The sequence below is a fragment of the Sitophilus oryzae genome, unplaced genomic scaffold, assembly GCF_002938485.1.
Source record: "Sitophilus oryzae breed Bouriz unplaced genomic scaffold, Soryzae_2.0 scaffold_769_pilon_pilon, whole genome shotgun sequence".
Taxonomy (NCBI): Eukaryota; Metazoa; Arthropoda; class Insecta; order Coleoptera; family Curculionidae; genus Sitophilus; species Sitophilus oryzae.
This window is the reverse complement of record NW_022147383.1, coordinates 34046-106134: the sequence shown is the minus strand read 5'-3', so window position 1 is coordinate 106134 and position 72089 is coordinate 34046. Positions and strand designations below refer to the sequence as shown.

Genomic DNA, 72089 nt, shown 5'->3' with positions numbered 1-72089 from the left:
TAAAAAATGACTCTGTGTTAGCGTAATTTTGGCGTCATTATAATTCTATATTTTTGTTATGTTTCAGATTATCTTCAGATAATTGCCAATCTCTCGAACCTCAATGGACAATTTAACTCAGGAAGCTTTCTTATCAGCTCTAACAGCCAGCTGTAGATATGATCGTTACATTAGACCAACATCAGAATCGCCATTAAAAGTTAATTTTCAAATCGACGTTAAACATATGGAAAATGTTGAAAACACGGTAAGAACTTACATTTTTGGCTATTTTAATTGTTAATAATATTATTCGATAAATTAATATCTGTCATATAAAATATAACCGATCCTATTATAGCCAATCATCAAGCAAATAAAGGAATATTTTCTCTAAACTTTGAAAATTTTGTGAAAACATTATGAATTCAAATATTCATTATGCATTATTCATAAAGGAAAATTGATTTTATTTGTTTTCTAACAATTCGTTAACCAATTATTGTATTGTTCTAATTTGGTTAGAACCTGGCATATGGTGATAAATATTTACTTAAAGTATTTTAGTTTTCCCATATTTTTTTTAATGTAAGGTCTTAAATATTCTTTTAATTTCTTGGATTGGAAATATCCACTTCCAATCAAATTTTTTTAATAAATTATCTCATTATTTTTTATTTTATTTTTCAAAAAAAATATTGGATTTCAAGGCACTGTTTGCCACTTAATTGTGGCTTATTTTCCGATCCATTATGATGTATTTTTTCCGATGATTTTTTTATTCCGATGTATTTTTAACTCATTTAAAAGATATCTCTATAATCCTGTGATATATATTCACTTTATTTTTAATATCCTATTTGTAAATAAACAACTGCATTTTCTGAGATTAAATGATTCTAAATATGACAAACACATTTTCTTAATTATTTGTTATTTAATTTTATCTTTAATGCAAAAAATACATTTTTTGAACAAGATATTAAATTTAATTATGATATTAAAAGACTTCCAAACTTTTTTTTTCTGTAGTTACAAATAATTTTAATTGATAAAATTTAAAAGATAATCTTATATAAACTGATTTGTCCAATTTTGCGATCTTTTTAGCTTTTCAAATCGCATATTTTAGTTCAACTATCGTTCCAAGATGACAGGTTGAGTTTCTCCGACATATCCCCTAACAGAGGTGACATACTCGGCCAAGAAACTTTAAGAAACAAGATTTGGGTTCCTCACATAGTCGTAAAAAATGAAAGAAGTTCAGGCTTGATGGGTCTCGACCAGTAAGTGGATATACCGGGTGCGTCTTAAAAGTGACACTTTGGTATGTTAGTATATGACATAAATTAGGATTAATTGATGTATTCAATTGTTTTTGGTCACTTCCTGTTTCACCGGAAATGACTACAACGTTTGATTTTTAAATGGCACCTTCGGTATTTTTTTAACGTATTCGATAGAAAATGACACACTGAATAGAATGACATATCATATGTCAACTTTTGACATTTTCGTATATGGTTTATTTGAAATTGTAACATGCGGTTCATAACGACAATTTGACTCGAAATACTAAGTTTGTGGTACCAAATTATTCGTAAAATAATGTTTTTTCCAAATACGCTAATGACCCACCCTCGTTCCATTGAAAAATTTGAGATATGATTAAAAATACGATTTAGGCATCTTTCAACTGGCCAGGACAAGACACTAAATTTATTTGACGATCTTACTAGATCAAATTTATTTTTCCACCGCTCCTTGATTAAAAATTAGTGTTCTTAACATAGGGATGGACCTCCAGATTGAAATTTAAAATACAATTTTCTTTAAAACGAAAATGTCAAAAGTTGACATATGATATGTCAGTCTATTCAGAGTGTCATTTTCTATCGAATAAAGAAAAAAAATACCGAGGGTGTCATTTAAAAATCAGAAGTTGTAGTCATTTCCGGCGAAACAGGAAGTGACCGAATAGAATTGAATACGTCAATCAATCCTAATATGTCATATACTAACATACCAAATCTCGATTTTTTATCGGAAAAATTAAAAAAGTTAAAGGGTGAGCCACTTTTGAGACGCACCCGGTATATACTTTACTTTATGTTAAATTCTGAGAGTATATGTTAAAAATATAAAAACATATACACTATATTAGAAAAGTTTAGAAATAACTTGCAAAATAAGATTGTATTACACTACGATATTGATCAACAAAAGATCTAAGTTTTTGTTTATAAATTGGAATATTGATTTTTAGTTATAAGTATTACAGTAAAAAAAATATTTTTGCTTACTACGAAACAAAGTGGTGTTTACTGTCTTTGTTAACTTTGTGAGTCCGTTTCAATGAGTTTTCTTATACTTTTCCAATAGACCAGTAAGAGTGTCCAAACCTTTTTATTAACCTTGTAATTGCCTGTTTAATTGGTTTATGTATTAAAATTTATTTTAGGAAAGATATGTTTGTTAAGATAAGTCCAACGGGAAAAGTGATATACTCTTTTCGTATGACCACAACATTCTACTGCTCTATGAATTTAAGAAAGTTCCCTTTTGATAATCAGTTATGTCAAATAATATGGACCAGCTGTAAGTACTACAAAAAGCAGTTAATATATTAAATTAAATTCCCATTTAATCATAGTTACCAGAACAACATTAATATTTTACTATTTTTTTTAATATCAAACTAATCCAGCAATATAATACAAAATAGATTATTTCTTATTATTGTATCAATAATTTAAGACGTTATTTTCAAATTAATTCTTTTTATATTTAGGGGCTTACAATGAGACTGATTTACAACCCAATGGTTAAAAGATGAGCCATTTGGCATTGCTGATAATCTCCATTTAACAGAATTCTCTTTATATGAGGGTTGAAAATATGACAAGCAGTACTAGTGGATCCAGCAAGTGGGGTAAGCGATAATTATGCTATTATATCTTAATAATAATATCTTAAAAATAGATTAGCATTATAACGCATTAAAATATTATACAGGATGGCGCACCTCATTCGCCTCGGTTGATTATACGAAAACGGAAAGATGTAGAAACAAAATATTTATGGGTATATGTGGGGAGGCAATGTGCACAATTTAAATTTATTTTGAAATATACAGGGTGTTTCAGAACTAAGATCCATAGCAAAGTTATATTTTTTCTTATGGAACACCCGGTATTTTATTTCATTTTTGGATTTGTGGGCCCAAAAAAAGGCATTTATTATAAGGGTTAAATATGTTTAAAATCTTTGGTTTTTGAGATATTTAAAGATATTTAAATTTGCATGCTACTATAGAATAGATTATAAAAATCCTGTCCATTATTTTTCAGAATTAATTCTTGGGCTGAGTTTAAAGGTAAAGAAATAAACTTTACTGGAAAATGTTAACACTTCCTTAAATTTATACAGGGGTATCAACAATTGCTGATTTAATTTAAGGATTTATTTTAAATAAAAACTTCGTTATTTCAAATACAACACCCTGTATTTTTTATAATAAATCGAAGCAGATTCAAATGCTCTTTCAAACTATATTGGGGTTTCTTATACCTATCTATAGTCTATAAAATGAATAACTTTGAATTTTGACCGTTATTTTTTACCAACATGGTAAATATAAAATTCCTCTGTCAAAAAAGTTACTTCTTTACTAAGATATTCTTTAAATTGAGTGCCTGAACAAATCAGATAGGTAACTCTTTTTACTTTCGTGAAATAGAAAAGGAAAATAATAAAACAAGTGACAGTTCAACACAAATGTCAAAAGTAAAATGTCATCAGCTTTTGACATTTCTAAATATCAGACCAATGCCGTCTCTAATAGAACAGCCTCGGACCGAGATTTATGACGTCACGCTAGTTAGATACTACGGATTAATAAATATGTTGTAGAATACATGGAAAACATAATAATTCCTCGTATTTTTGGTTTATATTTTAAAAATGATATAGTTTACATGAAATATACATAATATACCATAATACAATAGTATATATAATATATATATATATATATATATATATATATATATATATATATATATATATATATATATATATATATATATATATATATATATATATATATGCAGCAAATGTTTTACAATATACAAATAATGAATAGGTACATAAGATAATGGGTAAAATGTAAAATATATTTTAAATTTTGGGGTTTGAAAATCGATCTAATTTAACAAAAAACATTCAATATCTACTAATAGTGATGTATTATTATTTGCATTCACAAAATGTATATGTATATTTTGCAAGTATCAATGTTTGGTTTGGTTTGGAAAAGTTATATTTGCAAATAATACAATATCATAGAAAAAAGGCTGCAGCGATGGCTATGAAATAAAGATCGCTGTCATTTTATATGTAAAATTATTCTAAAATTTTTTATTTTCTTGGGATTTAGGTTCGGGAAAAACGCTGATTAAGTTTTCATTTGTTTTTTCATTATTTTTTTTTTGGTTAAAAAAGACGTTTCGGCTAACATCATAGCCTTCATCAGTGTTGTGTCATATGAAAAAAATAGTGTCGAATATAATCCAAAAAATTACATATAAAATATTCACACCACATAATGTTTCCTGCAATTAATAAAACAATATAAACTTGTAAAAAGATGACCACGTATTTTTTAAAATTATTATTCTTAACACTAAAACTATCTACAATGACTATGGAGTACGATTTCAGTCATAGTAAGTAGTAGACATTGAATGTTGTTTGTTAAATTAGATCGATTTTCAAACTCCAAAATTTAAAATATATTTTACATTTTACCCATTATCTTATGTACCTATTCATTATTTGTATATTGTAAACCATTTGCTGCATTTGTATGGTTCATAGTTTATTTGCGAAAGTATTTATTACTATAAATAGGTATATATATATATTGTATTTATTAACTGTATATTATGTATATTTCATGTAAATTATATCATTTTTAAAATACAAACCAAAAATACGAGGAATTATTGTTTTCCATGTATTCTACAACATATTTATTAATCCGTAGTATTTAACTAGCGTGACGTCATATATCTCGCTAGCGGCTATTCTATTAAGAGACGGCATTGCGTCAGCATGACCGCAAGTTGCTAACCTAATAAAATTAACACTAGAAAAGCCCGCGGGAACTGTCAAATTCAAATTATTCGTTTCACAGACTATAGCTCAGATTTTGAATAAAGAGCAATTTTTCATGGCAGTTTTTTTATTGACAGTTAGTAGCTATTTTCAAAATCGAAATTAGTTTCTGGACTTATTTAAATTTATACTAGTTTTCTTTTATTTAATTTACCTACCTACAATAGTTTAATAAATAATATTTATTAAATATGTATTTATTATTCTATCAAGAAAAACGAAGAAGTAGTTCTTTGATTTATTCTACGATGGCTTGTAGATATATGGATTTTCTGTAAAAGAGAGCAATTACAGCAAATTCATTTTCTTCACTTCCAACGACAGGTTTCTGCCACTAACAAGTTTTTATAAACCACATTACCAGCTCTGCGAAATAGGGCAAGTAGTTTTTCAAAGGAACGCTTATCAGGAAGATTTCTATTTTTGGATACCTTTGACCATAATCTCTTGAGGCCAAGAAGCAATTTTCCTCACAAAATAAAATCACTAGAAACATATCCATTTGTTCCGCCAGCAGGTACTGCTTTATTTTTCTTGATAAAATAATGAATACTTATTTATTAAACTATTGTAGGTAAATCTAAGTAAACTGTTACAAATTATAAATAATAATGTCCATAAACTAATGTTGACTTTGAAAATAGTTACTAACTGTCACTAGAAAATTGCCATAGCGACAGCAGCCATCTTGATTGTAATTTTATTTAAAAATCGCTTTTTATTTAAAAATCGCTTTTTATTCAAAAACTGAGCTCGATAGGTATTGGAAACCCTAACATAGTTTGAAAGAGCATTTGAATCTGCTTCGGTTCATTTTAAAAAATACAGGGTGTTGCATTTGAAATAACGGAGTTTTTATATAAAATAAATCTTTAAAATAGATCAGCAATTTTTGATACCCCTGTATAAAATTAAGGAAGCAATGCCATTTTTCAGTAAAGTTTACTTCTTTATCTTTAAACTCAGCACAAGAATTATTCCGAAAAGTAATGTACAGGGTGTTAATATTCTATTCTATTGTAGCATGCAAATTTAAATATCTTTAAATATCTCAAAAACCAAAGATTTTAAACATATTTAACCCTTATAATAAATGCCTTTTTTTGGGCCCAAGAATATAAAAATGAAATAAAATACCGGGTGTTCCATAAGAAAAAATATAACTTTGTATGGATCTTAGCTCTGAAACACCCTGCATATTTCAGAATAATTTTACATGGTGCACATTGTCTCCCCACATATACCCATAAAATATTTTGTTTCTACATCATTCCGTTTTTGTATAATCAACGGAGGCGAATGAGGTGCGCCACCCTGTATACTATAACGCCAATTTAAGGACATAATTTTTTATCACTTTCCATTTTTGTTGTTCATGGTTGTTGTTCAGTGTTTTGTTTTTCAGTCGTTCATTTATTTCACTTTAGTTATGATTTATTAGTTTAGTTATACTTTTCTAAAAATATTGCTACTAAAGCAATAACTTAAAATAAATATATATATTTTTAGAAAATGTTAAAAAAAAGATCAATAAAAATCAGACTTTTATATAAGTATGTACTTGTATTAAGTAGCGTTATTTCTAAGAGTCTGCCGCAACTACAATAAGTCTGCCACAAGGATTATATACAGTATTAACATATTCATTGTATCACACATAATCGATACTTAAAACTCATCTTAAACCTTTAATCTGCATTAATCTTAAAGACCCGTTTTGTTGACTTTTCTTAGATTTTAACAACTCTTACTACTTGAATATATGAGAATTTAATCTTTTAATAGATCGCATGTGATTTTACACTAACAAGAGCCTATTTCTACTAAGATTGTACTTACTCTTTTGTGATAAACAGTAAAAAATAGGTATTAAACACTTCATTTTATTATTCTTCATTTATTTCTATAAATTGCTATATACTAATTAAATAAGAGCCGTTTTATCTGGCTAAAATAAATTTGAAATCTAAAAAAAATCAAAATTTACCTTTCAACTTATTATGAAAATATGTAATGTATTTTTGTTAACAACTGTAGAAAATTATGAAGAATAAATTCCTTCAATGAAATAATACTTGCTTAGCATTATGTTACTTTTTTATTATCCATAATATATTTTTACAGATGATGGTTATAGCGCTCTATCGTTTAAATTTAAACTCAAGAGAGAAGTGGGTTACTATATTCTGGACTATTTTTTACCATCCATATTACTAGTGATAACTTCATGGACATCTTTTTGGCTACAGGCAGATGCTAGTCCTGCTCGAACCACTCTGGGTATGTATTGTTAGATCTGAAGTATTCTTGTATTTATTTATACCATATGATAAAAAAAACGGCATCAAAGACTGCTGCGGAATGACAATGGATGATAATTTTAGCGAGGTCAATCTCTAGAAGTCTATCCATCTCTAGATATTATACCATTTTTTACCTATATCTTCAAGTTTTCGTAGAAAATGCATTTTCTTATAATTTAGACATCATTTATTAATATACCCATGGAATATTGACATTTTAGATTATTTTTAAAGGTGTAACATATTTTGAAAGAGTACAGATAGTAATATTGTCGATATAGGTCGCTTATTTCATTAAAAAAAATTAAAAAACTGCTTAAAAATATTTTTGTTATAGAGGATCAATTAATATGATTAACTACATTAATTGACCGTTTACGTTGATTAATTTTTGATTGAGTTTTGTATGTATATTAGACAGTATGGTAAAAAGTAACACCTTATAAATTTTATTTCATTTTTTCACTAACGCTTATTTATAATCAACAGAGACGTTCATTTTTATAACTTATTATTATATTGATTTCTGACTCAAATCTACATTTATTTAGGATAATTTATTAATTAAGTATGTAATTAACTAATTTTGGGGCGAAAATAATGATGGAATTAATTGGTATACTCTTTTACAAAGATTTAAATAATTTTATTTTTGTAAACAAATAGGCTTGCAATATTATTATTTTTACCATCTGTACATTTCGTACATATGTTGCTTTAAAAAAAAATTGCAATGTCAATATTCCATGGGTATAGTGATAAATGAGGTATAAATTATAAGAAAATGCATTTTCTACGAAAACTTGAACAGATAGGTAAAAAATGGTATAACACAATTTGATAGACAATTAAATTATGCATCTCATTAATGTAAAATATACATGGTGTTCCATTTAAATTAAAGAGGTTATTGCTGTTTAAAATTAGTAATTATTTAATATAAATTTTCGGACACTCTGTATAAGGTAGTATAATTTTTATTATTACCACACAATATCCGATCAAGAAATAATCTACAGTATTACAAACTTTGATACCCTTGGAGAAATGAAGCTTTAATTCTTTTACTGCAATTTCACAAAATGAAAATATTTCAGAAACGGTTCTATACGGTGTGATAAACCTTAATCAAATTTAACTCTATTTCAATCGTAGAATCTGAAAATAGAATAATATACAGGGTGTTCTATTTAAAAAAAAAATGCAACTATAATATTTTTTACTTATTTGGGAGACTCCGTATCTTGTAAAATTATTTTTAAATTTTTGGCTCTAATAGTCCTTTAAGAAACCCAAAACTTACAATTTGTAAAAATCTAATAGTTTAGATACACTACTCCGTGTCGTAAGTGGTGAACAACCCTGTATAAAGGTTTTGCTATTGGAGAAAGTGTTCACAAGATAATCATTATAATTCTTTTAAACCATTTTAATAAATTATTACGCTCATTGGAATGTTAATTGTATGATGTTAAAATACAAAATACATGAAAAAAACTGGTTTTTTAATACTAATAATTACTACTTTTCTTAATGCTGTTTATTTCAATTTCTTTACTCCGACAGGTACTGCGACTATGCTATCGTTTATTACTCTAAACGCCAATGTTATGAAGAATTTACCAAAAGTCAGTTATGTGACTGCAAGTGAAATATGGTTCTTCGGGGGAGCTACATTCATATTTTGTTCCTTAGCTGAATTTGCGTTTGTAAATGTTGTGTTTCGAAGAAAGTAAGTTATTTATAAATGTAACTAAGTTATTAACAATATAAGTATTTACCGTATGATCGAAAAAAAAACAGCGTCAGAGATGGCTGGGAAATGAGAATTGATGATAATGTTAGCGGGGTCAATCTGTAGACGTCATTTACTGAAAATTGATATAAAACTGGTCAACAATTAACACTAGTTATAGAAATATTTAAAAAGGATATATTAGAACGTTTCCAGACACACAAATCTGCTCCAAAAAAAAATATATTTCTTTTCCCGAATTTTAAACTACACCATTTGAAAATCATTTAGTATAATGTATTGTGTAGTAGACGTGGGCAAAGATTGAACGAGTATTAAAAATGAATCGTGAGATTCGATTCACTGCTTAGAATACGGTTCGTTCAATTGAATAAAATGATGAAAAGAAAGTTATTTACAAGAAAAAAACTATTTATACTGTGATTAGTCCGGGACTATCTGTCAGGTATTTAATTTTCACGTTAATATTTTTGTTAAAAAATAATATTACTGACTATAAACCATTAATTATTGTCGGTCTTCAAAACGACGAAATCGTGTTTTTATGCAACTCCAAATAAATATTGTTGGCCTCTGCCCAATATGATAAAAAAAAAAAAAAAAACGACGTAAGCGATGGTTATAAAAATGAAGATCGCTGTCATTTTATATGTAAAGTATACGTATAGTTATATGTAAGCCAACTGAATGCCATTTTTTTCTATCATGCGGCATCATATACTATTTATACATTATTAAATGAATTAAAAAATATGGTTCTAAAAATATTAAATTGGTATTAAGAAGTCTTAATAATAATAAGATAATTTAATATTATTGGTAAAATAAAAATCAATCCTATTACGCCAGTGTCATAAAGTGTTGAAAAACAAATGAAAGGAACTGTATATTTCTTTTTCTGGTCCCTTAAGTAATTGTCCGACCAAATTATTGCCGGTAGTGAAAGTTACGATTTTTGTTTTAATGAAACGTAAATTGTGCATGTGGTTCGTTCAAATTAACGAATCGTAGGAGTCGAGGCAATATAAGAAATTGAATCGTGTGATTCGATTCACTAAACAGAATTGTACTGCCCATCACTATTGTGTAGGTACAATGTCAGTTAATTAAAAACGGTCAAAAATGAAATCATTAAATTAATTATTCAGTAAATTAGTTTCCAATAGTTACAAAAATATATATTAAATCTTTTTACCTTTATCTAATAATATCTTATATTAAAGGCCTACTTATTATTACCATTAAGTTTTCAGTTAACATATAATTTATACAGGGTGTCCCAGAAATGAGTGCAGATATTTTAACTGGTAGTATAGTTCAACCCCAGAAACACGCCTATGAGGTTTTTTTTGCGAAAAAAAAATGTTGAAAATGTACTATATTTTTCAATGTGACATTTCACAAAAAATGTTGCCTACTTAATAAGTACCACTGGTGAAAAATTTGGAAATTCGTATTAGCGATTTATATTTTCAAAAAAATTTGAGTACAATGCAACGTTGCCATCCCCAAAAAACAAAGTTCTTGTACCACATTCTGCATCGTTTAAAATCTATAAATTATTAATTTCCTGTTGCTACAGAAAAAATAATGAAAATTAATTTTATTCATATTAGATGAGTTGCTCTACGTAATTTTGAAAGAGAAACAATGCAATAACTTTAAATGGTTTTATTATGGAGTAAACTTCTTGCAAATAGAATCTTAACAATTAGCTTTTTTCGCACATATTAGGGAAATATTGTATCAATCGTTTGCATTATGGAACAATTATAATATTAGGGATAAAATTGAAAATTATTCGTTTAGTGGGTGATAACTATCTTCAAGCAGGAGAAGCTGCCAGAGAATTTAACAACAACAGACATCCTGAAAGTGTTTTTTATCCAGTACAAGCAGGGTGTCCCAGAAATAAGTAGAGTTTATTTTGAAACTGGTAGTATAGTTCAAAATACTTACTAACAACAGAAGGCCGGAAACATCGAAAAAAAATGCGGAATGAATATTAGAATATTTTCTTAACAATTTTCCGGGAAACTTGAAAGGCGCCAGTGCCTTGCAGTGTTACCAACCTCCTATGTTATCCATATGTCTACATAGTTCTACATTTATAAATTCATAGACCAAAGATTTTACCAAAATTAAGAAAACGTTAAATTTTATCAGTGCTCATTATTAATAATTATTATGGGCCCAAAAAAATTTACACATTAATTATTTTTAAAAGAAACTTTACCCTTAGTGATGAGGAAAACATTAACAACAACCGGAGAAAATTAACTAAAACACAACGTTTTATGACGTTTACGAAAATGATTCATCATATTATTCACAACCAGGTCACAAAAAAGAAATTCCTAAAATGTTTATCGTAATTCTAGGAATTCAATATTTGTTTTCTTTCATGTTTCTCTGTTTTATTTGAACCACTGATTTACAAAACACCTTGATTTACAAAACACCTTGAAAAAGCGTAACATTACTTTGAATACCGTCTCTTATCGCCACTTTACGAATCTACTTTCAATTTAAGACATGTTTCACTCCAACAATTTTAAATACGTGTTTTATTTTTCGCTATTTTTTCGATGTATTTTGACAGCCCGACCGTCGCGTGTCGACCAAGAGTGCCACGTGTGAACTACTGGTCCTTTAGGCCGCGCCGTCGCGGGCAGGCTTGCGTCAGACGACGATGTTAAGCAACGTTGCCGTAGTTACAACAATTTCAAATTCAAGAGATTCGAAGCAATCAAATTTGTAATTAAATTTTAAAAAATAAAAACAGGAGAAACATGAAAGGAAACGCAAACAAAGCGAAAAGTTGAATTGATTATTCGTCGGGCTGTTTTCGATATAATACAATTCTGACAGTACGATAAACAATTTAGAAATTTCTGGTGTGGCATACTTGATGATAGAATCAATGGTCCATATTGTGTTTTGTTTGTTTAGTCCAATGTTTTTGAATTGTTTTATTTTAAAATTTAATATGCAATACATAATTTACCATGCCAAACCCGTTTGAATTTGAAATTGTTGAATTGACGGACTCACCCTGCATGACGCAAGCAGCTGACACGAATGGTTAAATGACAAAGAAGAAACTAAGTGGTTACCAACTTACCAACCAGCTGATTGCGTGGCTACCGAGATCCCCCTGATCCAACACCCCTTGATTTCTTTCTTTGGGGTTTCTTAAAAGCAAACATGTTTACAAGTCTAGACCTCAATCTGTAGATGAATCACATGTATTAGAATTACAGAGGCTTCTGCAAATATTACACCACAGCAGCTTAGGAATGTAACTGTTAATCTCCTTTAAGAAAAAGATGCGACAAAATGTATTGACGGAATTGATGAAATACATCGAAAAAATAGCGAAAAAGCAAAATACTGTATTTAAAATTGTTGAGAAAAACATGTATTTTTAGGATTGAAAGTAGTGTTTAACTTAGCGGTTCGTTATTGTGTTTTGTAACATTTTTATTCATTCAGTAAGATAACTCGAAGTAATGTGGATGTGTGCTTTTCAAGGTGTTACTTGATAAATCAGTGGTTCAAATTGGCAAAAATAGGGAAGCCTATACGAAAATAATCCTCCTGTTAAGTTAAAAATGGGGACTATTTTTTAAACGAAAATTTAGTATAGCACTGTTACCAAGGGAAGCAGCACAATGAAGTGTATTTTAGTTTGTCTAAAAAAAATCGAGAATATGTCACAGTTGCATCGATCTTTCACCAGTATCTTTTTAATAAGTTGGCCTTAGTTTTAATGTTAACTTTTAAACATTTAACTTTTAATTTATTTTATGTAATAATATCACAATCTTAAAATGTAATGCATCTCGGACTATAAACACAGATTTTTATGGTGTTGTGGATTTTAGTGACTTACACTGTAAATTATATCTTTCTTGTCCATATGGCAACACAGTGCGTCGAGGTAACTGAAATCCGGGCTTGATCCGGGTAATTGGATGTAGTTAGCAATACCTTCGGCATGGTTCTCAAAATGTTTGCGATTATTTTTTTAAATTTTCAAAGTTAAATAACTCAGTTATTTTCAATTTATTTTAAAAATGGTAAAGAGAAAATATGTTTATTTTGACCAGATCTACCACCTCTTAAAATATCTGCACTCATTTCTGGGACACCCTGTATATAATTTTCAAATTATAATCTTGTACTTAGCTTACTACAGTCTCAGACTTGTTTGTTTAATCGATTTTGTTAAATTGCATCTAATTTTACGTTTACACATTCAGATACTCTTTTTTCGATGTTATAATTCATCTAATTTGCAAGTTTACTTTTCTGTCAAATTTCGAGTATATCCGTTAAATATTGGAATAGTAGAGTAATAGAATAAAGTTAAATTTACCTTTTTTTTTTATTTAGCATTAAATATAATGACCAAACTATTTACTTTATAATCCTTTATATTATGTAGATTGTAGAATGAGTGGGGGGGGAGGGTAATAATCGCGACCTAGATCTATTGTGTCCCCTTTTCTTGAGTTATAACTCATCATACATGGGGATTTTTCTGTTGTAGGGGGACAGGGTATTTCCCATCCTCCTCTGACAATAGATGTTCTTCCTTTGAGGAGTGGACTATCTCCTTCGACGTTATACACCCTTCGGATCAGTCTCCATTTTGTCCACCTTTTTAACTTGGTCTTTCCTTAGAACCGATACTGGTATTGTCCCGAATCTACAGGGTGTTTCAAAAAATATGTGCCATCTCTCGTGGGGAGATTCCTCACGTAAAAATAAGATTTATTTTTCATATCCATATAGGTCCAATTCTGCTTTGTTTCGTAGCTACAGGGTGTTAAAGTCTTAATATTTTTTCGATTTATTATAATTTTCTTCCAAGTACTTTTAGGGTTTTGAATGAAATTTTGAGGGTAAAAGTTACTATAAATGCGACATGTTTTAAAGCAAAAAAAAATATCGACATATTCACCAGTGACGTGCATATGGGTTAAAAATGGAATATTTTTTTAAAAAAAGCATGTACGCGACATTTTCGTTAGCGAAATAGGAAATAGTGTAAGAAGTTTAATGCCGATTAAAAGTCGTCTCTTGATATTTTGTCGATTTCGGCTTCCTTGATGAGATAACCGCAATTTTATTAATTTGAAAAATTAAGTTAAAAAAAATATCAATAACTTGCGAAAGTTTTAAATAAGTACTCATTGATTCTTTATCAAAAAATATCAAAAAAGCGCCTATAAACATGGATATGGAAATGCACAATTTTAGAATTACAGGATGTTAAAACTTTTTAAAATTAGTTTCTTTGTAATTATCTTAAATACCATTATTTTTTATATGAAATTTCTGTAGATCAGATTAATAGTAATAACAACTAATAGTAATAATATTTAATAATAAATTTGGTAAAATATATAATTTATTAATTTTATTTTAATTTTATTACATAATTCTGATTTCTGATCAAGGAGACCGAATTTGACAAATCAAGAGATTTTTTTATCACCATCTTCTGGTGATAAAAGTTAATAGATCAAAGAAAAATGCGAGCCGCAAATAATTGAAAACCTTGCAGTACAGTGTGGCGCCTCTCATACGAGCGACGCGGAGATTCCAAAGAGGACGACAGTTTGTATTGAAAGCCACCCCCTAGATTTTTCCAAATAGTAAGATCTACTGACGCAAAATCATAAAAATTAAAATATGTAAGAAAATCTTTGTCTGAGGGGTAGGCAACCTTAATAATATTTTGAAGACTTCCCCATTGAACACCGGAATATTATACTGGGTGTTTCATTTAAAATAGCTTGCTTTTAAAAGTGACGAATGTGTCATACTAATTTTGTTTAACCCTGTATAAATTTTCGGGTCAAATTTTAATTTGGTTTAACATACAGTGGTTATTGTAATTAAATATCAGGCTGTACAGGGTAAATTAAAATTTAGGTAGCTGTTATTGGATTTTAAAATTTACTCTTCGTTTTCATAAAATGTGAAATATGTCAAAATCCTTACATTTTAGACGTTTCTTTAATAAAACCCACTTTTATTTTTTTCCTAGAATCCGAAAATCAATTAATATATAGGATATTCCATTACAAAAAACAAAACTTGGATGTGTAACTTTTTTGGGACACCCTGTATAACTCATAATATTTATAATAATTTTATAAAGTCCTTTTAATTAACCTACATATGCTCCCAAAATTTTACTTCGATATAAACTACCGTTCTCCTTGGAGCCTCCGCGTCGTATGAGAAGCGCCACCCTGTATGGACGTATCTGTAAAAAACAGAAAGTGGAAAAAGTCGTGGAAGTAGAAAGTGAAAAAAGCTGGAAATGTCAACGAAAGAAGAAGATTCGTTTAAATGTGTCATCAGCAGGGTTCGGAAAACTACATGTTACTTTTAAAAACTACATAAACTACATTACATGTAGTTAATGTAGTTTATGTAACCTATGTATGTAACTTTCAAATATCAAAGGTTTGAGGTGAGGTTATAATAAGTTGAAGCTTTAGAAAACACAATGTATTTAAGAAAACAGAAGAAATATGGCTTTAAATATAATATTTACATATCATATTATTTAGATCCCTCATACAAAGCAAAATTATTCATAATATCAATACATAGTTTATTAACGTAGTTTTCATGTAGTTAATGAGCCGGAAAAGACGTAGTTTTTGAAGAAAAACTACACGTACTTAATCAGGTAAATTACGTCTTAGTTAACTACTTCCGATCCCTGGTCATCAGTCATACCACCCGGTGCGAGCGGATAGCAAATGTGCGAATGGCTGCAATGCGAATAAATGCTAACATTTCACAGGTCTGTCCTCGGCTTAATAGATTTATTGACACACGTGCGGCCAATCATTTTATACAATATGTTTGCAAATTCCTGAACTACTTTGCAATTAAAATTCATATTCTTTAATCACACTTACCTTTAAATTGAACTGCAAATATTATTAAGTATTCTGAAAAGACCTCTTTTTAGAACTATTAGCACCACATTATCTACATAAAAGCCTAATTATTTTCTTATTTGTCATGTCAATCGTTTGTGTGGCATGCCGGGATATATTTGTTCTGTTTGGAAATTGTTTTGTCTAAAAAATTATCACTTTAGGGAGATGACGTTTTGACAATGCCGCTATTACATTCGCTAACTATTTCTACAATCAATGTGTGTATTTTTAAATTATCGCCTTTTTAAAAATAATTACTTACTAGATATGACAGCTAATTGTATTTTGCTATAGGAATAAAATTATTTTGGTAGACTAGTAAGTAATACAGATCATTAAAAAAATATGCAATAAAACAATACTACTTCTAGTCAAGTTATTCATAATAATTTATAAAATACAAGCAAATTTAAAATGATTAATAGCTGAAACCATTGAGAAATATATAGGAGAAACATACAGGGTGGTCCGAACTGTATTCCGGAAATTTCGGCAGCATATTCTAGAGATAAAAGTAAGTAAAAAAGTTCGTATAAATGTATGTCCTAAAATGCTTTGTTTCTGAGAAAGAGGGCGTAAAAGTTTCATTTTTATTTCGATTTTTTCCAAATAATTTATGAAGTAACGTCCATATTTGCATGAAAATTGGTGTCTGAGAGTTTTTTGACATGAGAAATTTGATTTTGAAGTCAATATGACCTACATATTTTTTAACAGGTTTGAAAAGTAATAACTTATCGTCCGTACCTGTATAAAACTACTTAGTGAATAAATATATATTTCCGTAACTTTTTACGTAAAAAGCTAAGTTAACGAGCAACGTAAACGAGCAATCGCTCTCAAAATATTTAGAATGGAAATGGTAAATACACGTCATTATTGACAAAAAATAACAACATTGATTAATTTAAAAAAATAAAAATTTCTCAAATTAATTATTTTAATCATAAATTTGTCTGTGAAAAAATTATGATAAAACAGTTTCTGTTGAACTTTTGGCACAAAAACATTTAAAATTTTTGATATCGGTCTAATAACTATTTAGTCAACATGTTTAATTTTGTGTCAATGATGACAGGTATTCATAATTTCTATTTCAAATATCTCGAGAACCTTCGCGAGAACCATTACTAGTAGCGATTTTTACTAGGAAACCTTTTTTACGTAAAAAAGTCGTAAATGTATAATTTTTTACTCAGTAGTTTTATACAAGTACTGACGAAAAGTTATTACTCTTCAAATCAGTTAAAAAATATGTAGCTGGCGCCCTCTACAAGTAAGAGTCATATTGACTTCAAAATCAAATTTCTCATGTCAAAAAAATCTCATTCACCAATTTTCATCCAAATATTGACGTTACTTCATAAATTATTTGGAAGAAATGAATGACATTTCTATACCCTGTATCTCCGTAATGAAGCATTTTAGTACATACATTTATACGAACTTTACTTATTTTTATCTGCAGAATATAATGCCGAAGTTTTCGGAATACAGTTCGGACCACCCTGTATATTAAAGAGATTATTTTTGAAGATGTATAGAACTGTACTAATACCATAGATAAAAGAAAATAATCTACTATTAAGATAGATATGAAACTTATAATAGTAAAATTTTGGGTCAAAGCGCCCCTCCGTGTTTTTAGTGAAGACTACGTTTAACCCAGCGCCTTCGCCTTTTCTGCTGTAAATGTTTTTTATGTTTATATTTGAATTCAAAGGATTTATTTTTAAAGTTACACTGATATATTAGTATATCAGAGTAACTTTAATAAAACATAAGAATATATATATTTTACAATTTATTTTTTTATTTATTTTACAGAGTTTTATGTAAATGATCGTAAGTCGACTGGCTGTCTAATGAATAGACCGAGATTTATAGATTTTAAAGCAAACAAACAGAAATCAAACAACGAATACATACCATATATTTTTCTTTTATCTAAGATACATACCTTATCATCTTTTGTTAGTTTCTTTGCAAGATGCAACACAAGAAAACACCATTTTTACAGTTAATAAATAATAAAACTATTTCTGACTATGATATTTAAAATTTAGATAGATAGAAAATTAAAAAACAAACGAGTATTTGCAAACGCAGGCCCAAATTCAATAAAAATCATAATTTTTCCTGCGAAAATCAGGCTTTTTTCACTGAAAAAGTATTTTTTGATTTATCAGCAGTCATTGTCAAGTTGACAATATACAGGGTGTTTTCGAATTAGTCTAAAAAAATTAAGGTGTGATTCCTCATGTGTTCTTAAAACAATTTTTAAAACAAATGGTGCACCACTGCTTTTTTTAAAGAAAATACATTTTTTTCTTGACTGGCCATCTTTTTTCAACCAAATTGATCTTTTGAGTTTTTCTTGTTCATCAAACGGTTGTCGAGAAAAAAATAAATATACTTATTAAGAGCCCGCCTTAATTCGTTTTCTAACGATTTTTTATTTTTTAGATTAATTAGGAAACACCCTGTATATGCATATCACAGGCAACTAAATAAACTAGTAACCTCTAAAAATTATTTTTCCTACCACTAGCGACATACCGTGTTTTTAGTGTGTACTAAATTATTTTATCAAAATTTCACCATAAAAGTTTCCAGGCAATGACTAATACTGTATTTTTTCTGTGTGAAAAAAAGACTCGATAAAGTTTAATCAATATAAGTTAAAAAAACACTATTAAATTATACAGGCAATATCATAACACTCAGTATCATAACTCTGATTATATGTTTAAACTTCTTTTCAACTTCATTTTATTCTTTTACAGAAAGAAAGTTGAGTTGGCAAAACAAAGCAGTAAATATATCATTAAAGGTGCCTTATCTCCAAGATTAGCCAGAAAAGAAGTTAGAAAATTGGGATCTTTTTCGAGTGTGGATGCCAAACTTTCGGGAAATTACTATGTGAGTAGTGAAAAAAATCCTAATAGTTAATATATTATGTTTAAGTATGAGTATAAATTCTTAATTCAGATAAGTACTAAAACTAAATTTCTAAGCTACAATTCATGAGTTGCAGTATAGATATTCAACTGTGAAAAAATCATAGATACTTAAAATTGTTGCATGAGTAAACATCCATACATATATATTAAAGCTCAAAGGGTTTTTTTGTTACGTCCATCCCGCCGAAACCGCTTCACCAATCTTGATGATTTTTTTTAAATGATGGTTGCATTTCTTTATTCAAAACGAATAAATATTAAAACAAACCTGAAAAACACCTACACACTATACCTTGAGAAATGATTTGTCCTTGTATATATTATGTTTATAATTTCTATCCTAATTAATATAAGTATCATCTACATTAAAAAGTTAGATCTAAAGTTTAACTAATCTATTTAAATTGTAAGTCTCAAACCAGTTTATTTAAATATCGCTTAGGACCTCTAAGCAAATGATAGTATACATAAAATAGATGTTTTTACAGGACTCCTCTCATTCTTTGAATGTTCCTACGATAAACGTACCAGTTCAAGCTCCAAATGGAGATGCCACCATTGAATCTGGACCTTCCACACCAAGGCCATCACAACAATGGGCTGAGATGTGTCCCCGCGATGTTGCCAATTGGTTAGATCGGAAAGCCAGGATAGTCTTTCCGGTGGCCTTTGTGATATATAATATCCTGTACTGGAATTTCGTTTATGCTTTATAAACGATTATTGTATCGAATATTTTTTTATATTATTATTTTACCTTTTTTATTCTCATTTTATTAATTATAAGAATTTTATAATGTTAACTGCAAAAATAAAGCTGAAGAGATGAACTATTACTTTTAACTAGTAGTTAGTTTTTATGAAGATATGAAGAATAAATCATAATAGTCTTTTTTACACATGATTTACCAGCCTTGGAAATACTTGTACAGCTTGCTATACTAGAAGACTATAGTCTGTCCAACGACAAGATCCTTGACAGTGATAAATGTGTCTGTCATTTTAATTTTAAAGTAGTTTATATTTTATTTTACAAAGAAATAAGTTGGTAGAACTGGAACATGACTGGAACGCATAGCAGAAAATATATTTAAAATTTGCCCGCAAGTGATTACTTCAAAATATTGTGAAAAAACTGTATAAAACTGAAAACATGTAATCGAGTTATTTTATTCAACAAAAAACGGTATGTGATAAGACAAAACAAAGAAGAACAAGACACCACATACCAAAAAAATATAAAAAGAACTATTTCTTACTTTCAAGCTTCATGAAACTTCCCGCATTTATGATTATATTTATCAATATAACTTATGTACATACAGGGTGGCCCATCGAAAACGTTCCGCAAGGCATAACGGCCAGGGTAATTTTTTTCAGAAAATTTAAAAACATGTCAATTTTGTTTGTGAGGGGACAACTTTTGCCCCAAAAAATGATTGCAAAATCTTCAACCCTCTAAACTGGGGGTGTCATCCCCCCAATTTTTCAAATGCGAGAAGGGGGGTCAAGTGGTACCGCAATGAAAAGGGCTGTTCTATTCTCTATACTTTCCCGCTTCGTTTTTGAAAATCGAGTCATTGAGAAAATATAAAGGATTGAAATTTGAAAAAGTTTATTTGAAACATTTATCAGAGTAAAATGATGGGGATAAATTCATTGAGAAAATATGCTGGATTGAAATTCTAAATGTTTACGCAAAACTATTACTTGCCACAAGGTTGAACGATCAGGTTAGGTAGAGTGTACTTTCTTTTTTGAACGGTGTAGTTAATCGGCACAACTGTCGGTACTGGGCTGAGGACAACCCAGGGTTTGTCATGAGATGCATACACATAACCCTCAGAAATTGAAAGTGTGGGCTGGTATTTTTTAGAAATTCTATTGTGAGTCCTTTTTTTCTTCCTGGAAATCTAACAGGTGATATGTACTTGGATTACTGGAAAATACCATCGATCCAGCCCTAACTGACATCATAGAGAACAATCCTGGATACGTTGAAGCAGAACTAATATTTCAATAAGACTGTGCACCTCCACATTACTCTCTCTCAAAATGTGCGTACTTATTTAAACATTAACTTTCCCGTTCGGTGGATAAGACGAAGGGTGCAATTGAAGTAGCCTCCCCGGTCACCCGACTTGACTCCTTTAGACTTTTTTTTTTCTATGGAGACACATAAAAAGTAAAGTGTAGAGCACTCCACCCGCCTCATTAGAAGACCTGCGAAGACGAATTATTGATGTTTGTCGCGAAGTGACCGCGCAAGTCTTTCAGAATGTTCTAGAACGGATTGAAAATAATTTGTTTTACTGTATGGAGTTTGACGGGCAACATTTTCAGCATTTGCTTCATTAATAAGATAAGTTTTTTAATTAATTCAATTTTGCGTTTTTTGCAAAAAGTACTTTTCAAATTTCAATCTTTCATATTTTCAAAATGGCACGACCGATTTTTAAAAACGAAGTGGGGAAATATAGAGAATAGAAAGCCCTTTTCATTGAGAAGCCACTTGACCCCCCTTCCCATTTGAAAAAAATTGGGGGATGACACCCCCGCTTAGAAGGTTGAAGATTTTGCAATCATTTTTGGGGCAAAAGTTGTGCCCCTCACAAACAAAATTGACGTGTTTTTGGATTTTTTGAAAAAAAAATACCCTGGCTGTTATGCCTTGCGGAACGTTTTCGATGGACCACCCTGTATACAAATTTGTAATATTCGACAGGAATAAATAAAACAACATAAATAAAACAAACTATTTTATTAATAATAACACTTACCAAATTTTATACCTTAAAAGTTGATTAATTAACGTTAATCTTAATTTTTTTAAACCAGTACTTTTTGACATTATTTTTCTGCAGTACTAAAATCCATTATTTACCTATCGTGTGATGTCGATATTTTACATCTACGTTAGTTTTTAGTATGTGTTTAGTATGATCCTTCTATCATATACGAGACGAGATGCACTTATCTACGACGAGATGGTCTACAAACTATCGATGGTAACTTCATTGGTGTATAAGACTTTCTGCCTGGGCAGGAAGTATTAACCATAAACGGTGCTCTTGGTCTACAGTTAATTTTCACTCGATTTTTCCTCGACTTGACTTCAAAAGACACAAAACACACGTAATAATACGAATCATCTTCCAAAACTCAGGGTATTTGACAAAAGTTGACACAAAATTATAACCCATAATTTGGCAAACTTTGACAAGCGTCAAAAATGACAAAAATCTTGGCGAGTTCATACGCAATCAAAGGCGAGTTCATACGCATCGGCGTCCGTTTGTCGTTCATCGTTTCGTCAAACCAATAAAATTGAAATACGATTTGTCATTTTTTAAATAAACCAATAAAACTGGTTAAAAACAACAAAACACGATGCATGACGGATTTATATTTAAACCCATCCATAGTTAACTTAAAAATTATTAGAAACTTTTTTTAGTAAAATAAATAGATTGGTATGGGACGTCATCTGCTTTTCTTCTGTCATCGTCTGTCGAAATCTTACCTGAGAAAAAAAAACGAGTTATAGAAGCACTAGAATCTTTGCTAGAATCCATACCTAGAATCGTCGATAGGTTGGGAAGGTAATGTGAACAGTATTACACGTCAACCGTCTACTGTTACTTTGGATTTGTAGATGTAAAGTACTCATTTCACAGCAAAATAAAACGCTAATTCTTCACAATGCACCAAAACACTTTTACTTTTGCCCTAGAAGCGCGCCCAAACCAAACCATATTACCACTACTATTGCCACTATTATTACCACTACACATTAGCATCATCAGTAGATGTTTAAAATTCAGTGTTAGTTTTAATCATCTGCTGATGATGCTAACTTAGTTAACGAAACCGCGCGTCCAGTGGAAAAGTAAAAGTGTTTTGGTGTATTGTGGTGAACTAGTGGTTAATTTTACTGTTTCACCAAAGGTTCCAACTCCCAACTATAATACTCATTTAACCCTCGGGCAGGCGCGGTACTCTGTACCGCAGTTTTTTTTACATTAATTAATTTTATTTTTTTTTGTAAAATTTAACATGCTTAGCAATAACAAACAACAATTAAAATACTTATTTACTTTATTAACCCACAATAAACTTAAATATAAAAAAAGGAACCAAACGAAACAACTTTAGCATTAAGGGGCCCTACATGCAATGATTTGATCTGCATGTCAAATCGCACAGTTCACATCTTACAACCAAACCGATTAGTCTAAGAGCTAGCAACGCTTTCGAGAAAGTATTTTAAGAAAGCTGGCTCTTTGATATATCTTTTACTATGCTCTTTGGAACAGCATGCGGCCCATCTAGCTGCCGATACCTGTTGCGTTCACTACTACGCATCGGAAGAAGATCCTATATTTTTTCTTATAGTAAAGTATTAAATATTTGTGTTTTTTTTTGAATCACCAGAATTATTTAATACTTTAATATCAGAATATAAACGAAAATAAAATAAAAAAGTTTTTGCTCTGACCCGGTCTCGAAACTTAGGGTAGAGTTTTGGATGTCCCAACTTGTATTTGTATTTTGCTGGCACGTTGGCGTCCCTTTTCTTTTGTCCTCCAGAATGTTACATGGAAGAAAGGACAGTTTCTTTGTTTATTATTGAGCCCTCGGAAGTAATTCGAGGTAGGTTTATTTTGTTTATTAGACCTTGTTTGGTTTTAAACAAGAGTTTCATATTTTTAGGGTCCAAGGTACGGACTATTTACAAGGTACGGGCATTATCCAAGGTCCTAGTAGTATCCAAGGTACGGGTAGTGTTCCCCTGTACCGTTATCTTATGGACGGACTGTGTCCAAGGTTATGGTCCAGGTTACGGACATTATCCAAGGTCCTAGTAGTGTTCCAAGGTACGGGTAGTGTCCCCATATTGCCACAGTATGGATACAGCGTAAGCCCCTCGCTCCTCGCTTGATAGGCAGAACCTCTACGCGCTGAGCTATGGAGACTCGGTCGGTTTATATTCAATACTAGAATTTAAAGGACTAATAAAAATATACGATCTTTAATTCAATGCGCAGTAGGTAACGCAACATTTACCAGCAGCCAGACGGGCCCCATGTTGTTCCAGAGAGCATAGTAAACGATATATTAAAGAGTCAGCTTTCTTAAAATACTTGTTTTCCCGACGTTGCTAGCTCTCGTACTAGATAACGATCTTTTCACACTACATGTTCAGTTTTTATAAAAATAATTCCGTCAGTTTATAGTCCAGTACAGTTCCCGCCTAATCTATGGTCTGTGCAGTTAAAAATAGCATCTCTCTTCGATGAGATCTTTATCAAAGCGTTAAAATTATGTACAGTTCAATTCTCTCAGATATCGTTACGTGTTATATGGAAGCTTTTCTTAAGGTCCACACAAATTTTACGATGATATGATGACTCTGACTTTAACACTTTTTGAAAATTTGGTACTAGAAAAACCATTATTGTGATGTTTAAAATTATTATTTTACATATTACTACAAATATGATATGATCTCTAAATCTCTCTAAATATGATATATGATGAGTTTTTATTATAGGAATAAGAAACAAATACAAAATTTCTCAATGGATTTATTTAGGCACGTAATACTCACATTTTTATTTATACATATTATGTGATGAAACTTTAACAAAATATAAATCTTGTACTTCTTTATCGTGCCACCAATAAAAATTTACAACTAAGTATTTACATGAAAATAAAATACATTATAGGTAGTAAGTATTGCTTTAAGTGTTTATCGTGTGTCATTTAATCATGGACCGGCAGTTTCTGCTATTCTATCTTCACTTATTGCTCTTCTCATTGTGCTGAAATATAATAATTTTATTACAGTGTTACAGATAAAAGGTAGTATGCAGACAAAATGCGCGTAGGTAACTTAAAATATAATGTGTTTGATTGTTTCTAATAAATGTGTTTTCACTTAAAGTATTATAAATTGTATTAGTTCTGCTTTATTAAAATTATGTGCGTAAACTTTGGATATTTCTTGAGAGGAAGTTGTAAAAACTGAGAACTAAGTATAAGAATTACAGGTTTCTCATTAAACAATATAAAGAACCAAAAGCAAAATAAAAAAGAAAAACAAAAAAAATAATAAGTTTATAATATTCTTCTTAGTCTTTAGTAATACATCAAAACCATTATTTTAAACTCGTAACGTTTCGCTAACCTTTGTGTAACCTATAATGTTAGGCATCATCAACAGTTGACAAAATAAAGACTTTTACGGACGACACGGAGGCTCCAAGGAGAACAACACTTTATATTGAAATGAAATTTTGGGAGCATAAGTAGGTTAATTGAAAGCATTTTATAAAAATATATAGAGTTCTACAGGGTGTCCCCAAAAAAATTACGCATCAAAGTTGGATTTTCATTAATGGGGCATCCTTATTACTATATTATTGATTTTCGGATTCTAGGAAAAAAATAAAGATGATTTTCTTTAAAGAAACCTAAATTGTAAGGATTTTTACATATTTCACATTTTGTGAAAATGAAGAATAAATGTATGAATTTCAATAACACCTACCTAAATTGTAATTTACCCTGTATAGCCTGATATTTAATTACAATAACCATTATAATGTTCTTATTGAACTAATTAAAATTTGTTCCGAAAAGTTATACAGAAAGAGACAAAATTACTACTGAATATTTATACCGGTATTTAATGGACAATTCGTATATCATTAAAATACTTAGAAGGTTGCCTATCTCTCTAAGAAAGATTATCTATATTATATTTTTATGATTTTGCCTCAGTAGACAGGCCCTCTATGATATACCGTACGATCGAATAAAAACGGCGTCAGCAATAAGTATTCTATTAAAATGGTGAATCTATATTGTAGTTGCCCAACTAATAGAGACATATTAATTCTCTCTGATGTTGGAGAAGTTTCTATTTTTGGTAAATTTCCGAGATTTTTTTTATTTTAGCTGACACAAGATGATAACTAGTTGTTAAAGTTGAACTAATTTCACAGATATGTTGAAGTAACGTCAGATGTATCACACCCACCTAGATTTTACCAAATAATAAAGATCTACTGACCCTAAATCATAAAAAATTAAAATATCTAGGAAAACCTTTGTTTGAGTTGGTTTGGTTTGGTTACGTTAATAGTATTTTGAATAGACATAAATTCCCCATTGAATATTGAAATATTATATTGGGTATTTCATTTAAAATAACAGAGTAATACAATTTTGGTTTAGAACTTTTTTTGGTGTTTTTGGAATTTTCGAAATATCATTACCGAGATCATTACCTAATGATACTGATTAGTAATGAGCAAATGCAAGAACTCTTGGTCTTGCAGGATCCAGTCATGATCTTGGTCTTGCTGCAAGACTTCCAATTCTTGCAACTTTTCAACAAATTTTTACTATAGAGGCACTTTCTACATAGAAAATCTTTAATAAGTAGTATTTTTAATAATTTAATAAAAAAAAAGAAATTATAAGAATGTTTGTCTGGTGAAAATTTTTATTTTTCAATATATTAATTCAATATATTGGATGTGCTTTTCTTTCTGTAAAATCATTTTCAACCAATAAGTAATTTGTTATATCATATAAACGTAAAATACAAAACGCAAGACTGGGAGGCCGCAAGAGTTTTGCTTGCATGGTCTTTGTCTTGGTCCTGCGGAAGTCTTGTACTGGTCGGTCTTGATCTTGGAGATCAAACGCTATTGTACTTGGTATTGGCTACGTTTTGGTATTGGTCTTGCTTTTATGGCCACAAAACAAAGACCAACCTCACTCATCACATGAGAGAATTACCTACTAAATGCTGTTATGGTTAGCGAAATGTGAGTTCAAATTTTAAAATAAAGGATATGGATGTAGATTTGGTATAATTTTCTATTAAATGTTTCTAATTTACTGTTTTGTAATTGAATGAATTTTTAATCACTTAATTAATAAAAATTGACAGTGCCAGGGTACATGCCAGAAAGTAAATTATAGTATTGTAAATTAAGATACACTCCAGAGATATTATTTTTTGTCTAAAAGAAATAATACAAAAATAAGGAAACTTACTGGCCTGAATCTCTCGACCTTGATAATCTATGTGGAGGACTAGGAGGAAGTGGGGGTAGTCTCATCCCTGCTCCAGGCCTGGTAACTATGTGACCCATCACCCTGTCAACATTCGACTCCTTAGGACCAGTATCTTCCCCTCCACTTTCAGATGACGAAGGAGGGGAATTACTAGCATCTGACGTCATCGATCGACGAAATAATGGGTCGCTATATCTACAAATAATGATTTAAATATTGATTAAAATCCTCTTTAGAGTATTACTAAAAAAATACGAAGATTAAACATTCTTACATGTTAAAAAATGTCTGTACCTACATATGTGGCGGATTCATCTCTCCAAATAAATCCTATACCGGGTGAGTCTCAAAAATGGCTCACTCATAACTTTTTTAATTTTTTTAGTTGAAAAAACGAGATTTGGTATGTTAGTCTATGACATAAGTTAGGATTGATTGACGTATTCAATTGTTTTCGGTCACTTCCGGTTTCACCGGAAATTACTACAACTTTTGATTTTTAAATGACACCCCCGGTATTTTTTTTAGTTTAGAAAATGTCACTCTTAATAGAATGACATATCATATGTCAACTTTTGGCATTTTCGCATATGGTTTATTTGAAATTATAACTTGTGGTTCTTAACGAAAATTTGACTCGAAAAACCAAGTGTGTGATATCAAATTATTCGTAAAAAAATGCTTTTTCCAAATATGCTAATGAACCACCCTCGTTCCATTTGAAAAAATTGAGATATGATTAAAAATACGATTTGAGCATTTTCTAACTGGCCAGGACATGACACTAAAAACATTAGACGATCAAATCTATTTTTCCAAGGCTCCTTGATGAAGAATTAGTGTTTTTAACATAGCCATGGCACTCTAGATTGAATTCTAAAATACAATTTTTTATTAAGCGAGAATGTCAAAAGTTGACGTATGATATGTCATTCTATTCAGAATGTCATTTTCTATCGAATAAAGTAAAAAAATACCGAGGGTGCCATTTAAAAATCAAAAGTTGTAGTCATTTCCGGTGAAACAGGAAGTGACCAAAAACAATTGAATACACCAATCAATCCTAATTTATGTCATATACTAACATACCAAATCTCGTTTTTTTATCTGAAAAAATAAAAAGGTTATAGGGGTAAGCCACTTTTGAGGCGCACCCGGTATAGGTATTTCGCCACTGCAAGAAAATCTACAAAATAAAATAGTTATTTTTTGTAAATACTGCTGCGTTAATCCAACGGAGACTAATTGTCAGCAGTGGCTTACAAGTGAATAAATTTGTCTAACGGACAAAAAAATGCTTAACGTCTACAGAACAGAACGTTAACGGTTTTTGTCGACGTATCTGTTTAAAAAAACTAAAGTATTCTCGAATAGTTGCATTTAAATATTTTAAATATATATTTTTTTTTTATTCTTGGTATTTTTTGATTCCGACGACGAAAAGAGGTAAACTTTCCGAAACGTTAAGCATTTTTTTGTCCGTTAGGCAAATGTGTTCATTTGAAAGTCACTGCTGACAATTAGTCTCCGTTCGATTATTGCAACAGTATTTACAAAAATTACTATTTTATTTTGTAGAGTTTCTTGCAGTGGCGAAATACCCATATATGATTATTTTGGAGCGTAATTATTCATGTAATATTTCATCAAAATTGAACTTACATTTTACTTATTGGAGGAAGTTTGTCTTGGTTCGTACTGGCCGTTGATGGAGGATTAAAATCTGTATAAGTGGCAGCATGGATCTCTTGTTGGTACATTTGATAAAGTTCTTGTAAATCAGATGGAAGTTTAACTTTAAGCTCTAAAATAAAATTTATTATATGTTCTTTCGATGTATTTCAAATCTGGGTCCATAATACTGTTGAATAGGTGCATAAAAAGAAACTAAATAAAATAAACTGACTTAATTTTACATGAGATCTCACAACTTATACATATAGTGAAAGAACTGTGTTGCTAGACTTGGCATTTTATTACGTTCAATGTTTTTGATGGAATATGCATTTCTATAGTTTTATTTATATCATTAATTTGACATATTTCAATTAAAATAAGCACTAATCTAAATTGTATTTTAGTTAAATGAAGGTTGAAACCACGGCTTAATTCGCCGGTCGGAACTTTTCAGGCGGATTGTGTACCTTTTGATCGGTAGTTTTAAGGGGAAAATTGTAACACCGTGCTCGAAAAAATGGCCCCAAATTGCCCAAAGTAATTTTTCTACAAATATCTGGTAAAATATGCAATTTACAAAATTTTAATTTTTTAATTCTCCAAAAATTAGTGTTCATCTATTAGTCTAAGAGCTAGCAACGTTTTCGAGAAAGTATTTTAAGACGTCTGGCTCTTTGATATATCTTTTACTATGCTCTCTGGAACAGCATGCGGCCCGTCTGGCTGCCGATACCCGTTGCGTTCACTACGGCGCGGCGACGGCGCATCAGAAGAAGATCCTATATTTTTTATTAATTTAGTCCTATAAATTCTAGTATTGAATATAAATCGAACATGTCTCCATAGCTCAGTGCGTAGAGTTTCCGAACACGAACCGATGATTCAGAGTTCGAATCCGGGTCAGGGCAAATACTTTTTTATTTTATTTTTGTTATTTATATTCTGATAGTAAAGTATTAAATAATTCTGGTGATTAAGAAACAAATATTTAAAACTTTTCTATCAGAATATAAACGAAAATAAAATAAAAAAGTCTTTATCCTGACCCGGATTCGAACTCTGAATCATCGGTTAGTGGTCGAAAACTCTACGCACTGAGCTATGGAGACATGTTCTATTTATATTCTATACTAGGATTTAAAGGACTAATAAAAATATAGGATTTTCTTTCAATGCGCGGTAAGGAACGCAATGTTTACCGGCAGCCAGACGGGCCACATGCTGTTTAGAGAGCATAGTAAAAGATATATCAAATAGTCTAAAATATTTGTTTTACCGACGTTGCTAGCTCTCGTACTATATGTCCCAGCTAAAATTACGCTACTTACGGTATCAAGACATTTTGTTTTTCAAATAGCACTTGAACATGTTATTATTTATAACATAAGATGTTGAACAAATTTCTATTCAAATTTTGATCATTCTTTTATGTTTCTTTGTTTCATAAAATAACATAAGATAATAAATAAATAAACGTCACAGTGTTCAAAATTTTTTGAAAAAATCGAAACCCGAAGAAGAATCCTATATTTTAGTGACAATCCTAGTATTATTTAATATTCCTGATCAATGATATTAAATGATACTAGATATATCACTATGTAATATTGTTTGTTATTTATAATTGTTTTGATTCTCTCATTCTTTCACTGTATAAAATGCAGATACTACAACTCAGTGAACTAAATAAACTAAAAGAACTAGTCTTTTGTACTTTTCACTTTCCTGAACCAGTTACAAAGATGAAAATCGGTTAAGCGAACTAAACTTTCCAAGAATATCAGAACTACCGAAATATTTCACTTTATTACTACATCACATATTTGGATTTTTATAAACAAATATTTACCTTCTATTAGTTGTCTCTGTCTTGTAATGATTTCTTCACATAACTGTCTTTGTCTATCGTATCTTAAAATTAACAAATCTCTTCTTTTTAATTCGTGTTGCCTCACTAACCGTTCTGATTGTAACGCCATCTTGTCCGCCTCTAATTCGTGCACTCTACATATCAAAGCCAAAATTTCTCTTTCATCATCTGATGATAAAAGAGATGGTAATTTCTAAAACACAAGATAACATATTTAATTATTACATTAGAATTTATTTTAGAAATCCTAACATCTTCTAATGTTACTCCACGCTGTCTGCAAGCTTCTAATTTTAACTCGATATGACCTCTTAATTCTGTCCATCGCTCTTGCTCTCTTTCAATATCTGCTAATTCACCCCAAGCTTGTTGTACTATTAAAAGGAAGAGAATGAATATACAATTTAACATAATAATAAGAATAATAATACCTGCGGATTCTCCTTCTGGATCATCACTATCTACATCAAAACTTGCATCTTCTTCGTTTCCTGCTGATCTAAATCCATCGGCTGTTGCTAAACGCCGTCTTCTTAAAAGAAAAAAATAATTTAGAATTAATTAAGTGATACATAGATATAGAGAACACATAGTTCAATAAGTCAGAGGACGTGTAGTTCAATAATTTGTGAGCAAATAACCTTAGAAAATTTTTTTATACGGCCACGTCTAAAAATATTACGATTTTTAGGCTCATTCTAAGGTTCCTTTAAATTTTACATGCCAATGTCATTTTATTTAGTAGAACAAATCTGATGAAAGATGAAAACACGCATGGAATTGGCAGGTTACGCATATTCCATATAGCGATTGCGAAAAATTGGGTTGAAAAAGTAATAGATAGGTTTAAGCTTTAAAGCCAGATAAAAAATTCGTCAAAGTTTTTATGCATAATTTTCAAGCCTATGATGATTCTTTTTTGAAATAAACACAATAATTAATTAAAGAGCGATAAAATTTCAATTAGTGTTTTAACAAAAGAGGTAGTAAATTTAGGAGTTCATATGAACATGTACATTTATTAAGGAACTACTACAGATATACCTTACATTGAAAGGAAATATTATAATACAGATATACTTTTTATTTATGCATGGAATGTAAAACCAGAGGTTATTCAGAAATAATATAATTTTGATAGATGCATACACAATGTTATCTGTAAAGATATACCTATAACATATAATTTTATTTTTACTTGCCTAATAGTTTGTTGAGTTTGAGCTCGACTAGCATTGACATTATTTTTGTACAATTTATTGTTTCTTGACTCCCAATGAGATATTATTAGGTGTTGTCTTTCTGCTTCCATACCTAGACCTAAAACAAATATTTTCTTATTATAACTTTTAGGTTTCTATAGACAGGATCCTTATAGCTACTTATAAGTATATGCATATATATTATAGCATAACTTAACATAATTGTTTTTACAGTGCCATACTCTATACAGAGCGTTGGTTGCCTCTCGCATGTACTTGTGATGAGTGTCATCAGTGTTTCACAAGTACATGGAACTTCGCTGAATGTAAAAGACACTAAAACGTAATACTAACGAAAAAAAAATGATAATTTGTAAATATTAATAGAAAATAAAATAAACCTAAAAACAAAGATATATAAAGAGAGTTTCTTGGTCTATTACCCCCCCCCCAATAACGCTTTTCAAACAAAAACTTCAAAATATTAAAAAAAGTAAATATTTCCTTCTAATTTTATAACAGTACGAGTATACCGGGTGCGTCTTAAAACCTACAACTTTTTTATTTATTCCCTATAACTTTTTTATTTTTTCAGATAAAAAAAACGAGATTTGGTGTGTTAGTATATGATAAGTTAGGATTGATTGACGTATTCAATTGTTTTTATTTTTTTTATTCAAATTACAACGTTTGATTTTTAATAATCGTATTTTTAATCTTATCTCATTTTTTTCAAATGGAACGAGGGTTGAATTTTTACGAATAATTTAATACCACACACTTGGTATTTCGAGTCAAATTTTCGTTACAAACCGCAAGGTATAATTTCAAATAAACCATATGCAAAAATATCAAAATTGACATATGATATGTCATTCTATTCAGAGTGTCATTTTCTATCAAATAATGTAAAAGTATACCGAGGGTGCCATTTAAAAATCAAAAGTTGTAGTCATCTCCGGTGAAACAGGAAGTGACTAAAAACTAGTGAATACGTCACTCAATCCTAATTTATTAGGATGTATGTTAGTATTATTATACTAACATACCAAATCTCGTTTTATTAACTGAAAAAATAAAAAAAATTGTAGGGTTGAGACACTTTTGGGACGCACCTGGTATTGAATATTCTCTGAATGGCAGCATTATTAATAATAAAGTTTACAATAACATTTGAATAATTCATCTTCTATTATTATTCATTTATTGAGCTTACTTTTAACTTAATGCGTTTTATTAAAAATTATTTAACAACATACCTAATAGGTGAGCATCTATTTCCATCAATTTCCGCCTCAGTTTCATTTGCGTTTTAAATGTGTCGACGATTTGTTCCCTTAAATTTCTAACTTCCTGACTTCGTTCTTCGGCATTCATACGTTTGATATCCGCCGAGCGAGGTCTCTCTTCTTTCATTTTATTTTGTAATCTATTATACAGAATATTTATTACTATTTAGTTATTAAATACAGATATATATGGATTTAGCATAAAATTAAAATTTTATTACAGAATATGATTTACGCTAAATTTTCTATTATATTTTGATGGATCCTAAACAATAGGATAGTTGTTCGATAGGATAAGACAGTTAAGAAAAATGATAAACTAATGGTTAAATCTCTCAAATGGAAATGGAGAGAACATCTATAGTCTGTCCAATGGGCGGGATTCCTGATCCCTGTCAATGAAAGTTATCTCTATCAGTTTAAAGCACAAGTAAATTCTATTTTCTGTAATTTTTTGGATGTCATGTGTCAAATTTTTTCTTGACTCGTTGGACATACTTTAGCGAGAGAATCGTCACCAAAATTACACAGTAGTACTCAAAAGGCAAATAGGGCCACGAATACTAAGGTAATCGAGCATGGGCCAGCAATATTACAAAACTAGCAGACAATATTGTATAAAAAAGGTATAAACATTATTTACAAAATGATGTAAAGATATAATATATAAACAGCAAAACAACAAAATATATGAACGGAAATGAAAGGGAAACATAAAAAATAAGCGCTACCGTAATTATTCTAGCATAATGCTATATAATATGTGATGATGCTAATGATGCTGTAATGATGATGATGATGATGATAATGGTATTAAAATGATAAAGAATTTGCGAACAAAGTTTATAGGACAATGGAAAGTTTAATATTTTATTTTATACCTGAAATACTTAGAATCAGGTTATCATAATCGCCTTAAGTAAAACAAACAGATCATGAATAGTTTTATATTAAACTACAAAAGTATCGTATTTTATAAAATGGAAAAATATTGTTTTAAAAAACTTTCAATTAAATTTAGTATTTTTATTTCGATTTTTATGCTTATAAAATACAGGTAACTTTATATTCATCTAAAACAAACTGATAAAATGAAAATATAGAGTTAAGGCTTTTACAACATACAAATAAATAGATTTTTTTCAATTTAACAAAAAGTCAACTTTTTCCTCTATATGCTTGTAAAAAATGTCTGTTGGGTGAAAGGAAAACGATTAGATTGAACAAAACATATAATTTTCATATTTACCTTGAAATTTCGGCTCTTAGTTCATTCACCACCGTTTGGTATTGTGTAACTTGATAGGACACATCAAGAACGTTTCGTTCCACTTTAGTAGATATATTATTTGCTCTGAAAAATATATATTAGGACATTAAGAAATTAGACCTGTTTAAGCGTAGCTGTTAAAATATAATAGACACATTTTTTTTCGTTTAAACTGATACATGTTTTTGGTTTAAGTCTCACATTATGGAAAACGAATTTACATATCGTCCAAAAATTAATCACATTTTTTAATTTTTGGTTTGATTGGACTCTAGTAGGTAGGTATCAGCTGATAAATATTCGATTTCTTACAAGTAAAATCAGAATAGTCAAAAATTAATTGTAAAAAAATTCCACCAATTAAAGAGAAACCTTAATATGACTAATGGATTCGTAGTTTTAAACTAAATATAAAAATAGCTAATATATAATAATACAACACAACGACAGAATAATGTTTTTCTCACCTGTCAGCATATATTAAGGTATTCCTCGACTCATCCTTTTGATTGCTCGATGGACTGACGTGGGCAATCATGACCGTTTTGCAATTGCCACTTAAGGCGTCTTTGAGTAATCGAGTGAGTTTTGAGTCTCTGTAGTTCACGTAACGAGCTCCTCCTGCTAAAGCATTGATACAGTTTCCTAATGCTAGAAGTGATCTACAAAAATAAGGAAATAACTTTTTTTCTTAATTGCCAACTAACTCTTATTGTTTGTTTAGCTTATTTCATGAACATGGAAATTGCCGTGTTGTTGTCTCACAGATGGGCATAACAATTGGTCCAATGAGGTTCTTTTTATAATTTTTATTAAATAAATAAAAGTACTAATAATAATTTATTATTTAAATAAATACATAACTATAATAAACAATTATATCAGGATTAGAAAAAATTTCTAAACGGTAAATATGAATCTGTAATTTCTAAAACATGCATTGTAATATAGGTCAAGTTTCTATTGTTAATTGACCTCTTTTTGGCCACAAAAGAGGAAATTAGTAAAATTCAATGTTATCCTTAAACGGTTTTGTCAATGTTTAAAAAGTATGATTTTTGTGAAAAAGAAAAATAGCGTCTCATGTCGTATATATACAAAGTTACTCAAATATACCAAAAATACGTCACTTGTAACACACAAAGATACGTAATCTCATAGTATTATTCATATATTTATATAAAATAATAAATTGTAATAATTTATAAATTTATTAGTTTTTTCATAATACTGATGGATCTGATAATCAAGTTTTTAATTGCTTATTATTTTGTTCAGAATAATTGTTTGGTGGTGAAAAAATGCTTGATCAACTGCTTAATTTCATATAATAACTGAGTAATGTATTTTATTATATTTGTTATGTATATTATTTGTTTATTATATTTGTTATTCGTTATGCAAGAAGAGTACGAGTATTACTTTGTTTCCATAGGTTTGATGCATTCTCCGCCGGTGCTGCCACCATCAGAGAATATCGTAAACAATTAATTAGGGCTATTTTGGCTATAACGAAATTTTTTAAAGGTTCATAATTATAATATTAAAAGATGTTCATAAAACATTTGATCACTAGTCGATTAAAAAAAGTATACCATTAATATTGCAAATTATATTTTATCCTCTTATAGATGTGTATATATTTAATTTTTTGATTATGTGAGAATATCTATCGATAGTTGAAGATAGTTGTATCGTCGAACTGTTTGAATCCATTTTTGCTTTTGATCAAATCGTGAGTGTGAGAAAAAGTCACTATTTGATCGAGCTCGAAATAACAATGTAATAATTAACATTTTTAAAAACTCTTTTAGTTTGTGTTTAAAAGAAAAGTAATATCGTTGGATATGTATTTTAATATTTTATAAAGGAAATGAATGTTATACGCTGCTAGTTTTTAAGGCCTTTTTGTGCAAAGGATGTTTTTTGGCTAATTGACTCAGTCAAACTGTCCTGATGATGGGAATAAAATTTTCGAAAGCTTGACAAATTTGAAAAAGTAGTTTTATTAGCCTATGTGGTGATTATTGACTGCATCCTCACTTAAATTTTGAGTTTTTTCTTAACTTAGTCAGTCACGACTAACCTGCTATATTTAAATAGCTTTAAATATCTCAAAAACCAAAGCTTTTAGACATATCAAACCCTTATAATAAATGCCTTATTTTATGTCCAAGAATCCAAAAATGAAATAAAATACTGGGTGTTCCATAAGAAAAAATATAACTTTGGTATGGATCTTAGTTCTGACACACCCTGACATTTCAAAATAATTTTAAATTATGCACATTGCCTTCCTACATATACCCATAAAATAGTTTGTTTCTACATCTTTTCGTTTTCGTATAATTAACCGAGGCAAATGAGGTGCGCCACCCTGTACATTTTTGATCTTTCTAGTAGAACAGTACGTTTATCTTTGAGACTATCTAATACATTTAGACCAGCATTTTTAAAAAAAGTTAAATTTATACTATCTTTTCACTTTGTAGTGACTAAATGCGTGGACCTTGATGACGCGATACAAATCTATAATTTTAAGTATCTTTCTCCATTTGAATGAAATTTATTCTGTTATTATATTATGTAGTTTATATATCTTCTTAACAGTTTAAACTATTAATGAGTAAATAATGTCTATACCCCGTTGTGGCGGGTTCATTTCTCCAAAAAAGTCTTCTGGGTATTTTGCCACTTAGCACTGTAAGACAATCTACAAAATAAAATATATATTTTTTGTATAACACCGCTGGTATTAATTCGACTGAGACCATATTGTCAGAGGTTTTAAAACTTTTACTAATAAAACAAATTTGCCTGACGGACAAAAAAATGATTAACGTTTCAGGAGGGAAAAAATCCCCGCCCGGTCATCGAAGGCATCAAAAACACAAAGTGCAACTTACAGTGCAAGGGGCAAAACACCCAGAAGGCCTTTTTGAAGATACTAATAAGTACTTTGTATAATACAAAGTTTAAAATAGCTATGGACAATTATTCACACACTGATAAATTATTTTAACGATGTATCCTAAAATTCCAAGTAATTACTCTATTTCTTTAAATCTGTACATCTAGCAATGAACATCTATCCCTCTAATTTTAATTTTAAATGTAACCTTTACAAAAGAAACTTACCCTAAAAACTTTACTGCCTTAATATTAATCTCTAAACTACAATACACGTTAAGTAAACTACAATAATGCTCTCGTACTGAAGCAATCAATAATAACTTTCCATTTACACAATAAATAATTAAGTTTAGCCTGTCAATAATGCGCATGTAATTCCGTTAAGTTCAAAAAACATTAATAAGTTAGAGTTACCTTGAACTAGGGTCCATCTTGTTTGGTGGAGTGGAATGATTTAATTTTGAAAAATATTTTCTACTGTTTAAATGTGTATTGTTGAGATTCCAAGCCAATTATTATATTAAATAATAACTGTATTTCAAAAGTAGTGCAAGGTTAGTTTTTAAATTATTATATTTGATTTAAAATGCATGTTGTTATATGCTCTCTCATAACTACCAGTTGATTGTGTGTCAGATGCTGTAAGTGCTCGCTGTAAAGAGCATGGCATTACAAGAAGAATATTTTCTCTAAAAATTTATTTAAATTTGAATTATTTTTTAAGATTTTTATTTACAAAATATTTTCTTTTCTAGATTTTTTTTGAGGAAATACTTATTTTGTCTAGCGAAAAATATTTTATCTTACCTATTACCTATTTTCAAATATTATTTTAAATTAATTTAATTTGAATCCCAGAATTAAAATTTAAAAAAGTTTAATTAACATTAAGTAAATTTAAGAAAAAAATAAAGCCATTGAAAATTCACGCTATACACATGTATTTTTTTAAACGGTAATAAATGTAATAAACTAGTTAAAGCCTGGCGCATCCGCCACGACATGCGACATCAGGAAAAAAAAAATACTGTTTATTTTTTGTTTAATTAAATGAAAAACAAAAAATCCGGCGACGAGAGTTTTTAGAAGAGCCAATTAGGTATCTTTTAGTAAAAAAGCAACTTTCTAGAGCAAGTCGTTATTTCAGCAGAGACAACACAGATATATATATATATATATATATATATATATATATATATATATATATATATATATATATAGATATGTCATGTTTCATAACTAACAATTATATGGTTTACCGTTTCTTGTTAAATTACTATATATGTATGTATTAACCTACGATCAGTAAACATAGGAAAATAATTAAATAAAAATGTTTTATATTTGTATTATACAGGGTGGCACCACTCATACGACGCAGGGGTTCTAAGGAAAACGACAGTTTGTGTTGAAATAAAATTTTGTACGCATATGTAAATTAATTTAGAGCATTTTTTCCTCAAAAAACTTTACACGTCAAAGTTGTTTTTCTTGTAATGAAACTCTCTATACAGTATGTCCCTGGATTGTCTTTACAGAAGGAAGAACTTTTTTATTATTGATATTTTGAGAAAAATGCATTTTTTATAAAAAAATTAGCTTCTTCTAAAATGGTAAATCCCGTGTATACTTTTCCTAATTTCCATATTGTTTTCGAAAAAAACTAAGAAAAACATGAAAATATGGTTGAATTTTTCTAAAAAAGTCCTAAAAATGAAAACGCGTTTCTATGGTAATATAACTTCATTTTTATTCCTTGATAGATTGTTATTCAACGAGTTTTAATTAGCGTAATATTTTTTGTTGTTTTAAAATTATAAAGGAGTACAAAATTTATTTAGTTCAATGCTACGGAAGGGGTGATGATAGTTATCGAAAAATATGATCGAAGAATATGATGATACTTGATATGATACTTTAACAATAGCAAAGAATATGACGTTAATCAAAATTAATAATAATCATCTATCAAAGAATGAAATCAAATTGATGTTACCATAGAAACACTTTTTGATTTTAAGGACTTAAGCTTCATTCAGAACCTCGCAATTAATGGAATAAATTAGTCGTTTCAATAATTAGAGTAGAAGTTTGTTCCTTTAATTTCAATGTAAATATTCAAAACGTCAAAATTAGTGGTAGATATTTTCAATTAGTAGGAAAAGTTATCAAACTTTTAACTTTTCCACTAATCTACTGATTATACTTCAAAATTTGCGGAGAAATTTCATTTTGGCTTTTGATTATCTTCCGTCAAGAGAAATTGTTGTTAGAAATCAAAAGTTGATTGTTTTACAAGCTAAATATTAGGATATATGGATATAATATATCCAAATAACAACAAAATATCATACGATATCATAAAATATATCCATATATTATATAGTTACACTGACTGACACTACACTGATACTTTCTCTATGGATACAACTGACTAACGCAAGCTGTTGCTAGGATATTCTATTAATTTTAATTGTGTTTTTTAGACACTGTGAATGATCGTATTAAAAAGTATAAAGTGTAATTGAAACAACTAATTTACTCCACTAATTGCGAAGTTTTGAATGAAGCTTTAGAAAAAGAATCAACCATGTTTTCATGTTTTCTTAATTTTCTCTAAAACGGTATGGTAATCTGGAAAAGTATAAACAGGATTATCCATTTTAGAACAAGCAAAAATTTTTATGGAGAATACATTTTTCTCAAAATGTCAATAATAAAAAGGTTTTTCCTCGTGTAAAGACAATCCGGGGGGACATGATATTTGGATTCTGGGAGAAAAATAAAGATGAATTTTATAAGTGACTACAAGGTTTTTGGCATATTCAACATTTTCTATAAATAAAGAACAAATTTTTAAATTTCAATAAAAGCTACGTAAATTAGAATTTACCCGGTATAGCCATAATCTAAGGTATAGCCTAATATGTAGTTAAAACAACTATTGTACTTTAAAATTCAATTAAAACTTGGCACAAAAAGTTATACAGAGTGAAACAAAATTAATATTGAACGTTGGTCACTTTTAAAAGCAAGTTACTCTTTTGTTTTAAATGGAACATTCAATATATGATTCCGATATTCAATAGGAAACGCATGTCTCTTCAAAGTTTTCAAAAAAACTATTAAGATTGCCTACCCTTCAAACAAAGATTTTCCTAGATATTTTTATTTTTATGATTTAGTGTCTCAGTCATGTAACTTCCTGTGATATGCCTTTTTATTTAAGTCATTTTTATTTACTAAGTAAAAAAAATGGCAAATAAAAAGTTAAAAAACATTTTAAATTTTATTTGCTATTAAAAAATTAGTTACCTGTTTATATGAGCGCCCTCTTGCAATCTCTTTCCTCTATTTTTCGTTTTATTTGCTCTCTCTGATCCTGCCAAATCAATCATGAAAAGTCGGCCTTGCTTTATTCGCATTCTTAAATGGTCTGTCTTGTTTAAAGGTACAGTATGTCTAAAACAATGATAAATTGCAACGTAACGACGCAGTTAATTAGCATCAATATATTATTGTGACGATAAACGCCAACTAGGATATGATGGTCTCTCATTAGTTATTATAAGCAAAACAAATACCGGGTGCGTCTCAAAAGTGGCTCACCCCTATAACTTTTTTATTTTTTCAGATAAAACAACGATATTTGGTACGTTAGTATATGACATAAACTGGGATTGATTGACGTATTCAATTGTTTTCGGTCACTTCCGGTTTCACCGGAAATAAATACAACTTTTGATTTTTAAATGGCACCCTCGGTATTTTTTTAATTTATTCGATAGAAAATGACACTCTGAATCGAATGACATATCATATGTCAACTTTTGACATTTTGGCATATGGTTTATTTGAAATTGTAACATGCGGTTCATAACGACAATTTGACTCAAAATACCAAGTGTGTAGTATCAAATTATTCGTAAAAAAATGCCTCGTTCCATTTGAAAAAATTGAGATATGATTAAAAATACGATTTGGGCATCTTTTATCCGGCCAGGACAAGCCACTAAAAACATTAGACGATCAAATCTATTTTTCCAAGGCTCCTTGATTAAAAACTAGTGTTTTTAACACAGCCATAGCACCCTAGATTGAAATTTAAAATAGAATTTGTTTTTGAATGTCAAAAATTAACATATGATATGTCATTCGATTCAGAATGTCATTTTCTATCGAATAAAGTAAAAAATACCGAGGGGGCTATTTAAAAATCAAAAGTTGTAGTCATTCCCGGTGAAACCGGAAGTGACCGACAACAATTGAATACGTCAATCAATCCCAATTTATGTCATATACTAACATACCAAATCTCGTTATTTTATCTGAAAAAATAAAAAAGTTATAGGGGTAAGCTACTTTTTACCAGTATATAAATAACTAAAATATTATTTTATAAAATTTAGTTTTAAATTTAACCATTAATTGAAATATAAAACATAATTTAATAAGAAAATTTAGGATAATTATAGCAAATATATTATTCAGTTGTCTCAATTACTAGGTATTAGTATAATCAAATTTTCATAGATCAATAAAATATTTACAAACTCAACAATGTATCTATTACTATGTATATTCAATTTATTCTTATAGTTTTTGACATATTTTTCTGTAAAAGATCGATATTCACACAATTACTAAATTATTTCTATTCATTCAATTAGCTAAAGTTGGTTATTTTATCTTATTTATATATTTTATAACAAAATGTTATTATTAAATTGTTAAAAAAAGTTGGGAAAAACAGTAGAATGTAGAATGTTTAGGAGGAGGGTTCATTCATCACAGCGACCTTGCAGATCTATTGTGTGTTCCTTTCTTGAGTTATAACGAGTTATAACTAATCATATAGTCTCAGGGCTTTAATAAAAGCCAGTATCTGAGACAGCTCCATAGAGTCCAGTTCTCCATCTTCAACATCAGCTGTGATGATTTACTTGAGGAGATGCGTCCAGCGGGTCCAGGTAGACGTGGCAGGAGCAAGGGGGTAACGTTTAGTGGGTAGTGTCCTCCAGACAGCTTAAGAAGAGATTGAGTCCCACACTCCGTACGCAAAGGTATTTTACACCTCCAAAAAAAAACATCAGCTGTAACAAAGTTTATGACACGAACGTTTGTCGTCTCACCGCAGTCAGTGATAAGGTATTCTGGTGTTTCCCCATTTTCCTCACAAAATCTGCATTCTCCGTTGTTTCTCAATTTCAGTCTACTGAGGTGTTCGTTGAAGAAACAGTGTCCTGTTAGAAACCCCGTAACAATCCGAAGACTGTTTTTACTTAAATCTTTGATTTTTCTCGGTTGTAAGTTCTGAGGAACTTTTCCTTACACCGTTGGAGGATTTACATTCCAGGTTACGAATGGAGTCTTCTAGGTTCCTCAGTTCCGCTTTCAGTTGATTTCCTCTTGGAAAGCAGAATGGTTCTGATCCAGTTAGTGGAGTATTCGCTTTTTTTCTAGCTAGATTGTTTGCTTTTTTATTACCTTTCCTCAGGCATTCTTTAACCAACTGCAACTAATGATGGTTGCTGAGTTGATCGATTTTAGTGCTGCTTGACTATCGGATAATATGGCGATTTCCTGTTTTCTATAGTTCCTATCTAAGATAAACTGTACGTATCTTTTGATAGCGTAGATTTCTGCCTGAAGTATGCTAGGGTAAGTGCCCGTTAGTTCGGAGTATTTAGTCTTCGGCTCAAAAACTGCCATTCCTGTCCTTGTTTTTGTTTTGGAAGCATCAGTATTCCACATTGGGTATTTTATTTATATATTTTCTAACAAAATGTTAAATTCAAAGAAAAAAAATCTTCAAATATAATGTTAAACTTTGTAAAATTTTAATTCTGTTATTATATAATATTATTATGCAGATTTATCAATATTTTAAGCACAATGACACACAACCTACCTACAACACAATATCCTATTGTAGTAAGCAAATCATATTTAACAACTGAAAATTATGCATATAGCAATTAGTAGGAATATGGATTAGATCTGTAGGTATAATGTTGTTAATATATGAACTTAATAAAACATAAATAATTATAATACATAAAAAGTGGATATTCTTATTTATGACATGTCAAATAAAAAATAATATCTACATAATTTCTTTACCTCACTGTTACGCTAAGTAAAGCATGACTTCTTGAAGACGTTTGGTTTAGTGCTGTTGGTTCTACCGTTCTAGCTTTGTTCCCTTTTTGTAATAACTGCATAACCTGTAAATAATATAAATCCTACATTATTGCGGTTTTATTTTATAATCAAAACTTGTTCTTATTAATGCCTAAAGTGGTTTATTGTTTTCGAGTCATGAAGAGATGTATTACTTTTATTATTGTCAAATAATCATTATATTTATTTTCAGAGCTTTAACATTCTAGCGTAATAGGTTTTCTACCATTCATTAGTTTACAATATTGCATTTGAACAAAGGTTGTTATGACAAATTATAATGTTGCGTATCTAATATTATTCTTAAAGAACATGCTTGATAAAATAAGAATTTAGATACTTTATTTGTAGGTATGTTTCCTCAATTATGTAGTCATTATAGTCACCAAATAAGATATAAAATAAAAATTCACATTAACCTCATTCACAAATAGCAAAACCAAAAAATTGCAAAAAACACCTACTTATTTTAAGCGATAAAAAATATAAATAACAAATCTTAAATTTAGGGCACTTGATAAAATACCATAATTATTTTTTGATCTGTGTTTATTTTTTACAAAATGAATGAAAAATATAATAATTATCCTTTCATTTTTGCAATATTACTTTATGATTTATTGAACCTTTTAAGTGCATATACAAATTTACCATTTTTATTAATGTAATATAATAACGATGAAATACATAATTAATTCGTATTTAATTAAATGCAGCATATAATATTAAATAAATAAAATTAAATATGAAAGATTCATAACTTGCAAGTATATGATTTACGCTTTCTTGTTAAAAAAGTTTTGTTAAAATTAACCTACGCTACGGTCAGAAAGGACAGATTTTAATATAAATATCTTACATCTGTATTATTTATAGCCCTCAAAATATTTTATGATTATAATTTTAAGTATTAATTTTGTATTTATATCAGGTAATCAATTAGTAACGAAAATCACAACTTAAAATCCAGGGAAGTTGTCTTAACTCTTGCAAATATGAACAAAGTTTAGTATACTATATTATAGATTTGTATACTTAGATTTTAGTTTTAAATTTAAATATGTAACAACATTATTGGTACCGGATGTTTTTCAAAAGTGGTCCCTCTTATTTATTCAGATAAAAAAACGAGATTTTCGGTTTGTATGTATAATATATCAGGATTAATTAACGTATTCAATTAGTTTCAGTCACTTCCTGTTTTAAAGGAAACAACAACACGCAACAACTTTTGATTTTTGAATGTACCCTCGGTATAGTTTTACTTTATTTGATAGACATTATTATATTCTGAATAGAATGACATTATATGCCAACTTTTGACATCTGCGCTTAAAAATAGTAAACTGCTCAAAACAATTATCGCATATTTTCTAAAAAAAATATATATTAATTTGAAAAACAAGACACTGAATTCCCTGACTTACGATCATATTATTACGGATATTGTGAAGGGAAATCTGATACAATAAGTCTACGCGCTAACCTGTAATTTTTAGTTGCAAAAGTGAAAAAAATACATACCTATGAAGTTGATCGGCCGACTATTTCATTGAATGTGAGCGCGGCTCCATAAGGATATATTGGTTACAAATATGCAACTAAATAGTCGGCCGATTAAAAATTGCTTGTCAGAGCATAGCCTAAAGCTACATAATGTAATTAAATATTGGGCCGATCGACTCCATAAGAATGTATTGTTTTCACTTTTGCAACTAAATAGTCGGCCGACTAAAAATTACATGTCAGTGCGTACCCTAATTATCCAAAAAAACTCACAAGAGAAAAGCAGAAAAATGCATGCTTCATTTAGAAATATGTAATAATTACTTTTATTCAAATATGCGATAATTCTTTTGAGTATTGTATTTAAAATTTATATCTAGAGTGCCATGACAGTGATAAAACCACTAATATTTAATCAAGGAGCCTTGGAAAAATAGATGCTCAAGTAACATCTATCTGACTTCGAACTAAATCTGACTTGGAGCGATGTCAGACTTTGTGCAAATTTAGGTCGGGTGCTGGTGATACGACCGGTGACGTCGCTTTCCTATTAAAAGCGACGTCGTTGGATCCGAGTCGGTAAATCCAACGAACTGTCGACGTACAAAATAACAACGTACCATTTTTATTAATTTTCCAACGTCGCCGTCGTTCCCACGTTGGCTAGTTCAAGTATATACTTGAACTAGCCCGACGTCTACGCGTTGTCTCAATAGGATACGTCTCACTGATAATCCCTAAAGTAACGTCCAATTATATTTTGTTGTATTTTATGTTCATATTTATAACCTAATTTACGTATCTCTATTTATTAAGTAGCATTTGCGGCCTAATGAACATCATGAACATAACCTAATAAAAAGTTTTTGTAAAAAAACTTAATTTTTTTATTATGCCTAAGAAAACACTAAAAAGGCATTTAGACATTCATCTACATTTTACAGAAAGAGGTCGAGGCTTTTGCTAAATAATAATAGTAGTAGTGATGTCTTGCCTCCACCCACGAATGTTTTTTTATCCGGAAGAGATGCTGCATTACACTGGTGCATCTTAATTTCTTTTTTCAGCTTAGGAAACCAGCAGACCCCATCCTCCTCCCATATGTGAGGTACAGGTTATAATTCTGTTAAATTTTGTATATATACTATCTTAAAAAAGTGGCTGCCCATTTTTTTAAAGAGAAAACAAAAACTAAAATATAATTGCACAAATCCACAAATCACTGATACGCAAAGTGAAGTTACGCCTACAAAACCGTTGAACCGTCATCCGTCAAACATTTTTTGACAACAAACAATTGACCTATCATAGACCAATAACAGACAACGTCGGGAATCGTTTACCAGGAATACGAAAAATTATATGCTCTGTGGCCGACGACGGATGCTCCTACGTATGCCGGCCGATCGCAAATTTTACGTGGCGTACGTTGGAATTATATACGTCATAATACGATTGCCGGTCGTCCGGTTTAATGACTTCGGCCGTGTGAGACGACTAATGTTGGAGACCCGGTTGGAATTGGTGTATTGGTAGTTCATATTAAGTCGGACACAGAAATTCGCCATTCTTAAGAAGTATCCGATTGTCAGCCATTTTAAAATCGTTTTTTGTTTTTAAAATTTATATTCACATTCCGATTTCTAGTAGAATAATATTGATAAGGTTGAGTTTGGGGAGAACCACAGTACAGTTTTATAATTAAACCAGCTAGAAAATAAAAAAAAATATTTTGCGAGTTACTTTTTTATAGATATCTTTATTTCATAAATCTACCTAATTTTGAAGGCACTCGTTGTTTTCTGGAGTATTTTAATCAGATATATAAAAAAGTGACTTCCGTTGATTTCAAAACTGATGTATGGATTAATGATTCAGAATTATTATAATATGAAATTAGGTAGGCACTTATAGTTATATTCGAGGAGTGATTATGAATCCATTTGTAATTAGCTAGTTTGGTTAGGTTTTTATGTATTCTTGGTAGCGAATTTGAAACCAAACGTAACGTAAGTGCTTAGCAACGAATTTTAAGTGACTGAACTCCAACGTAATATGACGTTGGTAATTGGTAGAATTACATTCCCTATTAGGTCAGATACCGACGTCGAGGCGACCCGAATCTGTATTGGCCATTTAGGTGCAAATCAGGGTCGTCAGGCGGTCGAACGGACGGCGACGTTGGTACCCGACGTCGGGTTTATTGAACGCGACGTATACCCGACGTTAGATAACGTCCAAATGCTACTTGGGTGTGATCGTGTAATGTTTTTCGTGATATTTGCTTGTCGGTTAAAAGATTCCCAAATGGTATGTTTAAACATAACTAAATTTTTTTAAATGCAACGAGGGTGGCTCATTAACATATTTGAAAAAATATTTTTTTTACAAAAAGTGTGGTACCCCATACTTGCTCTTTTGGGTCAAATTTTCGTTATGAACACAGCCATGAATACTCTAGATTGAAATTTAAAATATTTTTTTAAGTGGAAATGTCAAAATTTCTCATAGTATATGATTATGTTTATACTCTTACAAATATAGGTTTTTTGTTAGAAAAATAGAAAAGTTATAGGAACACTTATGAAAAAAACATCCGGTATAATATTAATAATTGCATATTAAAATAAAATATAAATTATAACTTCAAATATTTTTTGCTTAGTAATAATATGAAAAATTTCCTTTAACTAACAGTTCGATAAAATATAAATGGATTATAAATCTATTTGAACAGGTCCTCGTATAAATAACACGCACGGCCAAAAGTTCAATTATTTATTTGACCTTGCAAGGTTAAGGAAATTGACACGCGTTAATTATTAGTGAAAGCGTCAAGGCTAATTATCGGGAAAACCGTCGAAGCGAAGCATTCTTAAATTATTTAGGAAGGTACGTGCATGTCGATTCGTATGTAATTTCCATTAACGCCCAACATGGAAACCGAATTGAAAAATAACCATTAAGATTCTATTTTATTTCAGAAAATGTCTATTGTATTATTATAGTCTTTCATATACCTTAGTGTCTTTAATGTGAGTTGGTTTACATACCGTAAAGAGAAATTAATATGCTGATGATAATTAAAATTATTGCATGTAAAAATTCCTACGTTTTATACTGTGTGATATAGAAATTGCAATTATTAATATGTTGAGAAGTATTTGGGATAAAGACGATCATTGGCGCAACTAGAGGGGGTGACGATCCCACCCCAAATACTGCTGGGCATACCCTAGAGAAATCTTGAATTTTTACTGAATTATCACTCTTGGCTAAATATTAATTTTTATCTGCTTTTAATATAGTAAAAATGACCTTTTCTAGTTTTGTTTAAGTTGATGATATTTTGTTTAATTCAAAACATGTGTATTAGTTTTTTATTTTTTAACAAAATTTGTAGGTATTTAAGTAATCCACGTGAACACGAGTTGATAACCAAGTCTATCTAATATACAGGGTGAGTCTTAAATAGGTGCAAATATTTTCAGGGCTGGTAGATCTGGCTAAAAGAAACATAATTTCTCTTTGCCGTTTTTCAAATAAGTCCAAAATAACCGAGATATTTAAGTTTGAAAATTAAAAAAAAGAAATTTATTAATTTATTTTTTGAAAAAAATTTGAGAGCCACTGGATTTTTTCTGTAATTTGTTCTTATAATTTTAATCTACTATCGATGTTGTCACGTTTTTAAGATATATTTTTTAACTCAAAATTTAAAAATTTCACCTAAGTGTTATTTTTATTACCCACCGCCACCCAAAGGATATTGCAAAGGCGGGCTTCTTGTTTAATGGAAATAATGTTTTAAATGTAAATAGATAAAGCTTACCTCTGATTTAAATAGGATATTATGCTTTTATCTTATTATTTATTATATTCTTAATAATTAATTAACGTGCAAGTCCTGCCTTATCTGTACACAACACCGATCATTCAAAATCAATATTTTCACATTTTCTTATGCAGTCCCGAAAGATACGCATTTACTAACAAAATTTATCTTGGTAAAATCGCCTACTTTAAGATTATTGCACCTTTTTTATGTCAGTATATGATATGGGTAAAAGTTTTCTTTTGTTGGCTTATTGAGACTAGACTCTTGACTGATATATCTACCGTATGATCGAATAAAAACGGCGTCCAGTTGGCTTGGAAATGACGATCGATGGCATTTCCTATATAAATTTACATATAAAATGACAGCGATCTTCATTTCATAGCCATCGCTGACGCCGTTTTTATTCGATCATACGGTACTTGTAATCTTCTTTAAAGCAATTTTTTTCTTTGAATTATAAATAAAAATGAATTGTATCAACTTAAAAACACTTTAAAACTAGTAAACATATTGTTGCGGACCCGGATGAACTTGGCCTAAGATGACCAACACGCCCGGCGCGCGGCGCCGTTCGAGAAAGGAATAGAATAGCTGGTGAGACAAACAACGCGGCTAAGAAAATTTGAGTCAAATCTGGACTGTCTGTTTCTCTCATATATAAGCCGACGCCTACTTGAGGAGGATAGAAACAAATAGACGCGTACAGTTGCCGCGCTAAATTCAAAATAAATTCCTTCTAGATAAATACTTATAAATAGTTTGTAAATAGTTCTTTAAGTCTTTTATCGTTATTCTTTTGTTACTAAAACGTGTAAAATAAATTGTGTTTAAATAAATTAAATTTTCTATCCACACGGTACCGACGAAACGTAAGACGTAACAACATTATTATTTCAAACCTGTATTCCTTGGCCTGTGAATTCAGCTGTTGTCTGTGTTCATTTGATTGATTACAGATACATAGTATAAGATTTAGTTCTCGTTATTTCTAATTAAACTTAAAAATGGTTAAAACGGCATATTTTTATACTGAAATAGATAAATTAATGATAATGGCTAACTAGTATATCTGTACTTTACCAAACAGGGTATTTTGTTCCCACCTTTTCTAAATTTTTCATCCTCTTTCAGCAATTTTTTACTCGTTAGTGGCATTTTCTCGTATGAATAATTAAAAATATAAGTCATGTAAGAAGTGGCAATATTGCATCCCTTTTAGTGCCATAACCATGGTAATATCACAGATTAAAAAATTATACCGTGGGAAAATTTGCGGTGAACAGGCAGTTCTAAAAAGTTTTCAAAAATATACAGAGAAATTTAAAAGAAAATGCACGATTTTCAACATCTTTTTTTACGAAATAACCCTCATAGACGTCTCCTGGGGTCGAAATATACTAGCCCTGAAAATATGTGCACTTATTTAACACTCACCCTGTATATCTAATTTATTGATAGAGAAATTAATGTAAGGATTTTTCTTTATATTTGAAGAAACTAAAGCGCCACTGAGTTCAACCACACATTGAGGGTTCCTCGCTCTCTCCAGTGATAGCGAATATACAGGGTGGTCCGAATTGGATTCCGGAAACTTCGGCAGCATATTCTGCAGATAAAAATAAATAAAAAACTTCGTATAAATGTAGGTCCTAAAATGCTTAGTTTCAGAGATACAGGGTGTAGAAGTTTTATTTTTATTTCGTTTTTTTTTAAACAATTTCTGAAGTAACGTCAATATTTGGATGAAAATTGGTGTCTGGGAGTTTTTTTGACATGAGAAATTTGATTTTGATGTCAATATGGCTCCTACTAGTAGAGGGCGCCACCTACATGTGTTTTAACTGTTTTGAAGCGTAATAACTTTTTGTCCGTACCTGTATAAAAATATACTTCTCTGTGACTTTTTACGTAAAAAATGTCTCTTTGTAAAAATCGCTACGAGCAACCGTTCTTAAGATATTGAAAATGAAAATAGTCAATACATGTCATTATTGACAAAAAATAAACACGTCGAGTAGATAGTTATTTCATTGAAATAATAAATTTGATTTTTTTTTAATTAATCATAAATTTTTCTGCAAAAATGATGATAAAACAGTTTCTGTTCAACTTTTGGTACAAAAATATTTCAAATTTATGATTTCAGTTTAATAACTATTTAGTCAACATGTTTAATTAATGTCAATGATTACAGGTATTAATAATTTTGATTCCAAATATCTCGAAAAAACCATTACTCGTAGCGATTTTTACCAAGAGACCTTTTTTACGTAGAAAACGTCGTAAATGTATATTTTTATACTCAGTAGTTTCATACAGGTGCGGACAAAAAGTTATTACTCTTCAAACCGGTTAAAAAAATATGTAGGTGGCGCCCTCTACTAGTAGGAGCTATATTGACATCAAAATCAAATTTCTCGTGTTAAAAAACTACCAGACACCAATTTTCATTCAAATATTGACTTTACTTCAGAAATTATTTGGAAAAAATCGAAATCAAAATGAAACTTCTACATCCTGTATCTCCAAAACTAAGCATTTTAGGACATACATTTATACGAACTTTTTTATTTATTTTAATTTGCAGAATATGCTCCCGAAGTTTCCGGAATACAGTTCGGACCACCCTGTATACTAGTATATTAAATGGTTCGAGACCAATGCCATTAGTACTGCAGTCGTCAAACCCAAAATCTGACTTCGATATGTTGACGATGCTTTTATAATCTGGAATGGAACCGATAGAGAGTTGGATTCCTTTCATAATCATCTTAATTCACGAAGTAGCTCAATCAGATTCACCATTGAGAAAGAGAAAACGTATGTCTACCGTTTCTGGATGTCCTTGTTTGAAGAAGCGATGGATCCATTAGCACTGCTGTTTTTATAAAACCCACATACGGGACAATATTTAAATTCTCAGTCGAACCATTCTGAAGAAACAAAAAGAGGTATAGTTAAAACATTATGTCATAAAGCCACCACTATATGCAGTGACCAAGAACTCTGAATTCTGAACTAAGTAATATTAAAACTGATTTGTTTCAGAATGATTACTCTGCAAAATCCATAATTAATATTATATCCAATTGCAAGCCTGACTTATTGGTGCGTCAGCCTGAGGATGATGCTCTCTCTTGACGATTTCATATGTAAAAGGAACATCGGAGAAGATAAGGCAAATAACCAAGCAGTATAAAATTAAAACTGTTTTTCAGTCTGGGACTACTCTAAGAAGTGCACTAACAAAAACAAAATCGGAACTATCAGTGCAAGAATAAGAGTGCATCTACCAGGTATATTGGAAAGGACGTCCTCTACATGGTCGACTTGACGAACATAAAAAATCAAATGCAAAAAAGTGAAACAATGAAGTCGAAAATCCGGGTTATCCACAAAGAACCCCATTGGAAAAAGCGCAAATTTAAAGAGGCCGTATTTATTTCTAATAATAATATCGTGCTGGCAACTGTTACTTTTGGGTCGGCATTTACATGTGTGTGGAAGTAAATCGCATAGGAATCTTATTAAGTCGGAGTGAGAGAAATGCGACCGACAGACGCGACGCGCGACGGTGTGCTGTTACGGCGTTGCCGATACGCCTTTCCCTATCAAGTAAAGTAAAATCGCGATCGCAAACCGCTTATCTTTAAAACACTTTTTTTTCAAGAGATAACTAGATAAAATCATTAGACATGTTTCTGAGCATCTGAAATGGAATTATAAGGATATCGTTAAGGTGTCATTTTTTTATAACGAGAAAACGTCAGTAATGGCGATAATTTTAAAACTCAACTTTTTAACACATAACAGGCCATAACTCAAGAACCACTTTAGATATTAAAACTATTTTTTATTTTCAAGATCGGATATTTTACAATATTTTTACATAAGAAAAATTCGATAAGGATGTTCTTTCCATTCAAAAATTGTAAACAATCCATCCATTTACTTTTAGAGCATAGCAATTTTCAGCAATCGTGTAATTTTTTTATTGATAAAGATTTTCACATACTGTCTACAAAGAAAATACAGCAGAAATATTAACAAAGTTCTTGAAAATAACAACCTATTATTTCTAATAGATTTCGAGATATCGATTTTTGAATTCAGAGTTCTAATAGCGCGACCACTATCGAACACCCACTCAATTCCACTTATTTTTACCAAAAATGCAAGTGTTTCTAGCTTGCACTTAAAAAAATTCAAGCTGTAGGGAAAATTACAACGACTTCTTAATAAATAAACCAATTAAGTATCACGAGACGTAATTAAATCGTGAAGCTGAACGCATGACGTACAACTTTTCCTAGAACTTTAAGTACTGACTGATTGATTGGGTCGACCGGTCAACTGCGACAAATCTGCTATATCTCCTTCCACGTCTCTTAGCGCAGTTTCTCGGTTTATTTCATACGTTTGGCAACGTGTTTACTGTCCTCTCTTTGTTCAGAACATTATAAACGCATTGTACTCTTCTTACATACCGAAATCTCGACCCAAGACTAACCTTTGCCAGCCCTTAGTATAAGCAATCCAAGTATAAAAATTTCAACACAATGGCGGCCACTCATAAAGCGCTTCAATTCAGGTATTCTTAGTGGATACCTTCACGCTTGACTGCACCGAACTGATTCATGGGTGAATGCTCGTCTCTAGTATATAAGCTCAGTAGTTTTAGAATTTAGATTATTTAATAATGGTCAGGGATACTTCTGACCGAAACGTTGTGTAAACAAAATAAATAAAGACAATGGAAATTCGAAATTCTTTTAGTTTTAATATAAAAAATATTTTAGATCGGAAGACGTTCAGGAACATTCTAAAGTTTGTATTTTATGTTATTAAAAATTTAAATTAATAAATAACGCCTATCTTAATTAATATCATAGATCCATTACGATTACGACATTTAATTTTAAGGTTTTGTATTTATTTGATTATTTATATTGATACTAAATATAAACGTTTATAAGCTGTATTGTTAAAAAAGCATTAAAGAGATTAGTGAAATGTCATTTTAATTAGAATTTTGGTAACAATAAATTTTTTATGTAAATCCGCAAAATTCTGTTAATGAAATGATTTTTTGTTAAAAATAATTTAGCTTTGTTTATTTGATATAATGGCTACTTTGTTATATTTTTTATTAATGAATTAGCAAGCAATATAATCAGGTAATAATGGGCTTCCTTCTAAGAAGGAAAATAATTCTAAAAATTATTAATAAGTTCTAATAAAGGAAATTAGGTCTGTCAGTCTTTAATACATTATACGGTTAATTAGCAAATATTAGACTTAAGTAAGTTGCTAATACATAAATAATACTACTATTTATTTTAAGATTTAAAAACCAAAACAGATTATAACAAGTAAATTAATTTCTAAATGTACTTTCAATAAATAAACAAACTATTTTAAAACTCTTAGATTATTTTGAGTCAGTTAATGTTGTCTATGTGAAAATTTATAAACAAATATACAGTTCATACCAAATAAACTTTTAGTCACGTGATTAAGCTTCACCGGCACAGCGTTGATTTAATATTGATGACAGCTGATAATTCTAATATCAATAATATGCCACAGAAATTGTGATGAATTAAACAGTAATATCGTGGTAAGATCATTTAATTCTATGTGTAAAATATGTTTTAATTTAATGTGTAATATATTAATTCACATGTAAAATTGCGCAGTTACCACAAAAAATAGTTTTATTTATATAACAAATCAAGTCAAAAAACAAAGACTTAACTGGCGCAGTCTGTAGGATTCGAACAGATGATTAGTACTATACAAAGGTTGCTCAATGGTGATCGATAGAAATAAAAAATTGATAGAACAGATTTGATCCAACAGCAGTTGAAGCAAAGTAATCATCTAATTAAAGCAACTCGGGCTTGCCATGTCGGTACTCACTAAATGTAAGCCATCAGGGGATCTGTATACTTACTTCATCTGTTGATGTTGTAGATATTTCACTTAATCCAGCAACTTGAATGTTTCTTCCCCGGGAATCTTCTCGTAGTTCCAAATAACCCAACGATGGGTTTAATAAATCCCTAATGTTTTCGTTGTATAATTCCAAGTATGACATTGTTACCTGAAGAATAGAAAAAATATATATAAACTATTTATATTTCTAAAATAATAAGTTTAAGTTAATTTAGTACATTAATTTAATAAAAAGTCTAAAATACATATATTTTCTTGTCTATTTATTAACTGAGATAATAATTAATTGATATTTTAATTACCATAAATATACGTATTATTTTACTAAAGTATTGTTCTTACAAATAAACTATACGATTTATTAACGTTACTTTTTAATTTAATCATGTTCATTGTTCATATTTTAATAATTCAATTCCGTTATTGTAATTTTCCAATTGGATATTTTTCTTTATGAACGAGTATAATAATGTTGTCAATAGCATTATTGTACTAAATTTAATGATATGATGTTAAGAAAAAAATTGATTAATAGTATAATAGTATATGATTAAGGTATTCCTGACAGAAGAACATGGTTATTCATTTTAATATGTATAAAAAGTAATATTAAAATTAGTAGAAATTTTACACATTTTGTTAGATTCTAAAACAAATACTATGTAAGTATATTTTATTTATAATTATTGTTTTAATATGTAATTAGTAGTTACATATTAAAATATCGTCTGCTTATATTTCATGAAACTAATGATATAACGAATTTATTCCAATCAATTAAATAATGTGTTCATAAAAATATATAGATATTGACTTCGTAAAAATACTTTGTAATAGTTTCGTCTCTCTCAATTTATTAATTTCAGAAATTGATTTAACATAAATGTTAAAAATGGTGGTACCGAGTAACATTGTACATAACATAACTAAATAATTTTTTATATTTTTAATTGTTTGTTTTGGTAGCAAAATATTCAGATGTTTTCAAAAATAATAAATATTTTTCGTGTAATAAATAAAGAAAGGTGTCTCATAAATTTGTATATTATGAAAAATTATGAATAATACATTGATTGCTTAATTGGAATCGGTGGTGTGGTTTTTGGTTGGTCATATCATATATTTGCGGCCGCAGGATGGGCTGTACAAGAGAAGAATCACTATAAAAAAACAACATGTAAAATCGGGGACGGGAAATGTGTACGGCTATCAAATCCTTAGAGACACAACTAGAGCCACTATAGGTCGAACGGACTTATGATCGACGACTGCAACGGACTACCCAAAAGGTAAAATAAGATCAAGAGGGCGACTTAATATAAAATAATTTATGACTTTAAAAGCATTCAGGAACAAAATAGTCAAACCAACCAGCACAACAAAGAAACAAATAACCAAAAATGACTGTAGTTAACGGTAAAAAAGCTGAATAATGACGATTGATCATAATGCTTTGTTATTAGAACCCAACTCTAAAGTATGTAATCACTAAGGCACGGAAAAAATCAATTTGCACTTTTTGCATTTTGGTTTTAGCAGAAAATGTATTTTTTGTCAATCAAGACAGCAGGTTTTGTATTTTTTCCCAAAAATTTTATTATATGTAGGGTCAATCGGGGTAAATGAAAACAATTTTTGCAAACTTTAATTTAAATTTATCTAGATAAGGTATAAAAGAAAATTATAAGTTTTCCTATGGATGGCGGTTCTTTCTCAGCTTGGTAAGTGAAAATATGCATAAAAAACATGACAATTTTTGTTGACGTAGAAATAAGGATTGTTTTAATGTGTTTCCATTTACCCATCACATTGATTGGGGTAAATAAAAACAACTTGCTTTTCACTATGAATACTAATCGAGGTGACCATGGGGTAAATTAATATTAATAAGCTCATAAATAGAAACTTCGCTTTTTAGTAACTCAGATATTTTAATATTTCTGAAAGCAGTATCTTTTAGGTGGTAAAATGCAATAAATCGTGAGCTCCTGCACACATATCGTAAGATCGAGAGATTTAATATCAAATCTGACACACCTATACTGACTTGAGGTAAAAGGAAACATATTTTCCTTTACCCCAAACATGTGTTTCCATTTTCCTCAACGCGGTGTATGCACGAAGTAATTGAAAACAAATCTGAGTTTTCATCCGATCAATAGGATCAATATTATCAACTTAACCTCAAAATCAAAGTGTCTACAGATCTTTTGCTTACCATAATTCAACTTAAGATTGAGAATATCAATATATTTTCTAATGAATGTGAAGTATCTACAGATCCTTTGCTTACCATATTTCAACTTAAGATTGAGAATATCAATATATTTTCTAATGAATAAAAAACAATCTTTGTTTGCTTCGAAAAATGCTAGATAAATTTTATTGTAGTAAATAATTTAATAATAATAAATAATTAATAACACTTTATTGTGCAAAAAGCCAAAATAGCTTCATCAACAAAGCATTTACAAAACAAACAAAAGCACAAAAAAATATACAAATAATAACTACTGTAATGAAGTTCATAAAAATGTCTGCACTTATTCCTGGGAGACCCTGTATATTGTGTTAATTACTATAAAAGGGATTTCATTTTCTTTTATATAATGACTGTTAATGATTGTTAATTATCAAGTCCTTATTGTAATGCACTTCATTAGTGTTCCGTTTGTTAAATTAAATAAGTTAAATATTCATTTAAAGTAATTGCCATAATGTAAGAGAGTTTTGATCGGTTTTGATCGCTGTAGATTTAATGCGAGAAAACGAACAGTCCGCGCCGATCGCCCCACTCCGCTAAGTGGAGGGGAGCGCCAGTCGAGTACCTCGGCTGCAGCAGTCCAAAACGACAGTTTGTGGTAGCACGCGAGACAGTGAGTTCGAGCCCGGAATGTCCCGCCGAGTAACCAGCTGCCAGCCGCCGATCGCCGCCGTACTGTGCAAGGTAAGCACCAGCCGCCGAAGTGCTCGAGGGTAGGTCGTATTCTTTTTTATTGTCATTAGCGTTTACTCTACTGCCTAAGCGCGTTACAGGGATAAGGCAGACAGCGACACTTATATTCGCTCAGATAGGCCTAACGGTGTCCTCTTCGGAGGTTGTGGGCTATTTGGCCGAATCGCGCGAACGCAAAGAGACAGCAAAACTTATATTTGCTCAGATAGGCCAAACGGTGTCCTCTTCGGAGGTTGTGGGCTATTTGACCGGATCGCGAGGAACGATTTTTTTTGATAAAGTGACAGAGTGAGGCAGCTAACGGTTAAGGCAGTACAGTAAACGCACGGGTCGCGAATATTTATGGTGCTTGAACAGCATCTCGCCCAAATCCCGGGGCTGGTTCTGTCGCGCCCGCTTTTCTCTAGGGGTTTCGTCCGGACGGCACCCTGCGACAGTGACGCTGGACGGGATCTCGCCGAAATCCCGAGGCTGTCCTGACCGGGCGGTGTGTGCGTGCTGCGCTAATGCGAACGATGTACAACTCGCCGAGGCGTCGCTAACTTCGACGCGAATCCGGGACCCGCGTCCGTGTACAACGGCGTGTCGCTAACTTCGACGCTGATCCGGGACACGCGTCCGTGTCCAACGGCGCGTCGCTAACTTCGAAGTCGATCCGGGACGCGCGTCTGTGTGCCACGGGACGCTGTTAACTTCGAGATCGATCCGGGACTCGCACCCGTGTCCAACGGGATGCTTTTAACTTTCTTAATAAAAACCCAGTGTTACGTTATAGTTAATTGTGTGTTTTATTTTATTTTCATCTCATCACTCCCTGGGTATCTCCACTGTATAAAAGCTACCCGTACTGGCACTAGTGGTCTCTCAAACACTATAAACTTTGAGGATGGCGCCCGAGTACCGAACCAAGGCAACTCGGCGTCCGTAAGCGTTCTCAAAAAGGAAGAGAACCTCACACTACTATACAATACAAATCATACAATTCAAAAAAATTTAAGTCATTAAAGTTACAAATAGAACATACATGGACAATTGCAGAAGACAAAAAAAGGCGTATGAATAAAATTTTACAACAGGAGGATTGTAAATAGATATAATTTTAAGAGTTATAAAATATTAAATAGTTGACCTTTGACCAGTGTGTGAGATGGTCAAAATTTTAAAATTCAAAATTATTCATTATTAAACATCAACAAAAAAGTCGTTTACCGCATATAGGGCAGTAAGTATGATTTCAGAGCTTTGCGAAATGCGGGAAAGAATGAAAGCGACTTGATATTGAAAGACAGATGATTGTACATTTTTTTGGCATTGTACAGTATTGCACTTTTAACTAGTTCTGAGCTCGGGGTTGATAGATAAAGATCGTCCTCCGCATTCCTAAGTGGATAGTTATGAGATGGCCTTCCGGCAATAACAGATATGTGCTTGCGGATTAAGCAAACGGATTCAAAAATAAACAAAAGAGGAGGAGTATTTTAAAATTTTTAAAGAAATTCTGACAGTGAGTTCTACAGTTCAGTCCCAATATATATCGAACTGCTATCTTCTGAAGTCTGAAAATACAATCAAATTTTGTTGCGCAGCAAGTACCCCAGAATGGAAGGGCATAACGAAGATGTGAGTCAACCGACATTTAATTTAACCATTCACCGCTATGACAAAATATAAATTTTAGCAACAGGGTTTCCAATGCTACCAACTGACCATATACATACAATTAAAAAGCGGGATAATTTGAATAGATAATTTGAGGTGTTTTTTACATTTACGTCATTTACGTCTAAATTTCCTTTACCTCGATTGACTCTACGTATTAATTGGTACAGTTTCTTTATGTATTGGTAAATAATCAGTTATAACCAGTCTCTGGAAAAACACAGAATGATTGGAATTGCCATAATTTGTAAAATAAATAATAAATCCTGACTGTCTGATGACAGCTAAACCTAAAAAAGACAAATTTTCTTTCTCGAAAACTTTGAACACCCTTAGTAATTAATTGTTTCCATAATTACTGTCACATGACATGATTTATTTTAATATACTGTTTGCATAGGTTTGTTAATCATTTTACTTAAATATTTTTAATCAATTATGTATAATCTTATAAAATAAATAAAAAAAATTGTATTTTCTAAAAACTGTGTTTTATTCTTGTCAAATTAACTTAATTTTTATCAGAATTCCTATGTAGAAAACGTAAAAATTAGAAAAACACAATAATATCCAAAATAATAGACGACTAATTACATATTTTTTGACAAATTTTGATGCATTTAAGTGGGTATATTATTGTCTCTTCATTTGATATTTATCTTTGCCCATAGTACTTACATATTAAAACACTCACACATACAAACATACTCACAGAAGAACAAAATTAATTACACTTGCTCACTTTACATTCACGTCGTGTTATATTAAGAATGGTTTTTAACTGGAAATAATTCAACAAGCAAACAACGCAGAAGGTAACCTTTTTAGTTCCGCAGCGAAAATAACTGGGTGGTATAAAGAATTCATTTATTTCTTTCCTTTGTTATCTGGAACGGTCCTAGTAGCCCATTAAAATACTACTGCCCAAGTTCATTTGTTCTTTGAACATGCCACGATTATAAATTAGGCGCCATTTACATAAAATCACATATTCAAGCGCATTGTTTTGGTTTTCAGTCGCAAATGTTTAGCCGGATTTGTTTCGTGAACTTGAACTTTTTGTGTAGGCGCCTTTAGATTTCAATTCTAGATCGCCATAATAAATGTGAATGAAGACATTAAATGAAAGAGAAGCGTTAATAGAGCTTTTGTAGATTATCTGAAAGTCATTATAGATAATCTACATAGAATGTTTAAAAATAAACAATTTAAAACATGCATAAAAATAACCGCATTTAATCAAATATGTACTATATGGGAATAAATTTTCATAAATAATAAATTTTGCTAAAAAAATATCTAAATTCTTCTTAAGCAATATTGCTAGAAGTACAACTAGATCATGTTTCTGTTTTGATATATTAAATATTGTTGCTTTCACTTGAAAGTGAAAGCAGGGAATAATATAACACGAGACATACCAACACCAGGAAGCATTACACCAGGAGACATCCTTAGTCCCTTCTTATTCAATCTCTTAATGGACATCATCATAGAACCTCGATGAATATCGGTTATCGAATGGGACACAATAGAGTTAGCACAGTGTGTTACGCTGATGATGCAGCCATTATCGCGGAAACAAAGGACGATATGCAAAAAGACAGCTTTATGAATTCTATCAAGTAAGTCAAGAATTAAATATGATTAAAAGAAAAAATCTAATGATCTAAAGAAAAAAACTAAATGCTTAACTTTTTCTAAAGAGCCGGTAGGATGCAAACTGATAGTAGAAAACAAAATAATTATTGAGCAAATATCACAGTTCAGATACCTAGAAATATATATGTCGTACTACCATGATCCAGAGAAAGATCTGAGAAGCCAGACAAACAGAGCAACGGCCATGTCAGGATGTTTGAGGCAAATAGTGTGGACAAACCCCTTCATGAGAACAGACAGCAAAATTAAAATTTATTAGACCTGCATCATACCAATAATGACATAGAAATTCGAGAGGAAACAAACAAGACCAAAAACATGTTAAGAGTCGCTGAAATAAAGACCCTAAGAACTATAATGGGGAAAACTAGAAGGGATAGAATTAGAAACACAATTAGACAACAATGTGGAATACAAGACGTAGTGAAATGGGGTAGGCAAAGAAATAGACAATGGTTCGCACACGTAAAACGCATGAAAGAAAACAGGCTACCACACATAGCTCTTGAAGGAAAACCCATGGGTAAGAGACGGCCGGGAAGACCTCCAAAAAGATGGAAAGACAGTTGGCAGTCCAACTTCCAAGAACTCCTACAGAGGCAACCTTAAAACTAAGAGATCGACTAGACCTCAAATAAGTAGAAGAAGAAGAAGAAATATTGTTGACAAATCGTCAAACATTGTCGTTGACAAAAAAAAGTCGAAGATTTTTAAGTTTTGGCTCAGTATTTACATATCTTGGAGTGAATCTCCATGGCAAAAAAATGAGAAATGTTTATTACATAAGCACTTAATTCGATGCTATATTCCATGCTCTTAGGAAAAAACTTGTTCTTCTTTTTTTATTCAGTACATCTTGTTGTGCTGAGCGTTTTGACTGTACTCTTAGCACACGCGAAAATCCAGAAATGCCAACCTGATTATAGTAATCTATTGTTGTGTTACTGATTAAATGTTATAAAAGAAAATTTCTTCAATCAACCACAATATACAAAAACACTTTTAGACTCATATGGAGCTAACAATATTAGTTTTATCAGGAAATGATTGATACTTGTTATTATAATAAATAAAAAATAATATTCCTCACAAATTTTTTTGACAAAAATAAAATTAACTTCTACTAAGAAAGTGTTATTTCCAGGGTACCTACACTAAATTATAATATTATTTTATTGCTATTATAAGTAACAGCAAAAGAACGCAGTGTAAATTATAAACCATCAACAAAATCTAAGTTAATATTATTTCGCTAAATGATGTATCCTTAAACTTTACAACGAATTTCGGTTTCACTTATAGTTAATAATGGATATCTAAAGTAGCACTAGACCTTGACAGGGAAATAGATGATTAAGCGTTATTGCGGCTTATTACAGACAAATGCTTAGAAAATCGATAGCATTAGTTCTTAGAATTTGTAAAAAAAATCACAAAAAGAATATAGTTCGTACGAAAATTAAATTTAAAAATATATGTTTCGCAATAAAAATAATAACATTACTTTTAAAGTACTTTTTAACTAATTTTCTATTTATAGTTAATTAGTAAAGCAATTTTAACGTTCAACACCTTATCGTATATCTTAATGTTTAGTCCCAAGTGGTTAAAATGTTTTAGATTATATCAATATTCAAAGCATATAGGCTGCCATTTAAAGGTATTAGATAAATGTTGCATTTCAGTGTCATTGTTCGGACTTGCTATTTTCTATATTTAATATAATAATTTTAATATCTACTTGACAACGGAGGGTGCGTCCGACATAATAGTTATATTTGATATGGGCGATTTCATTCTAGGTATGATTTATCTAGCTTGTTACCTCACTTCACATCACAATGATTAAACATATACAGATTGTTAACTGGACGGTTACTTATTGGGGAACAGAATGGCAACACTGCCTACATTCCAAATGAGTACTAAGCTAAGCTGCCGACTCGTCCCGTCGCGTCGCGTCGTCTCTCGACGAGCGGGCCGAGGTTGCCATATTTCAACCATAAAGCTCTTGCGGCGAGTAATAAACAAATTAACAACCTGTATATTATGAGAACGCTACAGCTTGTGTTAGGCTTAATGAAGATACTAACAACTTCCACATAGAAAAAGATGTTCTCCAATTCGACACCATCTTTCAAAAACTATTCAATAATTTACTCCAATACATGTAGAATGTAAAATGAGACAACACCGGTATCAGGTCTAAAGAGAGACCAAGTTATAGAGGTGGAAAAAAGATCCTCTAGTCTCCACCTTACAGGTATCTCAGCCGGATGTCATTGGTTCAGATATCTCATTGGTTCACAATAATAAACCAGGTCCTCGACTGTGAAGAGCACGGAAGAGACGAAACAAGCAGAAGCAGAAGCCGTCCTCCAACCAGATGGCATGACGACTTAAGGCGTATCCACAGTAACTAGATGCAAATAGCTCAAGATAGGGAGTTATGGAAGCAAACGAGGGAGATCTACGTCCAGCAGTGGACTTTAGTGGCTGGTTGATGATGATGCTGATGATTTACCTTCTGGAGTATTTGCCCTTATTGGTCTTAATTGATAATCTATAACACAGCAAAATAAAAAAAAACTAGTTCACAACAATAAACCAAGTCATTTTACTATTAATAGTAGACGCGCGTTTCCTGATCATCATCAGCAAAAATGATTAAAATTGATTAAAACTTGTCTAAATCATCTGCTGATAATGCTAACATAATGTTCAATGAAATAAAGTTTTTTTCTCTAAATTCTTGATTTTTGTCGCAATAGAGAATTAAAACAAACAACTGATAACATTTAATCTATGTTAAAATACGAATCATATATAAATTGAATAATTTTTTTGAAGAATATCTACCAAACATATGAGAAAATATGATATTTGTTTATTTTCTCAACATTTTATTAGCAGTTGCAGAATAATTCGCTCGTATTTTAATTTATACAGAGTGTCCCAGAAATAAGTGCAAATATTTTAAGGGGTGGTAGATCTCGATAAAAGAAACATATTTTCTCTTTATCGTTTTTCAAATAAGTCCAAAATAACGGACTTATTTTACTTTGAAAATTTTCAAAAAAATGATTTTTTGCTAAAATTAGAACCTCTGGATCTTTTTTCGATTTTCTTTCTTGTAAATTTAATCTACTACCTATGTTTCCATATTATCAAGAAATTATTTTTTTTAAATAAAAACTAAAAAAATTTCCAAAAAAATTTTCAAAAAATTCCGAATTTTCAAAATTTTTTTCGCGAAAAAAACTCATAGGCATGTTTTTGGGGTTGGACTATACTACCAGTTAAAATATTTGCACTTATTTCTGGGACACCCTGTATAAAATTGAGTAATAACTGTGCATAAAATGAGAAAAAGAGTTTGATTATACCATAGTTAAAAACATAAAATAAAATCAAACTTTACACACCAATATACTAATATATCCGTAGGAGTAATTAGTAATAAAAAAACTAAACAAAACTGTAAACCATATAAGATGGGAAAAAGAATTATTTTCAAATTTTTAAATTAGAATAATACTTACTTAAGACGAGTTCGAAATTGGGATGTTTATATTAATTTATTCTTACTTACCGAATATTCTTCTTCTTTATCTCTAACCGCTTCGAATATATCATTTAAAGCTCTAACCATAATCCCCGGATGATTTGAGTCTCCTACCATTGTATGAGTCTTTCCGGCACCAGTGGCCCATATGCAAAAACAGTACCGTTATAACTAAAAAATAAAAATAATTGTTCTGTTATCAAACACAAGAAATATAAGTAAAATTAGAAAGTAATATCCTGAGGGAATAGTTGTTGTAGTTATTATATCCATTTAATTCTACTTGATACAAAGCGATGTTTTGAAGGAGATGTTCTGAAAAAACTGAATATTAAATATTTTATTTCAGATTTTTACTCAAATCGCTAATAATGTCCTAATAAAACATTAGGGCATTAATAGAGCCCGTTTTGAAAGTATTTTGTTAAAAATCGAAAGAGAAATCATGTGCCTTGTTAAAAATATTTATTTTTTATACAAGACGATAAAATGGTATTTTATCGTCGACCGAAAAGATTAATTCACGAGCGATGAAATCGCGAGTGAATTAATTTCGGGAGACAATAATGCACTTTTATCGTCGTGTATAAAACAATAGTTTTTCCATAGCGAGTTACGTTTTAAAAAATATTCAGAAATGATTATTTCAAGGAATTTGTTAGGAGCAGAAAAAATATTTTGCTGGGTTGGCGTTTGTTTCTATGTAATTTGACGAATAAATAAAGCTGTCTCTTTAGTTGTCAGTTTTGAGTCAATATTTGTTAATTCTCTTTCGTGTCGATTTCTGAATGAATTGGTGCCAGAAATGGCTCAAAACGAAATAAGTGAATTACCAACAGATATTCAGGCATTTAAATCCTAAATAACTTATGAAAAGGAATACAAAAATGGAAGCAATTAAAAAACGTGCGAGAAGAAATAAAGTTTTTAATTTATCCTCGCTGTTAAAGTATCATTTAATCTACCCTTCGGTTAAATTACTATTTTAACAGCAATTTTTTATTATTTTTTAAGCAAATAAATTATAACGAGACGTAATTAAATCATGAAGCTGAAGGCTTGATGTACAGGGGTGCCATTTTTGTTGAAATCATACGGTATCTCCGTTATTAGTAAATATAGAAACATGCGGTTTTGCACAAACCTGTGCCACTCTTCTGTCAAACGGAAGATGCTGTCAACAAAATTTTCATAGCCCTTTTCGTTTCTGAGCTACAGGGTCTTTTCGAAAATTTTGCAATTTGGGACTGTTCCCGTATCTCCGTTATTATGGATGATATTGAGAAGGTGAAAACTGATTCATGTAGAACTTTTTACGTAGAATACAGTTACGTAATCTGTTTTTCTACGAAAAAAATATTTTTGAAAATATGAACTAAAGTTATGTTTTTTCAATAAGTCCTGTGATCCGCCTTGCTATGAGCTTCTCAAAAATATATATCACTCTATATTTATTTTTACTATTTACTACAATATTTAAAATATATCAATTTCTTATTAGTAAGCCCGGCCGTGATAAATAACAAGAAAACCAAAATGGTATTTACTAAAATAGTCATACACATGTTAAAATTTTATTTAGAATTGATATATTTTACTTTTGAATTGTTACCACTGAATCTCTAAATATATTTTCCTTTTTTTTAAACGCAATTTATTATAACGGGTAAGGTTTGCAAATAACAGCTTGCATTATTAAAGCATTTTCCAGGTGTTCTACAATGTGTTAGTTTTGCCACGATATATTTTATCACAAGCATTCAAAAATCCCCAAAATCAGAAATCGAGAACAGACAAATCTGGGAATCAGGGAGGCCATCATATGGGTCCATATTGCATTGGTTCCAATTCATAGATTTGAGAAATAATAATTGAACAAATTTCTAATATTGTCAAAGTTGTGAGGGGGAAACCCATCTTGCTGATGGTATATTTCACGTAAATTAGCTAAAGGAGTATCTAAAAGTTCCGGTACGATAGCTTCGAAGATTTACAAATAGCGGTTGAGAGTTAAGTTTCCCTATTATATGGAGAATTTATTAGTGACTCCCAAAATAAAACAAAAGACTGATAGCAGTACACTTTTAATAATTCTTTAGTTTCTTTTATTATTATACATGGTCTACTAATTAAAATGATCTTTTAATGAAAACTTTTAAATATTGCAGTAAATAGTGAAAATAAATCTAGGGTGATATATATTTTTGAGAAGCTTATGGTAAGCCAAATCATATAATTTATAAATATACAGGTTATTCTTTTGAAGAAAACATAACTTTAGTTCATATCTTTAAAAATATGATTTTCATAGAATAACAGACTACGCCGCTGTACTCTACGTAAAAAGTTCTAGAATAAACAGTTTTCACCTTCTCCATACCTTTAACAATAAAGGTTGTCGCCCACTAGACCGCGGCGCGACGCGGCGCGGCGCCATGTGGAAATTTCTTTTGTCTGCTTGCCATGTATTTAAATGGACCAACGCACATTAGGCGCGCAGCGCAGAAGCGCGCCGCGGGATTTCCGTCAAGAAGTCGGAAGACTTCTCTAGCAACTTTTTTCCGTCTCCCGCGTTTCGGCGCGTTGCAGTGTGCGTACTCACAAGGGAAATAATTTTGCATTCGAGTCTTTTCAGTTGGCTTTTTGACTAGGAACTAGTGATATGAATCAATGGCAGAATTGTATTTTTAAAGGTAAATTAGGCAAATCGATTTTCATAAAGGAATATGATATTTTTTTTAGTCTTCCCTCACTAGAGACAGATGGACGAAATGCCTTTCTATCAAAGATTTAATTAATTGAGGGGTGTAGAGGCAAAACTGGCAATCTCCACTTTTTAACAAAAGTGACAATCTCCAATTTTTAAATTCTAATTACCTAAATATATCAAAAAGATCAGGGTTTTTTTGACCACATAACTAATATACACATCAGAATCAATAAGAATTATCAAAAATATTAGTAATTTGTCTCTTCTGAAAAAATATGATGAGTAGATATACGCGGTGTTTTTTCTTCTAAAACCCTCAATTGAGGAGTGCGTAAAATGTTTCCTTTATATTTTGTAATACTGAAAAAAATGATTTTGTCTTTTATTAAATCTGGAAAAAGATGGTAAAATTCTCTAAACTTCTTTCTTTTTTTGTTAATCGTATGAGTCCAAACTTTTCCTCACCCCCTCTTCCTCTTCCTCTGTTAGAAGAGCACAAAAAATACGCTTTCGTCCGTACTTGAACTCATTGCTTTAAAAACTAAACTACAGTAAGTAAAAAACACTATAACTAAATAGCGTTGCCGCGTTTCAAAAGCGCGCTATAGTGGGCGCAGTCCCTTCGCAGCCGGAAAAAATTCTCTTCCCAGCGTAGTGGGCGACAACCTTAACAGAGATACAGGGGGTGTCCCAAATTGCAAAATTTTCAAAAAGACCCCGTAGCTCGAACCGGAGAGGGCTATAAAAATTTTGTTTACGGCATCTTCCGTTTGACAAAAAGTGAGACAGGTTTGTGCAAACAAAACTTCTATCTTCACTAATAACGGAGATACCCTATGATTTCAACCAAAATGGGACACACTGTACACCCTCTCGTCTCTTAGCAATATGCACTGGGTTTCTTTCATACGTTTGGCAACGTTTTTACCGTTCTTTCTTTGTTCAGTACATTATGCATTATACTCTTCAAACTAACTTTAAACTAACTCAAACTAACCTAACGTACGGAAATCTCGATCCAAAATATCGTTTACCGACCCTAATATAGTTATTTTAAGTATAGACAGGTAATAAAATAATACTCCTATTTATTTATATTTTTCTTTCATTAAATAATTAATGCATTTGACCACCCTGCTTAGTATTGTTTAAACATATTATATTTTATGTTTAAATTTAGTACTACTAGTAGACAGAGAATGTTTTTTTATATCAGAACTATTATGTTAATAGTCTATAATTCTTACCCATTCAAAACATCCTTAACTAAATTACTAGTGGTAATATCATACACTTCCTCTTGCGACGAATTCTCGCCAAACACAACATCATAAGTATATTGTTTGTCGTAAAGCTTTTTCTGTCTGCATGGGTCGTTTTTGTCTCCATCTTCTACAATAACAGTCTGAAAAAGATATGAAAATTAATTACCTCTACTTCATTGAAATTTTTTTGTTTGGTAACTTACTAATAGTCTAATTTTAGAAGTGAATCATATGTCTTTAGAAGCTACGGGAAAATGAGTTCCAGTATAATTATTAATTTACTTTCTTCCTTAAGAAATACAATCGTGATTCGCATTTTTGTATTCAGCAAAATAAATCTATTGGCAAAATAATAAAGATGTATCTATCTGTATATTTTGGTGACTACATGTATACATTTTGTTTTCAAGAAAATTTTCATATAGTTTAAGAAGATGATCAAAAAACATATTTCCATGAAATATAAAAGACTATTAAGTACTATTTAGACTCTGTTAAAAAAATTATGTTGCAGTCGTTTATACAGAGTGGGGCCTCTCATACGACGCGTTTGTAAAGGGTGACGCTTCATACGACGCGGAGGCTTTAAGGAGAACGATAGTTTGTATTCAAATGAAATTTTGTGAGCACATGTAGGTTAATTTAGAGCACTTTTTAAAAATATAGAAAATTCAACAGGGTGTCCCCGAAAAAACTTACACATCAAGGTTGTTGTTTGTAATGGAACACCATATATATTAACTGATTTTTGAATTCTAGGGGAAAAATAAAGGTGAGTTTTATTAGAGAAATTTATAACTAAAGTGTAAGGTTTTTAACATATTTAACATTTCCTAAAAATGAAGCACACTTTTTAAATTGGAATTTACCCGGTATAGCCTAATATCTGTACTATTATGTAGTTAAAATTCAATAGGGTTGCCTACCTCTAAAACAAAGATTTTCCTAGATATATTCATTTTTAAGATTTAGTGTCAGTAGATCTTTATTATTTGATAAAATCTATGTGGTTGTGATATGTCTGACGTTACTTCAATATACCTCTCTAATTAGATCAACTTTAACAACTAGTTTTCATTTTGTGCCAGTTAAAACAAAAAAAATTCTCAGAAGTTTTCCAAAATTGGAACTTATCCCCCATTAGAGAGAATTGATATCATTCTATTAGTATCTATGATTCTATTAGTTGGTGAATGCATAGAATACTTAAATGTCCCTTTGATCTAGTCTGGGCTTTTTTTATGCGAATATGTTAAAGACAGTTTATAAAAATCGACCAACTATTGTGGAAAACAAGAGATATATTACTGTAGCTGTCTTTCGAAGTAGAATTCCATATAAGCCTTTTTACATGAAAAGATCTTTTGAAAAGAAAATAATTTTATGCAGTGTACAGGACATTTTGAGCATTTGATTTCATCTAGCTAATTGTTGTCACTATACGTTTATATCTAGTTTTAATTCTGTAATAATGAAAATATGTCTTATACGTTTATATATTTTTATTACCGTTGAGTAATTTACAACCTTTAATTTTTGTTAAATTAATAAAAGCTATATCACAGCTATTCTATACTTTTTCAAAAAATAAATAACTACTGACACAAAAATGAAAATATCTAGGAAAATTTTTGTCTGATGGGTAGGCAACCTTAATAATATTTTGAAGATATATGAATTCTCCATTGAACATCGGAATAGTATACTGGGTGTTCTATTTAAAATAAAGGATTAACTTGCTTTTAAATGTAACCAATGTTCAATATAAATTTTGTGTCACCCTGTATAACTTTTCGGGTCAAATTTTAATTTCATTTAACATACAATGGTTATTGTAATTAAATATTAAGGCTATAGAGGGTAAATTACAATTTAGGTAGCTGTTATTGAAATTAAAATTTATTCTTCATTGTCACAAAATGTGAAATATGTCAAAATCCTTACGTTTTAGGCATACGCTTCTTTAATAAAACTCACCTTTATTTTTTTATCTAGAATTCAAAAATCAGTTAATATCGAGGTTAATATATAAAGTATTCTATTACAAAAAACATAACTTTTAAAGGTAACTTTTTTTGGAGATATCCTGTAGAACTCTATATATTTTTATAAAATGCTTTCAATTAACCTACATATTATCCTAAAATTTCTCTTTGGAATCTCCGCGTCTTATGAGAGGCGCCACCCTGTATTGAAACGACATTTTATGAGTATAAAGGAAATTAAAACAACTTTCTTTGCACGTCATCAGTGACACCATGCGTCGTCTTATGGAATTCGCTGGTGGTCGTATTGTGATGTGCAACCAAAGTTATTTTAATTTCCCCAATAATATGTAGGTTAATTTAGAGATTTTCTAAAAAATATACAGAATTCTACATATAGTGTCAAAAAAAAATACACATCAAAGTTGTTTTGTGCACAAGAACACTTCAATCACCCACTTTTCAGTTCTTTAAATTAAATTAAAAGAACTGAAAAGTTATACAACGTGAGACAAAATTAATACTGAACATTCGTCACATTCAAAAGCAAGTTACACTTTTATTTCAAACGGAACATATTATTTCAATATTGAATGAAGAATTCACCTCGCTTCAAAACACTATTGAGGTTGCTACCCTTCAGATAAAAATATTCTTAAATATTTTAATGTTTAAAACATTTTTACAGACAACTCGCGACATTTTCTAAATATATCACGTGACTTCAAATAAAAGATAGCTTTTTGATCCATCGAGTATCACGGAATTTTTAAAGGAATAGTCGAATAATCACAAAATCAATATTTCCATATAATTCTAATGATCTCATGTCATATTCAGGTTAAAAAGAGCTGAAACGAATTTGAGAAACAATTTTTCAATAAAAATTATTGAAACAACGTCAGTATTTGCTGGATAATGCGTTTCTACTTTGAATTGGATATTGTAGACCTTCTATTATTTAAGAACGTAAACAAACCCTGTTCTTTTTAAGAAACGTTAGGTTTTTTCTACTATTAGATTCTTACACAACATGTTTTAGCAATAAAATACAAATTGATAAAATGTAATAAATTGTTCAGCAGTAAAGTTGTGTCTAAATTATTTAAACGTAATGTTAAATAAATATAAATAAATTACGAAAGCCACATTAAACAAATAAACTTGCAAAATTCTACAACAAGACTTGTCGACTGACATATCGTCTGTTTTGTTTTGCTAGAAAAACTAGTATTTTTGGTGGATACAATTTATATATAGTAATCGCAAAACAATTTCCGATGCACGTGATCAACTTTGAGTGACAAGCGATGGTGACAGCGCTGCCA

General features: G+C 30.4%; 1 protein-coding gene and 1 pseudogene across 2 annotated transcripts; one reads left to right on the top strand and one right to left on the bottom strand.

The window, feature by feature from the left end:
* The first annotated feature begins 67 nt into the window (after nucleotides 1-67).
* On the top strand, nucleotides 68-20040 carry LOC115888480 (annotated as a pseudogene).
* A 4687-nt stretch (nucleotides 20041-24727) lies between these two features.
* LOC115888477 (kinesin-like protein KIF19) lies at nucleotides 24728-68907 on the bottom strand. 2 transcript variants are annotated; one of them, XM_030908224.1, is made up of 15 exons: nucleotides 68759-68907; nucleotides 64829-64972; nucleotides 54958-55107; nucleotides 43595-43698; nucleotides 40787-40933; nucleotides 35026-35220; nucleotides 34538-34642; nucleotides 33259-33428; nucleotides 32000-32117; nucleotides 31229-31329; nucleotides 31050-31171; nucleotides 30777-30990; nucleotides 28913-29054; nucleotides 27230-27445; nucleotides 24728-24981 (listed from the first exon to the last, which is right to left on the bottom strand). In XM_030908224.1, the coding sequence occupies exons 2-15, from the start codon at nucleotides 64916-64918 to the stop codon at nucleotides 24927-24929; spliced, it is 1929 nt and encodes a 642-aa protein (XP_030764084.1). In that variant the 5' UTR covers nucleotides 64919-64972; nucleotides 68759-68907; the 3' UTR covers nucleotides 24728-24926. The 2 variants fall into 2 exon arrangements, with proteins under 2 accessions (XP_030764084.1, XP_030764082.1); XM_030908222.1 differs by lacking the exon at nucleotides 68759-68907 and having other exon boundaries at nucleotides 31229-31326; nucleotides 64829-64931.
* Between the last annotated feature and the right edge of the window lie 3182 nt (nucleotides 68908-72089).

Bases quoted from the DNA above. Each gene is read 5' to 3' on its own strand.
- LOC115888477 (XM_030908224.1), bottom strand. From the start codon at position 64,918: ATGGTAGGAGACTCAAATCATCCGGGGATTATGGTTAGAGCTTTAAAT. The intron at 43,699-54,957 runs GTAAGTATACAG...TATTATTTACAG, and splicing joins CTACAACATCAACAGATGAA to GTTATGCAGTTATTACAAAA. The intron at 33,429-34,537 runs GTAAATATGAAA...TCTGTATAATAG, and splicing joins CTAAGAGCCGAAATTTCAAG to ATTACAAAATAAAATGAAAG.